The following is a 72,089-nucleotide window of genomic DNA, read 5'->3' as shown; positions in this document are numbered from 1 at the left end:
TCAGGGCACGCACTTATGCTTTATTGTGGAATTAAACCACCCGTTATCAGAAAAGCATTGGTCCTTTATAGATCACACTATTGTGGGAATCAATGTCTGGCGGAAGATATGGCTACTTTGCAAGCATAGGGGGTAGGAGCTCTACTCCTCACAGGTGACTGCCACGACTCTGAAGATCTAGGATGCTGTAGCTCTTCGGCACAACTTCACAACACTTCCCTCGCCGATGACACCAATAGTTGACAATCTGGACTTCCCCTTGGGGTGTAGATCAGAGGTCTTTAAGCGCTGGCGTGAAATAGGCTGCATACGGGTGGGCTCGCTATTCGACCCCAAAGGGATCATTCCCTTCGATCAGCTGCGACCGTACTACTCGCTACTAGCAACGGACTTGTTCCCATACACGCAGGTGAGACACTGGGTGTCCTCCCCTGGCATTGGACCCGGGACATCTTGCCCAATGATCCATTTTGAAAAATGGGTCATATCCAAGGAGGGGGACAAACATATTATCTCTGAGCTTTATGCCTTCACATCAGCAGACTTCAAACCCTCCAGGTTCAAGGGTCAGTTTAGGTGGCAGGAGGAACTGGAGTGTTCACTTTCCAGCAAAGAATGGCAGGACGTCCATTTCAGACCCCAACACACAGCACACAATATGGCGGGCGAGGAGTTGGCTTATAAAGTTGCCTTTTATTGGTACCTAATACCTGCTTGAGTCCATAGTTGGAACAGGAATCGCTCAGCACTTTGCTAGCAGGGATGTGGGCAAACGGGCTCACTTCTTCATCTTCTCTGGAAGTGTTCCAAGCTAGTCCGTTATTGGGAGCAGATCCGGAATAATAACGATCAAGCTTTTAACATGGCCATCCCCCTCTTTCCTGCATACACAATCTTGGGTCTCTCCAACCCCCTAACCTTCCCCGTGTGATTAGTTAGGGGCAGACAAATAGCTCTTGCTCTAAACACCGCATGAAGGGTCAGTCCAGCATGCTGGGGCGCAGAGGTGATGCCTGATCATTCCGCATGGTTAAGAAAACTGTGGGTGGTGCTGGCGATGGAGTGTATGTCAATGATGATAGATAATACGACAGATGAATATCCAGAATTATGATCCCTGTTCATTACGATCTTATCGAAGGAATTCAGAGAAGTGACCTGCCCATAATACCTGCAAATCCTGCGATTGGAGTACCAAAGGTAAGGGAGTCCACTTAGGCCGCTGTCTGAACAAACAATATCCTTATTTTTGATACAAGCCCGTATGTCCCGGCAAACACTGGGATGAAGCCACTGAGGTGCAGAGGAGATCGGGGTGGGTGTTCATCCCTTTGTTGTGACTTTCCACTTACTGACATATTTGGCCTCTCTGTGCCATTGGTTCACTTCCTAGTTGTTATCTCAGATATATAAAACGCATAACTGGGAGACACGCCGCCTGCCCCAGGGTTGTAGGCATAAGACTGTTTACTACTTCACTCATGTCAGACGCTGCCGGCCAACGGTTGTAGGCGTGAGCTGTGTCGAAGCTTAACAGATCTAACTAAAGATAATTTTTCCATAAAATGTGTTACATAGCTGTTTTAATGGTCCCTGGCTGATTAAGTAAACAAATGAAGCAAAGCATTGTTAAAAATGAATACAGATTATCTTGTATGAACTCCACGTTATCATGTGCTGGTCTTTAAAACATTTTACAACCTAATTTACTGGGAAATGTGGCAAGGTTTCTAGCCTATCCCACTCCACCTTGACCCATTCACAGCACAACTCACCAGGGACAAGTGCTGCCCAATGATTTACTGCCAGGATGGGAGCCAGGGGGTCTTTATTGGGGGCAGACAGGGCTGATTGGACAGGCTGTGCTCTGCAGTGATGATTGCAGCACGCATTACCTACCTTGCTTCGGCCAGTTGGGCGATCCATCGCTGCTGCAGGTTCTGAGGCCTTGGGCTGGCAGCACTTTTAAATGCCTCTTTTCATACAGCCAGCATGGACGTTCAAGGACATTGGTGCAGGAATGGAGAGAGGACAGATGATGGGGCTTTCAAATTGCTCAGCAAGCACACAACATGCAACGTTCTAATCATGCCCAATAAACTGCAGCCCTGCCAGTCAACACCTATGGGCCCGGGAATGCTTACGTTCATGTGGCTGCAGCCTGCACGTAACAGAGTAAGGTGGAAAGGGCCTTTCATGCATATATAAAGTAAACGTAGCTTGCTGCAGACAGCAGCAAAGTGTTATAGACCCTACCATTTCTGAGGCAGTTATTGAGTTGAGAAGCACACCCGGAGAACAGGGTAGGGGGTCTCAAGTTCTGGGCACCAGTATCCAAGCGCATTGTGGCTCAGAAAAGGGCATCTTCTGCACCACTGCAGCTAAGTGCAGAGGGGCGCTGGTTCCTCCTTATCGCTGCAGGAAATTCAGAGAAGCAACACGACAAGCAGCAGCTTGTCTCTTTCAAAGTCAGAGAATACTGGGATACTTGGCCTCAGCTTCTGATCTCAGCAGCCCAATCGACACAGTGACACTCACTCGAGACTCTCAGCAAGCGCTGCCCATTGCGTCCGGTCCGCCGGTCTGAGCAGCGACAGCGGTCGCACTCCGACTGCATTCATGGCTGCACCACTGACTCTCCCTCAATGGCTGCGCAGGTCCTAATGATCTTATGGGGGCCGCTCAGTGGGCCCGATTCACAGAACTAACTTAAGACAAAATCCTAAACTTATTACCATTTTGGTATTCACAGAAGGCACTTACTCATTTTGGTATTCACAGAAGGCACTTACTTACTCATTTTGAGTAACTTACTCATTTTGGTATTCATAGAAGGCACTTACTCATTGATGAGTAAGTACCTTCTGAAAATACCAAAATGAGTAACTTACTCATTTTGAGTAACTTACTCATTTTGGTATTCACAGAAGGCACTTACTCATCAATGAGTCACATGGTGCTGATCTGAGCTGCCGCCGGAGACAGGATCGAGCCGTGAATCCTGTGCTCCGAAGTTAGCTGCCCTGGCCGCTGCACCACACCTCTTAATACCAAAATGAGTAAGTAAGTGCCTTCTGTGAATACCAAAATGAGTAAGTGTCATCTGTGAATACCAAAATGGTAGTAAGTTTAGGATTTTGTCTTAAGTTAGTTCTGTGAATCGGGCCCTGTGAGCTCAGCTCAGTAGCACCTGCAAGCTCCTGGCTTTGCAAACTGAATCTGCGCACGGCTCAGACCTCGGCTGTTGATTGACCAAATTAAGTCACAAGACTTGATGTCAAGTCACTGACTTTAGCCGCAGAGTGACTGACGCACATTGTAGCCAACCCTGACTGGACAGAGCGAGTTGCCTGAACCAAACCCCCAAGCCACAAAGCCTGCCGCAGCAATGCGCTGTCAGCTAAAACCAAATTACCAGTCAGTAGTACTTAAGCAGCTCTCCGGCTGGGAATCGGAGTAGGCGCTATCAGGCGTGACAATGCATATCAGTACGGTGATGCGGACCACCACACTGGAATGCATTAGTTTAACGCCTGATGAGTGGAACTTCACAGGCCTGTTGAACAAAACAGTTTTGAGGTAGTTCTGGTAGAGTATAGTGAAGGTTGAGAGTGGAGGTACAGTTTTTCCTGAGGTAGTAGGTAGTCAAGTTCAGATTTATTTAGAGGGTCCGGTGGCTTGGCGGGGGGGCGAGGTTTAGGAACTTGTTGAGAAGTAAAAGTTTAAGATTCTGCTTGAAGTGTTGGAATGTTTGAATGTCACATAGATCCTGTGGCAGCGAGTTCCATAGTCTTGGAGCGTTTCCGGGAGAAGAAGCCGGTGCAAGATTTTTCTTTCTTCAGTTTGGGTGGAATCAAGAGTAGGCTCCTTGAGCTATGAAGAGGTCTCTTTAGGCCGGCTTTGGAAAGTTTGTTTGTGTGGTAGAGCGTTTGTTCCTGTAGAGAGTTTTGTGTGTTATGCAGACAGTTTTGAGTATACATCTTGACTCTATTGGTAGCCAGTTGAGTTTCTTGAGTGTAAGTGATGTAGTCAAAGCGACTCTCCCCCGAAAGTAGCCTGGCTGCTCAGTTGAGTGTACCTGTCATAGTTGCGAAGTGTGTTTTTGTGGTGCCTGTGACATGTTGAGTTACCGTAGTCCGGCCTGGAGAGGAATAAGGACTGCACCACTGTCTTTAGGTCCTTGATGGGGACGAAGGGTTTGCCTTTTTTAAGGTGTTTCAGCATGTAGAACACACTTTTGGTTGAGGCATTAATATGCTCTTTCATATTCAAGTTTGTGTCAAGTGTAATCCCAAACGATTTGATTGAGTTAGAGACTGATAGTTTGCAGTTTAATGCAGTGAGGTTGTCGAGCTAAATAGCTGCGGGAAAGGACTTGTCTTTCCATTGGATGAGGAGGAGTTTTGTTTTGTTGGGGTTGAGCTTGAGATGGTACTGGTTAGTTAGGATTGAACCATTGAGAGAGTAAAGTTTAAGCAATGGATATCTTTAATTGAGGAGATTGTAATGTAGAGTTGGGCGTCATTTGCATACAGATGATACCCAATTCTGGCTTATTTGAGGACCATAATGAGGGGTTCCATGTAGAGATTGAATAGTGCAGAAGACAGAACTGATCCTTGGGGGAGTTCATGTGAGAGTGGTGTTGTTTGGAGGTGTAACTGTTTAGCTTGATTAGCTGTGAACACTGGTTCAGGAAAGAAGCAAACCACCGAAGGACAGTTCCAGTGATGCCTGCACGCTGAGAGGGTGTTCAGGAGGATACCATGGTTGACAGTATTAAAGGCCACCGTGAGATCCAGGAGGACTAGGAGGCACGCCTGTCCATCATCCAGAGATCTGTGAAGGCCATCTGTGATGTTCAGTATTGCAGTCTCTGTACTTCAACCTCTCCTGAATCTGGATTGGAAAGTTGTATATTTTCAATGTGGTTGTTTAGTTGTGCAAACCCAAATTTTTCGATGGCTTTGCCAAGCAGAGGGAGGTTAGTTATCTGTCTGTAAATATTAAGGTCTTTCAGGTTGACATCTGGTTTTTTGATGATGGGGTGACTTGTCCAAGTTTAAGGTGAGGCGGACATTGAGAAACTCAATAGGGTGGAGTTGATGATTTTGGTCCATACGGGGGAGATGATGTAGCTAAGACTTTTGACAAGTGCAGTAGGGAGGTGGTTTGAGATGTGCAATGTTAGCTTCATGCAGGAGAGTCGTTTTCTGAATTCTTCTTCAGGGAAACAGTCTAATTCAGTCCAAATTGCATAATTTTTCAGTTGTAAAAGGTTGTGGTTGGCGTTCTGGATTGCTGATGGGCAGAGATTGGGGAGACAGCAGTTGTTTAGATGAAGGGCCTTAGGTGGATCCTCAGTGTTCTGGGGGTAATCATGGTGCAGGGCAGGGGGGTCGGTGGCAGAAGAGTGAGTTCAATGTTTGATATTTTTTAAGAGAAGAATGTTGCAGATTGTCCGCAGCACTTGGTAGAATCATTGCATGAGTGTTGACGGAGAGAAGAGACTTGCTGCTTCAGGACGTTGAAGAGGTCTATGGTATTGATGATTTTATTCCTGAAGAGCGGCCTTGTTTCACGTATCGCCTTCTGGGTGATAAAAAGCAGCTTGAATGTGGATCCAACCAATGTAGGGCCCGCAAGGCAGGGGAGATGTGGGCTTGTGGCTTTACACGCAGGCGGAGTCTAGCAGCAGAGTTCTGAATCCGTTGTAATCTTTTCATCGTTGTTAATAATGATCCGTGTTAGAGGCTATTGGAGTAATCCTGTTTAGACAGTACAAGAGAGATAGTAGCCTGGACCCTGTGTGGAAATCACAACTGGGGAAAGATGTGTTACAGAGTTTTTATAGTAATGAAGCTTGATATTGCTAGTTTGTCCACTTGGGTATTCATTGATAACTTGGAGTAAATGGTAATTTTGAAGTTTCTTACTTCCTTAGATACTTAAAGCTGTGTTCCCAAATCGTCAGGCCAGGAGGAGAGTAGGTCATCATATTTTTTATTGCCGCATGTGAGTATTTCTGTTTTGGAAGCATTCTATTTGAGATGGTGCCATTTCATGAAATTGATCAATGGCTCTGAAGCAGATGAAAATTTGTGAGCTTCAATGTCTTGGGCTTTCCAGTTCAAGGAGTATTTGTGTGATATCTGCATAGTTATAGCATGTGAGGTGAAACTCATTGATCAGTGCTGGTTATGACTTCATGTAGATGCTGAAAAGCATGGGTGAGATGATAGAGCCTTGAGGGACCCCTGCTTTTGCGAAGTAAGGCTTGGATGTGAAAGGGGGGGTGGATGACATTATTTCTGTTTTGTAGGAAGGATGTGATCCTGTCGGGAGCAATCCCCTCTATGCCGGTGATGGAGCAGGTAAAGCAAAATTTTGTATACCTTCTCTATTTTGCATGAAAATACGAATGACTTAATCAATTTATATATTAATTTGTATTAACTGTGTGCTGTGATATATTAACCAACAACGTGCATTTTTGGTAAACACAAATTACATGCAGGACTCATTGCTATTTGCATAGCAGAATAACTAATAACTAATTGTGGTAAGCCTATTAATAGTAGTATGTGTGGCGATAGAATATTGCATGATTTATGTTGCTGTAGTGACGTTTGCGTTCCTGTTGATGCCGAATAGTGAGTATTATTGCTTTAAATGTCGCTATACGCCAGGAAAATACTAATACATAAAGGGATTAGTGTGGGTTTAACATTAGAATCATCATTTCCGCATATTAATTATTCTTTTGTGTTTGTTTTGCTTAAGTTGGCATTCGGGCCTACCAAGCCATGACATTCAAAATGGAGTTCGGAAGTGGCCACCGTCTTGTGAGAGCGATGTCTTCTGCGCAGACTCGGATGGCTCCGAAGACCTCCAGGCATCCTCAATTCAGAGCACAGTGTTCCTGGCCAAGGATAGGAGCATGGAAGACTGCCAGATTTCAGTCAGTGAAATTACCCGGGGAAAACAATAGTCACCTATAATCAACAATGTTGCATGAGCATGACATAGACTGAGGATGTGACCAAGCAAGTTCTCTGAGAACCCAAGACAGTGAGAAACCTGGACCATATAACAATTTTTGCAAAATGGACCAATCACATTTCTTCTTAGTTCAATAAATGTTTCATGTTACCCAGAATTTTATTATAAAAAGGGTAGTAGAATAGGGAGGGGTAGCTTGATGAGGGGAGAGATACAGGTGTGGGGTGCTCATCGTTAGTCGTTTGAAAGGGCCACCTTAGAGAGATTGTGTCCGAAGGAGAGTGTACAGAACTTGCGTGATCAATTCGCTTGCACGATTGCTTGGTCCTTTGGATATCTTTGGGACTGTGCTGTGCTGTGCTGAGCGAGAGAACTTTTCGGACTTATTGAATCGGGTCCTGCTTTCGATTGGGACGATTGAGCAAAGAATTTGGGTTAGGCAGAGCCAATTGAATTAGAAAAGAACCCCCATAGCAAGAATAGGTAAATATAAAATGTCATGCAATTCGTGTTGATTGAAATTCAAACTTGATTGACCGAAATGCTAATTATATAATTGAGAGCAGGAAATTAGATAAACTAAATATTGATTAACAGAAAATGAGTTTGTGGTTCTTCAAGTAGGTTGCTAAAAGGATTCTGAAGCTTTAATGTGTTTTAACTGGTTCTAAATCACCATCAACCAGTCGAACTAATTAGTCCATTCGACAAAGTGGTGGAGTGCCTTGATGTTAAAGTTAGGATCCTATAGGTGTTGATGTAAAAATGTATATTCTGTAATACATGTTCTTTCCCTATATGTAATAAGGTACCTCCCCACATGTCTAATGGATACATCGTCCTCCTGCGTGCGGATTTAGTGTAAGAAAAGTGCGAGTGTTGGTGTTATGTGCCCCACCAATGAATGCGTGTGCGAATAAGTGCGGTTGATGAATCTGTGACGTAGGGAGGATCAGTAAAATTGCTTGCCCGCCCTTGCCCCTTTCCTCTTGATCAGCTTTTCTGGTAGCAGATTGATGGTTTTATTGCTTGATGGTTTTATTGTTTGGTGATTATTGCTTATTGATTTTGATTTCTGATTATTGGTTATTGATGGATGTTTGGATGATAATTGATTTATGTTCTAACATTCTATGCTGAGTTGCGTTGCATTCTATGTTGTTTTTGAAGACTTTTGGGCTGTAGGAAGTTGGATGCCCTGTAGGTACACGGGGAAAACGTGCGACGATTGGAGTCGCACGACACATTGTCTGGGTTCGAATTAGTAACATCGTCTGTGTTATCGTTAGGGACATTTCTGTGTGAAAGTGGTGTATGGGTAGCGAAGGCCACCTGTGAAATTTCGGTCTTAAGAACAGGAGTCAATTGTGAGCTCTGATTACGCTTATCAGTGAAAAGGTAATAGGTCTCCCCTAAGCTTGTAAGAAGGGTAAAGTAGAGGGAAGTGCTACTTTATCAACAAACAAAATAATTCTGTGGAAGGGCAGAGATAAGAGCTGCTCTCGAGAAATACAGAACTACATTTTTCCGTATGAATGTGTGTAAGTGAAATAGCATTCGGTTTTATCGTAAAACTCTGGCCTTAATTCTCAGGAGCAGTGTAGTCTCCACATGTGTCTTCTCTCCAGAGAAACGGTTAGCTAATGCTTGTTAGAAGGGTAAGGTAGAGGGAAGTGCTACTTTATCGGCGAATGGAATAATTCCGTGGTAGGGCAGAGGTAAGCGCTGTTGTCGAGAAATACGGAATTCTTGTAAAAAAGGTCAAAACTATCTCTTTGGTTAGCCAAGCGGACAATGGTGTTATGTTGTTACTAACAGATTTTGAGTGAAAGAGAACGCAAGAGAAATGTTTCCGATAAATGTTGTAAAGGAGGGGTCAGCAGGAATAGCGAGACAAGCTGACGTCAGAAAGACTGCGCTGGGATTGGAGAATTACAGAGTGACGTAGACGCTCTGGATTGGTGCTTTAGTATAAGTCGCGCTGAGATTGGAGAGTTGCAAAAGTGACAGACACCCCTGATTGGTGCGTTAGTATGAGTCGCGCTACGATTGGATAAGACCACAGAATAGTCGTAGAGGAAATCTAACGATACAAAATAAAGAAAATGATGTATTATGATCCACCAGAGAACGAAAAAAAAGTCCTGGTTTGGGAAGATTAAGAATTTATTTAAAAAGGATAAGCCGATTGTGACTAGAGAGGGACAGTTGCTTCCTCCACTGAAATCACCTGCATCCTTCATGGTTGCGAAATATGGGTATCATACATTTATTTGGCTAGATAATTGGGCAAAGTATACAAAAGATGATGGAGTTTTAGTGTTTCCAGAACATGGTTCATTTAATTTAGCGGTATTAAGGAACTTAAGAGAAAGGATGATGAGATTAGGACCTAGACCTTCTCAGTTTGACGCATTGATAGAATGGGAAGATGAGATGTATGAAAGAGAGCGACAGCGGAGTGGCGGAAGGTATAAATACATGTTTGGTAGACCGTGTGGACAGGAAAATCATGATGATAGAATGAGATGGTGGAGTGGGAATGTGGCTGATGGGATGTTCCCTATGAGAAAGGCTGAGGAGACTAGTAGTGGAAAGTGAACAGAAAAAAGAAACAATACAGGATCAGAAGGCTACAAGTATGGTATGAATGAGTCGGAGGATGATGTACTCGAGGACATGTTTTATAAAAATCCTCCCCCGTATCAACCAAATTCTACGCTGTTGACACCAAATGCGCCAGTAAAAGAGGCACCACAAAACATAAAATTTGAGCCAACACCACCTGAGGTAGGGAAAAATAATCCCTTTGGAGAATCAGAAAATACACAGCCCGGTAGAATGACAAATGAAAACTCAGCTGGATTAGCCAGAACTACCCTGGAGTTAACTGAAAAGATTAGGGAATTGACCAAAAACATGGAAGCTGTAACTGTTCCTGTAACAATAGAACCAGTGATGCTTGTTTTTGATAAGCAAAAGGATAGTGAGCATTGTCTAACGATCCCTTACAACAGTAATAAACAAGCTGAAGCAGGAAAAAGGAATTCAGGAGAAAATCCATGGGGACAATTGGTAGGAACTTCTGGATTAAGTACTCCGAAAAAATTTGACAGTAAATCAGAGTCCAAAGAATAAAACATTAATGACGACAGAATCAGTACCAGGATCGCCAAAGAGTCTAGAACAAGTGAGGAATGAAACAATTCCTGTAGGTCCCACTTCTGATGAACTAAGCGAATGGTTAAGAAGTTTACAGCAAAAAGATACCAAACCCAGACCTTTAGATGTGGCAAAATTAAAAATAACTTTGGAAGAATTAATAGTAGGAACTATTCCAACAGAAAAGTCAAAAGCATATCAGGATAAAGAACTAAATGTTTCTATGTAAAAGTATAACATGGAGAGCAAGAAATTGGCATGAAAAATTGGAAAAAGTGGCAAGTGAAATGGGTATCGATTTTGAGAAAATAAAGTCATTACAGAAACCATACAGAGTAGACAAAACGTTTGCAGCTTTCCCAGTAAGAGAAAAGGAGAAAGTGGTAACTGAGTGTCCCATGAGAGAGATCCCAGGAGGAGGCTACGTGCATGTTCCCTGGACCAGACAGGGCCTTTTATCATTTACAAATGACTTCCCCCGTCTTCGCGAGAAGCCGGTGGAATGGTATAGGCAGGTAGATAGGTTTGTCAAATTATCAAAAGTACTGTGGATTGATTTGAACAGTCTATTTGACATAATTGTGCCAGCAGATCTATGGGCAGAATGTAAAATTACAATAGGTTGGTGTTGGAGCCGGCCTCGTGGCGTGGTCCTGTTCCCCCTCGCTAAGCCGCACGAGGTCCCATGCACCTCGGGGCGCCTCCATGTTGGATTATACGTCACTCCACGTGACCACCTACATGACCCTGCTCTACCCGGCCTCGGTCCCAGCGAGGCCCGACATCGAGGCGCCAACCCCTGGCCTGGGGGATACCACGTGAGCCCTTCCCACTCCTGGCGGAGGGCAGTATCGATGGGACCCCGAACCGTCCTTCCACACCTAGGTGCGATCGCCCCACAGCTCCCTGGGGCCTGGCGCCTCTCCTGCTGGGCGTCTGGCCGCGCCCCACCCGGCCCTCCGCCCTCCTGGGCGCAAGGGTCCGGACATCAAAGGGCTCCAGACCTATATCTGGGGCGACCCGGCAACAAGACGACAGTTGTATCCCGGAGTCAAGAGCCCTGCTGATCGGATCGCGGCTGACCCTACGGAGAAAGACTCTTCCTGGACCGACACTCTGAGCCCTGCTGACGACGTCGCGGCTCCATCGTGCTTACAAGACCTTCACGAACCTTTGGGGCCCTGCTGACGCTGTCGCGGCCCGACCTTGTTGAAACGTACCATCAGAGCCCAGCTGACCTCATCGCGGCTCGACCGAAGCGGACCTACCACCGGAGCCCTGTTGACTGTGTCGCGGCTCGACCCGAGCGGAACTACCACCTGAGCCCTGCTGACGCCGTCGCGGCTCTCCCCGACCGAGCCGCTCTGAGACCAGCACCCAAGGTCTGGCGCAGAGCCCTCCCGTACCTGGCTGGTACTAAGACTGTCCCGCTACCCTATCCCTCCAAAAACATTGAGACTCTTCCAGGATCACTCGATCCCACTGTAAATATTGAACGTGCTCCTTTTTATATAAAGAACCAAGATAAGCAACCGATCCAGAGTCCTGTGTGGTGGTGTTACTGAGCCTGGTACGATCATAGGACAAGGACCTCTCCTAGGAGGCTTCTCAGCGGAGCTCGGCTATAACCTTGCGGTAGGAAGGTGCCCCGGAGCAGTCCCTCCGACTCCCCGGTGGTCCTCCCTCCAACAGTTGGCCTACTCAGGAATATCCTAGAGATCCTACAACAGGTGCCCCTGTTCAACTGATCAGCCCCTCTGGACAACAACTCCTCACCCAGCGCCTTGAGAACCTCACTGATGATTTGCCACACTTAATACCCATTGATTGATTCTGTACATTCATATAGATTTTTCTCAGTGGGGACTTTCTGATGCGGTTTTAACTCTCCCTTGCCAATAAAAGCCTTGCTAAATTCAGTGCGGCCTCCCGGTTGACTTTTGATGTCGAGTTAGCTCTCCATTTACGAATGCATGGCCACATTCAATACTTTTATAGAGTTTCTCTCCTGTGGGAACATTCTAATATATATTTTGTTATCGATCCCTTGTCACATTCTATTCATTAATAGCGTTTCTCCCTAGTGTAGATTTGTTTATACGGCATTAGCTTATTCTTCCTGTGTAAGACTTCATTAAACTCTGTACATACATTGGATTTCTTGCCATGTAGATTTTCAGATGTCGCTTCAGTTTTCCATTTATTATGAATGCTTTGTGGTATTCAGTACATACATATATTTTCTCCCCTGCGTGAACTTCCTGATCTTGTATTACATTTTGCTTTGTAATAAATCCCTTGTCACATTCTATACATTCATGTGGTTTCTCCACAGTGTAGACACGGATATTGCTTTACCTCTCCCTTTATAATAAATACCTTGTCACGTGCGGTGCAGTTGAATGGTCACCCTCCATTTGGAATAAAGGTGTTGTCACATTTTGTACAATTATATGGTTTCTTTCATGTGTGAACATTCTGATGTATTTTTAAACTTTGCTTTGTAATAACTGCTAAGACACATTCAGTACAGCCATATAGTTTCTCACCAGTGTGGAATTTCTGATGTAGTATTTATCTTTGCCTAGTAATAAATGTCTTGTTGCATTATGTACATTTATATGGTTTCTCTCCTACGTGGACTATCTGATGTTACATAAGATGCGACTTCCTAATAAATGACTTCTCACATTCAGTGCAGTTGAATGGTCTCTCTCCAGTGGGGATTTTCTAAATGTTGCTTCAGCTCTCCATTGGTTATAAATGCTTTGTCACATTCAGTGCATTCGTACGGATTCCCCCCCAGTGTGAACTCTGATGTTCCTTTAGCTGACTATATTTGATAAATGCTTTGCCACATTCTGTGCATTGATATGGTTTCTCCCCAGTGTGGATTTTCTGATGTCGCGTTAGCTCTCCATTTGTTATAAATGCTTTATCACATTTTGTACATTGATATGGTTTCTCCCCAGTGTGGACCTTTTGATGTTGCTTCAGCTCTCCATTTGTTATAAATGCTTTTTCACATTCAGTACATTGATATGGTTTCACCCCAGAGTGGATATTTTGATGTCGCTTCATCTGTACATTTGTTATAAATGCTTTGTCACATTCTGTGCATTGATATGGTTTCTCCCCAGTGTGGACTTTCTGATGTTCCATTAGCTGTGACTTTCTAATGAATTTTTTCTAAAATTCAAGAAAGTTGACTAATAACAATTTTACGCCAATAGTGAGATAATATAGGTAAACATGTAGTCAAGCGATACAAAAGTTGAAAGAAACAGAAGGTGAAGCAAAAAAGCTTGATCTAAGGATAATCAGCATCCCATCATTACACTCTTGAAGTGCCCAGTGTCATCATTAGGCCTGGGCAAAAATTTCGTTCCGTTTGCGGAAATTGCGATAATTTGACATTTTTGCGTTCCGCGGAGAGCGCGAAAATGTCAAAAATTCCGGTTTCCGCAGCTTGGCGATAATTTGTTTCTTGCTCGTGCTGTAAAATGATACATTCTCGCGCGCGATCGCCTTACCTGAATCCCTGCGTTCGCCGACAAGTTTTCTTGATCCGGTCGCGTTCTCCATGAGATGTTGTATTGTTTTTAGCCATTTGCGCTGTCTCGCGACAGTTCGCGCCCGCAGTGACGTCATGCGTCGCGCGATCACGTCTTTCTTCTCGCGATCATGCACCGCGAGAACAACTCAAAACAAGATGGCCGCGCCCGCAAGCAACCACATGGGTAAGTTGGCGACCCGCAACCATGCAGAAAATCTCGCGAACATGCCGGAAAAAAACTTCCGCATCTTCGCGATATTTCTGCTTGTTTGCGATAATTTTAAACATTCTCGTGATAATTTGCGAAGGTTAATTCCGCAAATTCCACCCACCTCTAGTCATCTGGGTTACCAAACAACTCTTCTCAGAGCCCTCATATTATCGAGGCTATATGAATGAGTTGTATCCTCTTATCAAGAAACATCCAGAAAAAGAGGAAAAAATAGAGAATTCAGAAGAATGAGGATACAGACGTTTTGAAGCTAAATGTCTCATGTGATTATTTGTCATTTTTCCCTTCCGAATTTAATTTATTGTTTTGTTGATTCTCTCGTTTTGTAGATGTCAACTATCATCAGCAATCACATTGAGGAATTGGATAACATATACAAGGGTATAGTAGTAACCCATTTTCTTTTCCAAAGTCCATACTAGGGACTTTGATCATGAGGTCCTGAAGAAAGCCAGGGAGAGTTTCTCCTGAAGGCTGAAACATGTCGACCAATTAGTGGGCAGCAAACGTTGGTTACCTGCCTTCCTTTTCTTTTTTGTTCACTGGTTTTAGATGGAAACACGATTGATGGGGCACAGCTCAGTAATACATATATCTAGTGCAAATCAATTGTGTATTCTGTTTTATGAGCACTGGTAAAATACAAAAAAATATTTGTTTATGACTTTGCACTCTCAACAATTCTCTATTTTTTCCTCTTTTTCTGGATGTTTCTTGATAAGAGGATACAACTCATTCATATAGCCTCGATAATATGAGGGCTCTGAGAAGAGTTGTTTGGTAACCCAGATGATGACACTGGGCACTTCAAGAGTGTAATGATGGGATGCTGATTATCCTTAGATCAAGCTTTTTTGCTTCACCTTCTGTTTCTTTCAACTTTTGTATCGCTTGACTACATGTTTACCTATATTATCTCACTATTGGCGTAAAATTGTTATTAGTCAACTTTCTTGAATTTTAGATCAAGGGTTGTATATTAGACCTCGGATCCCTTTCGTGTTTTTGAAATATATAGGAAGGGGGCTTAGGAATCCTTGTAGGTCTTTAAATATTTGCCCTCAGACCCTATCTGTTTTGATAACTTTCTAATGAATGCCTTGTCACATTCTGTACATTGGTATGGTTTCTCCCCAGTGTGGATTTTATGATGTCGCTTTAGCGCTCTATTTCTTATAAATGCTTTGTCACATTCTGTACATTTATATGGTTTCTCCCCAGTGTGGATTTTATGATGTAGCTTTAGGTCTCCATTTGTTTTAAATGATTGGTCACATTCTGTACATTGATATGATCTCTCTCCAGTGTGGGTTTTCTGGTGTCGCTTTAGCTCTCCAAGTGTTATAAATGCCTTATCACATTCTGTACATTTATATGGTTTCTCCCCAGTGTGGATTTTGTGATGTCGTTTTAACTTTCCATTTCTTATAAACGCTTTGTCACATTCTGTACATTTATATGGTTTCTCCCCAGTGTGGATTTTGTGATGTAGCTTCAGGTCTCCATTTGATTTAAATGCTTTATCACATTCTGTACATTTATATGGTTTCTCCCCAGTGTGAATTTTATGATGCAGCTTTAGATCTACATTTGTTATATATGTTTTTTCACATTCTGTACAATGATATGGTTTCTCCCCAGAGTGGATATTTTGATGTCGCTTCAGCTGTCCATTTGTTATAAATGCTTTGTCACAATCTGTACATTTATATGGTTTCTCCCCAGTGTGGACTTTCTGATGTTCCATTAGATGGGATTTTCTAATGAATGCCTTGTCACATTCTGTACATTGGTATGGTTTCTCTCCAGTGTGGATTTTATGATGTCTCTTTAGCGCTCCATTTCTTATAAATGCTTTGTCACATTCTGTACATTTATATGGTTTCTCCCCAGTGTGGATTTTATGATGTAGCTTTAGGTCTCCATTTGTTATAAATGATTGGTCACATTCTGTACATTGATATGATCTCTCTCCAGTGTGGGTTTTCTGGTGTTGCTTTAGCTCTCCAAGTATTATAAATGCCTTATCACATTCTGTACATTTATATGGTTTCTCCTCTACGTAGACACTCTGATGCTGCATTAGGTCTTTCATTGCAAAGAAAACTGTTCCACAGTCAGTCAATCAATATGGTTCTTCTCCAGTATGATTTTCTGATGTTGCACTTGCTCTCCCTAATAAATGTGTTGTCACTTTCTAGATATTCATACGGTTTCTCTTCTGTGTGTTCTTTCTGATCTAGGTTAGCTCTTCCTTTGTAATGAGAACCTTATCAGACTTGCTTCTGTAAGTCAGTGTGTTATTTCATCAATGTATATCAGGTGATCGCTAAGAGCCAAGTTCAAACCACATTGGGCAGTTTGGGTTTTCTGTTGGAGAAAAAGACTTTGGCGAGGCATTAGCCTTCAAGGGAAGAAATTGCGAGGTGTATTGTTTTTACATCACTTTCTACACAAGTGATTAATGCATTCATCTTTTTTGTTCATTACTGCTTTTATTGCACCTGTTGGATAAAAAATAAAAAAACATGGGATAAGCTTAAATGGTGGGTCCTTCACAAAAATCTATTGGCATTTAATGAGACATTTAATTGACCACATAGACAAGTGCGCTGAAGAAATTCTAGATTACACTTTCAATGTAAAGATGCAATAGGCAGAGCAAGGGCATACGATCCTTCTTGATGCCCTCCTAATCGCGGAGTGTGGACTCAAGGCGTAACCAAGACTACAGTTGAGTTTTTTGTGCAGCAGCACCACAGTTTTTTGACAGCGGTTCTGTGAAGATCTATAAGTGTCGGATTTGATGGGGCCAGATACTCAGCATTTAGGTCCAAATGTGCCTTTGATGTGAGGGAAACTTCAAAGAGTGGTTTTGAAGGGCACCAGTATCTCTTCCAATCCCAGCACTCACTCCAGACTACCAAAGGGAGTTATCATTCCTTTGTATGGGGTCAGTCTACTACCCTGTGAGGGGTAAGAGTGGGCCCCTTCCTCCCATCTGCCTTGAAAGACCCATCGGGATGCAGATAAATGCTAAATCACACCCAACCCTTGCAGTATCCGTAGCTCTCTAGAAGGAATACACAAAGGGGTCGGTCACCCAGCCCAGACGTGTATTGGAGACAGGCTGTAAGGCACAAAGAGCAGTACAAGCAGAGAAAAGTCCACTTTCTAAAAGCAGCTTTTCAAAAATAGTAATGTTAAATCCGACTTTACCAGTAAAGAGGATTTATCATTACCATTGCAAAGATATGAAACATGAAAAGGCTACTCCTTTCCAATTAGGAATTACAGCTTTAAAGTATTCTACGGATTTCCCGGTTCTAGCCAACGAGAGGAGTAGGCCTTACAGCAGTGAAAAAGTAATTTAACTGTTTGTCACTACCAGGACATGTAAAACATAGAAGTATATGTTCTGCCTTTTACTCACATAGCGTCCTGCCCTTTGGGTTACCAAGGGCCTTCCTTAAGGGTGACTTATATGTAATAAAAGGGAAGTTTTAGGCTTGGCAAGTAGCTTTAAATGGCAACTCGATGTGGCAGTAAACTTCACCCATAGACACTGCAGTGGGAGGCCTGAGACATAGTTTCAGGCTGCATAAGTGGGTGGCACGGTCAGTGCTGCAGCCCACTAGTAGCAAATAATTTGCAGGCCGTGGGCACATGTAGTGCACTTTACTAGGGACTTATAAGCAAACTAAATATGCCAACTGAGTAGGAGCCCTATGAGCCCATGTTATCATGTTCAGGGGAGAGAGCACAAACACTTTAGCACTGATTAGCAGTGGTAACGGTTGCAGAGTCCTAAAGCCAGCAAAAATAAGCACAGAAAATGGAGGGAGGCAGGTAAAATGTTGGGGAAAGACCACCCTAAGGCTGTCAGGTCTAGGAGCCCTTTCCAGTGAATGGACCACACAACAAAGAGCATCACAATAATGGCGGGAAATATAATCAATTGCTGCAAGGGAGTCCTTTATACTATCAGAGAGCCTGTGATAGGACCCAGACAATAATCTGAGCATCTTTCACATAGTGTAACACCAGAGATCAGAGGCTCAGACCAGAGCTGCACAAGAAAAAGGATGTTCACAACCACAATAAACACACATTGGCAAAGTCAAGAAGTCTCACCTTTTAGACATAGGCTTTCCCAATGCTGCACAACATCAAGAAAGAACAAGCATTTGCAACGCAATAGGTCTCGCATTTGTTAGAGTTGGAGCTATTAGTGTAAATATAATTTTTTTTACTTATGCGTTTAGTAGTGGATGGATGTGATGGCAATTGTTTGTTTTACAATTAATTTATAAGCAAGCTTATCGATTGTGTTTCTGGTGTATAGGGCTTACTGGGATACAGTATCAACCAATCCTGGATTTGTTTTAGCAAATGAATACTATGCAGTTTTTAAGGACACAACAAGAATGCTTTATTACAGAAATGGAAATGCTGGGTATGGACATATTGAACCCAAGAGAATAAGAGTCAACTGATTATTTTATTTGTGGGTATTTAATAACGTTAAGCAGTATGATGGTGCTAATTTTACCTGGTTTTTAACACCCCGTTGGATGGCTGCTATGAATGTGATGTGATTATCCCTAGGGGCCCACAACGAGCAGCTTAAAGAGAAAATTTCAGGTTGTAACTAGTAGGTTTGTGCAAAGACTAATGAAACATAGCCGGAGGTTGTACTCATAGGATGAGCATGGAGACAGACTGGGGAAGCACTGGATGCATAGGCATGGGGAGCAGAGACACGATGAGCAGGGCTACAGTGAGACAATGTGAGCTGAAGCAGACACAGGAATTACAGGTTATGAAGGCAGCTATACATAAACCAAAGGGCGTACATTTGGGGGTGGACACACATTGGAGCACGGGGTATCAACCAGGCATAAGGTAAGAAGAGGAGGATGAACACCTGTCAAGGCACAGAGACTGGGGGTGCATGCAATGGACACAGTGGAAGCGAAGAGGACTGGTGAGAGCTTGCATATTGCAGGGAGGCAGGGATACAGTGAGCACATACAACTGCGGAAAAACAAAGTGATGTATCTCTGTGTGAACCCATTAGGAGGTAGCAAAGAAGTGTCCTGAATTTTTACTCTCATCGTCCTAAATTTACACCAATGCCAGTTGGTCACCCTTGGTGATAGAGATGCATAGAGCGCCTTGGTGGGCCTAGGAGAGAGGGCAAAGGCTAGTGCCCGAAAGGAGGGAAAGGCTAGGCAAGCAGAGTGCTTCAGGTGAAGGAGACTAAGAAAATGCTCAGGGGAGAAGGGGCAGTGGGGATTGCTTCAAAGGAAGGACATTGTAAAAGAAAAACCCAGCCCTGGTGAATCACATTCTCAATGACATGGAGTTATCATGTAAACCTACCTGGTCAATAAAGCCTTTGAGGGTGGAGCCATGTCAGGTTTTCACAATATCCACCTGAATCTTATTTACATGCGCTAATGAAAATGGGAACCAGAATGGGTGTGTAGTCTGGCCCTCGTCAACCTTCGTTGGATGAGCCTAATTTATAAACAATTAAAAAGCATTATCACAATGCTTCCACAAGAAGAACAGGCCTCTTTTTGATGCTAATAATCATATCTAAAATTAAACTCACTTTTATAAAAAAAAAAAAAAATTTAAATGCTCTAACTAGGAAGGCATGTGTTATTGATATGTATTGAATGACTAGATTATTGTCTTATTAAAAATACAAGCATTTTGAGAAGGCAAGCTGCCTGCCAAGAGTGCTGGTTATTCCTTCCTCCTCAAGTGTCACACACGGCTCGCCACTAATAGAAAAGTACCCGAAGGGATTTAGCGTATGACAACTCTACAGAAGGTTCATTTTACAAAGTTGAGTTTTTAACAAACCAGTAAGGTATAAGAGCCCACTTCAGAGAACGGAGCACACTTCAGAGGTCAAATGGTTCGAACACCAGTGGGGCCCGCCTAAGACCCTCGTTTCAAAGGTCATGCAAATTTGGCTGTGATAGTACTGCTTATATATCAAAGCGGAGGGGGGGGGGGGGGGAGTAGAAGCGTTCTGGGGGCCAAACTCAGCTTCCAGATATATATCACTAAATCAAAAAGGAGTGGAGCCAAGAGGCCTCGAAGGATCTCGCACAAATATGTAGAATACCGTCAACAGCCATTATCCGCCATTGGTATGTCTGTTGCCATTGGCGCAATCTTGGCTGATAGCATCATCACTGGGTCTTTTGTAGGCCTCCACCAGGAGAAGATCCTCAAAAACCGGTTAGGATCTAGTTTGTGCAGAATAGAAAATTTCAAATTACCTTTTTATCATGTGGTGCAATTTATTCTAAAACATTATAGGGTAAGATTAAAAACGGTGGATGTGAAATATGGGACGTGCAATATGTCCTTCACATCACTTTGCCAACATATTTCAACCTGCATGCGCCCTTGCCGGTTCGATGGCTTTCGTCAGGACCTCATTGAGGAGAAAAACTACTCCCCCCCCCCCCCCCCCATTTAAATTTCTTATCAACATTCAGTAATGGGGAGACCGCACAGGAAGCTAGCGTCTGCGTCACAAGAGTGCAGCCAACGCCTCTCTCCAACAACCCTAGGGGGAACTCCCAAAAATCTTAAAAGCAGAGGAGAAATGCTTCCTTCATACAAAAAATGTGATACCGCAAGATGCAGTATTTATTGGATGAAATATTACAACACTAGAGTGATATTTGGATGTATGAACGGGATAACTTATACATAACACACGTTTACCACTATTCTGAATTCCTCAGACTTGCAGCGCGGGCACCGTGTCAATTCAAAGTCTAAAATAGGAATTCAACTGTTAGAGAATAACACTTATTTTACAAAAGATAATTACATTCTATGCACATTATACAATATATAGATATGTGAGTAAACTCAGCATCTGTTTTGCTTTAGCTAACCATAATTCACATTAGCCAACTCCACATAAGTCTGTGCCGTAAAATAAAGATTTCATGAGAATTTGTATGCTTGTGGGAGAACGTACGTTCATCATATGACTGAGAATTAAAGATGTCATGTTTGTTTTTTATTCTCGGAGGGACAGATTAAGGAATGAGTAAGGGTGTAATCACACAACACGAGGTAATGCAACATTTTTAAAAGCGTAAGAGCATGCGGAAAACGGTCTGTAAATTCAAACACAGATGTTGTGCTGAGGTTTTTTTCTGCAATAGAAAAAGCCACATCTGCGCGCGCATCCAAAAGGGGACCATTTTTAGAAAGTCCCCAATGTTTTTCAAATTAAGCACAAAAAACACACGGATTTCGTTTCAATGCCACCCCGCATTTATTTGCGGTTCAATCTTGCCATTTCTCCCGTACATTTTATGCAGAGGGAAAATAAAAAATTTTGGGAAACAGCGCTTGGTATTTTCACACTTGACTGCCCCAGCCAGTCAGGCTTTTAACAGCCGTTCACGGCCTCCATATAACTGCACGGCTCAGGGGAGGGGGATGCGAGAACATCCCAGACTTTGGTGGGCTTGGAATGGAGAGGGGACCATGTGCCTGGAGCCCTGGCCCCCAAACTGCAGACAGGCGAGCCCAGTGGTAAGTAAGTGCAGGCAGACAGAGCGCACACAGTATACTCATCTGCTGTTCATCAGTCCTGCAGGAGCAGCTGATATCTAGACGTCTCTTTGACCCGCCACCGGCTCACTGGGGAGTTGTAGCATGGTCCATCCCTGCCGTAGCTCTCTGGCCGAGACTCATTCAATATTTACTCACAAGGTTCCTTCCCTGCTATAGCTCTCTGGGCTAGACTCATTCAATGTTTACTCACAAGGTTCCTTCCCTGCTATAGCTCTCTGGGCTAGACTCATTCAATGTTTACTCACAAGGTTCCTTCCCTGCTATAGCTCTCTGGGCGAGGCTCATTCAATGTTTACTCACAAGGTTCCTTCCCTGCTGTAGCTCTCTGGACGAGACTCATTCAATGTTTACTCACAAGGTTCTTTCCCTGCTGTAGCTCTCTGGCTGAGACTCATTCAATATTTACTCACGCTCTGCCTTGAAGCTGCATGCATAGCGCTCACCAGGTTTGCACAACTCTGCCGTTATCCCACCTGAAGCGGCGGTGTTGCTCAAATTAAACAAGCATTTGCAATGCAATGGGAAACAGCCTTTACAACAAGGTAAATACATCGCATGCATTTGCCTCACATTTTTTTACCGCGATTATACATTTACATCGCATACCAATAGCACAAATTTAAGGTAAGGTGGGGGGTCTCCCCCCACAAATACATACATTGTTTTTAAATATAAAAACAATGAGTTGTATTGGAATGTGATGAAAATGCATAATCGCGGTCAACAAAATACAACCCAATGCAATAGGCAACGCATTTGCGAGCGTTTAAGCTATTAGCATTGTATAGGGCAGTGCTTTTTATTTATCTGTTTTGATAATTAACACAAATAAAAGGCATTGTCATTTCAAATGCCAATAGCTCAGACTCTTGTAAATGCGAGACCTATTTAATTTCAAAGAAGCGGCCGCCATTATCCCGGGCTGCTTGGAAAGTGAAAGAGCACACGAGGCGCTGAATGTTGCAGGAAAGCATATCGTGCCTGCAGTGTGAGAAACTCATTAAAGAAAGTAGTGATTACAGACTAAATAAGGCATACCATGTAACAACAGAAGTAAAATGGTAAGTCCTCATGGGAGGTTACAAACGAAGACAAGGCGGTACTAAGGAGGGACAAAAAAGCATGTTAACGAATCAGAAGTCAGCTTTTACGAAGAACATTGACACAAGCCAATGACAAATATGGGCGGCGCTTCACGTCTATTCTCGAATACAGTAGGTCTCGCAGAGCAGCACATGCCCTGCCCAAGCTCGACCTAAAAAGGCAGTTCTCCTTTAATTTGTTTAAACTGCACCTGCAATGGTGCTCTTTGACCTGCCTTTCACCTTGGCTGTTGGCTCTGGCAGCAGGCATCATATCACAACTGAACTGTAATAAGTTATAAATGTACAATTGTGGCCAACAGCAATTAGAAAACAACAGATCTACTCTACTGTAACAATGTATTAGATTCCAGCTGAGAAGTCACAGTGCCCCCAGCAACATACTGCAGAGAATATGAAAGGCGGGTCGCTGGACAGAAATGTCGCTGCCACCTAAATAAAGTGAGACTTGACATATCCCGCTCTCTTTCTTCAGATCGTTTTCCCCTGGAAATTCTTCTCCAATAGCTGATAAGGATGCACTTATTGAAACACCTTTACTCGCTGCACTGCTTGAGTTGCTATACGACAACATGAATATATCAAGGTGTTACCAGACATCATATACACGGTTTTGATACTTAAGCTACATAACATGTTGGCTACAAGTGAAAAACAACTGATTGTTAATACTAAAGATCTCACATTCTACATTAAAAAGGTGCCACGAAAGTTTAAAAGAGCACTGAAGGAAAGAAGATGGAGTGCATGACCAAGAACTACACATATGGGAGGGATAGTTTATTTATGTTAAACAGTATATTGCAAGTCACTGGGAGGTCCATAACTTTAACTTGCAACATCCTTATAAAGTAAAACGGGGGTAGTTTATACCTTATATTATTCACACATTTCTAAATATGTCAGCAAATGTGTTCTGGTATATTTGGTTGCAAATTCCTTTACCACAATAAGTAGTTTCCGCCTTCTGCATGGTACAGTCGTGTACAGCACCCAAATAGATGAATGCCTCATATTAACAAAACCATACCACAGAAGTGTTGTTTAAAAGGAACACAGATAGGAATTCCTTTTAATGACAGCTGATTGACTCAGAAAGGAAGCGTCAAATCTTGAGGTAAAGCAAATGGACATTTACCATGTCAGTTATTAATGTAAGCAGGGGCAATTGCAGATGTGCCAGGTGGTCTATACACACAAGTAAATAAATGAATAAATCTGCAGGTCTTCAAGAATAAGGCTTGTTTTCATAGTTGCTCCTATTTATTTGCACACTGTTTTCCTGCTAGTGAGAGGCCGATTGCACAAATGTGTTAAGAGGGTGCTGTAATTAGCACACGCACAAATGCAAACGCTATGGGGATCGGTCCTCATAGCACGCTAATCCTCACAGTGGTGCGTGTCTTGTTTTGTCAGTGTTTACCAACACTGGGAGGAGCTACCAGTGTATGTGAAAAAAATAAACCACACACTATGTTATGTTATGTTATGTAAGCTTGTCGAGCGCGCTAATACCCGAAGGTGTCCTGGCGCTGTAGCAAAGTGTCTGAAGGAGAAATGAACAAGACTCAATACCAGGGGCGATGTCAAGGCCTGGTAGAGAACAACCAGGTCTTCAAGCCTCTTCTAAAAGAGAGTAGGTCAGAAGTGGCTCTAAGAGAAGGAGGCAGTTCGTTCCAAGCATAGGATGCCTTCCGCACAAAGCTTTTACCGCCCCAGTTGGCCTTTTTTATCCTGGTGATGACTGCCAGTTTTGCCTCACTGGAGCGAAGAGCTCTCTGCGGGTGATACCACTGGAAACGTTTCCTAAGATCGTATGGTCCCACTCCGTGTAGCGATTTATGTGCTATACAGAGGGCCTTGAAGAGCACCCGATGTTTCATGGGAAGCCAGTGGAGGTCTCGAAGACCTTTACTAACGGATACAAACTTGGGTGTATTAGTCAACAATCTAGCTGCCGCATTCTGGGCCATCTGGAGTCTACTAAGATGTTTGTTATGGACAGTAAGGTAGAGACCATTACAATAGTCCAGGTGGGACAGAGCTAGAGCAGACACCACAGATCTAAAACTATCAGTAGATAGATAGGGTTTGATTTTTCTCAGCGTCCTGATGGTTAGGAAGCAGGTAGAGGTCACTCTGTTTACCTGATTCTCAAAAGAAAGCCTATTGTCAATAATAACCCCCAGGTCCTTTACTTTGGTAGTAGGAGGGGGAGGGGGGTCCAGATCACTAGGCCACCAGGCGGGAGACCAAAAACAGGGTTTATTTCCAAACAGGATAACCTCCGTTTTGCCAGCGTTCAGTTTCAAACAATTATTGGCCATCCAGCTAGTGATGGCAATCATACAATTCTGGCAGATGGACGCTTTAATTGCTTCCGTCCCTTTGTTTAGGGATATCACGATCTGGGTGTCGTCGGCGTAGGATGTTAGCCTAAGGCCAAAAGATCGTATCAGAGGGGCAAGGGGCTTCACATAAACATTAAAGAGCGTAGGGCTCAGCGATGACCCCTGCGGGACTCCACAAGGCAAAACGAAAGACTTAGAAGAAAAAGTCCCCATTTCCACATTTTGAGTTCTGTGGGTCAAAAAGGACCTCAGGAGGGTTAGGGCAGAGCCCTGAATCCCGATCTGGGATAGGCGTTCCAATAGTATCTCATGGTGCACAGTATCAAAGGCCGCCGATAAGTCTAATAGAATCAGGATGGCTGAGCCACCCTGATCGACGGTTTCCCTAATCTCTTCTGTTGCTTTCAGCAGGGCCGACTCGGTACTGTGCCCAGTTCGAAACCCATATTGTGAGTGGTCCAACAAGTTGTAAGTGTTAAGAAACAGGCTGAGTTGAGTATTCATCGCCTTCTCCAGAATCTTAGCAGGAAAAGGAAGACGGGAGATAGGCCTGTAATTAGTGGGGTCCTTGGGATCAAGATTGGGTTTTTTTAGGAGAGGAAGGATTGAAGCTGTTTTCCAGGCCAGAGGGTAGTGTCCTGAGCCCAATATCTGATTAAGTAAGGGAGTAAGGGTATTTGCAATGATGTCAGGGGATAGATTAATTATTGAAGCAGGGCAGGGATCTTTCGGAGAGCCGGATCTGCAACCCCGCACCAGATTAGCCACCATCTGAGTGGAAAGTGGCGTGAACTTATCAAGGATGGATGTGCAATTGGAGGACAACTGATACGGGCTTGCCTCCAAAAGAGGTCTAGTGGGTTTGTTAAAGGATGAAAAAATACCATCCACTTTAGATAGGAAGAATTGCGCTAAAGTGTTGCAGAGCTCGTCACTGCTGTGTATGATGGATTTAGGGGGGGAAATAAGAGTTGACAGTTTTAAAAAGTTCCTTTACAGAGGATTTGGCTTCATTGATTTTTTTAGAAAAGTAGGCCTTTTTTTCCGACAGCAGCTGATTTTTGTAATCTAGGAGGCGAGATCTATACCTCTCTTTGTTAATGGAGAGATAGCCGTTTCGCCAAAGCCGCTCCAGGCGTTTACACTCAGATTTCAGCTCTTGAAGGGTCTGTGAAAACCAAGGGGCAGAGGGTGTCCTGCGCTTAGGGAAGCACCATTTTACAGGGGCAAGCTTGAGGCAAGCTGAGTTAATCCAGTCATCATAGGCACTAGCCGCTTCCTCTATATTAGGGAGGAAGTCTGGGACTGAACTAGTCAGTGCTTTACTAAAATTGGTGGGGTTTAAGTTTTTCCATGCCCGGGTAGCTATCCCATCCCTGTGATTTAAATGTGCTTGTGGAGGAGCTGATTGGGAAATCTGAAAGAGGATAGCCGAGTGGTCAGTCCAAGGTAGAGGCATGATGTCAACAATTGACAAACATGGTGAGTTAGTAAAGACCCCATCCAGGGTGTGACCAGCTTTGTGAGTGGGACCAGGTACCTGTTGCCGAAGGTCAACTGCACTCATAACGTCAATCAATTGAGCCGTATCTGGGTCAAGAGGGTCGTTAAGGTGAAAATTAAAATCACCTATAGCGGTGAACGTTTTAGCACAAAGACCTTCTTCCAATAATAGGCCAACGGAGTTAAGAAAACCCCCTTTAGTACCTGGGGGACGGTAGATGAGCATCACTTTAAGTGTGTCATGAGGGCCGAAGCGTACGTTTATAGATAAAGCTTCGCACGCGCTATTGGACGCGTCCTCAAAAATGGTATTGAGATTTTTGTGGTAAATCACAGCCAAGCCGCCACCTCTCCTTAACGGGCGATCAAGGCTGTAGCTAAGAAAATCGGGAGGGGAGGCCCTCACCAACTCTGGTCCAGATGTTTTGTCTGTCCAGGATTCGGTGATAAAGGCCATCTTAACATCCTGTTCCTCAATCAGGAGGGAGCATTCGTGGCTGTGCTTAACTAGGGAACGGGCATTCACCAGAAGACATTTAAAAGGAGGTGCCTTCCTAGGTGGGTTAAGTATCGTGCAGCCTGGTGATAAATATTTAATGGGGGCGTCCAAAATTAATGGAAGTGGGCCAAGGCAGCCTTCGCAGCATGCCGGCAGGGATTTGGCTTGCGTAAAAGGAGAAAATCTAGGGCAGGGGGAGATGCTGGTAGCAGGATTCATCTTCAAAAGCATGTCCCTCGTGTAGGATCTGATGATCACTATTGGAGAGGCAGAGTTCCTCGCCCCGAGCCCGGCACGAGCGCGGACGGGCGCAGACGGGCTTGCCTTTGGCGCGCCTTTGGCGCGCCTTTGGCGCGCCCGCTGCGCGCGTCCGCTGCGCGGTCGCGTCAGGGCGTGCTTAAATGACATCAGCAAGTAGATTGCTGCCTCAGCACTGGCTGCCGTTCACCGGGACCGCCTACAATAAGTGACGGCAGAACCCAACTTCCACTACGAGCCAGGGGTAAGATCTTTAAAACTGAGTATTTTTTAAAATAAAACGGATTAAAATGAGGCCAGAGGACAATGTGCAAAATAGCAAAAACGAAAATAGGCAGTAAACAAATATCGTCAAATCTCGTTAGCCACTCGCACTCACGCTCTGCTTCCCACCAGCACCTGGAGGGTATTGAACACAACCCTCCAGGCAAACACTACTGCGCGGTCGCGTCAGGGCGTGCTTAAATGACATCAGCAAGTAGATTGCTGCCTCAGCACTGGCTGCCGTTCACCGGGACCGCCTACAATAAGTGACGGCAGAACCCAACCTCCACTACGAGCCAGGGGTAAGATCTTTAAAACTGAGTATTTTTTAAAATAAAACGGATTAAAATGAGGCCAGAGGACAATGTGCAAAATAGCAAAAACGAAAATAGGCAGTAAACAAATATCGTCAAATCTCATTAGCCACTCGCACTCACGCTCTGCTTCCCACCAGCACCTGGAGGGTATTGAACACAACCCTCCAGGCTAAAAATACTTAGATTTTGAAATGTACTGGTTTATTCAAAGAGGAATCCAAAAATTACCTGGGTGCAGGTTTGTGTTTCTGCGCATGTTTTGAATGTGTCATGTGGAAGGTCAGTGATGGCCCTCGAGGGAGGGCAACGCTGGCGAAGGATGTCAACAAGCAGCATCTCAGTCTGGCAGGTTGTGTGACGTGCCTTGGAATTCCTGCCACGGAAGCCGGAGTCTCACGACAACGAACAGATGGCCCTCTGACCCACATATGAATGTGAGGGGAGTCTACCAGCAGCGCAACATGAGACAGACAGGGAGCCCATTACTGGAAGCTCCGTTTAAACATAGATCTGAGTGACGTTGCAGGAATGCGCAACAGCAGACGCTCAATCTCCAACAAGATATCCTCACCCCAGTTCTTTTAATACTTGATTTTTAATCAAATATTGCCCAAGGCATCAGATGCGTGGCAGGTTTCACACAACGTACAACAAGCCAAACATAACAGCATTTAGATGGGAAGCAACACAGAGTAGCCTGTCCACATGTTGACAGAGTGCACACTATATGTCTCCCTGCTACAATTAGGTTAATAAAAAATGAGACAAGTGTTGCCTCTGGCCAAGAAATAGCCCAGAGAATAAAAGCCGAAAAATAACTGCAGAGATGAACCCTGGCGATTCCAGGGATACATAGTTAATTATACTCCATTATAGCTATAAACCAAAAAGATAGCACCACGTAGAGGAGTCCATCTTTACACGCCAGGCCGAGGCAGAAGTGACAGCATGCCGCCTCCTCTGAATTCACGCAACTGTCAGGCAAGAGAAACTACACCCACCCTCCCTTCAAGCAAACGCACACAAGAAAAAAAAATGAATCTATAGCAGACAACATTTATTTTATGTGAAAGTGGGACAGTAAATCTTTTGATTAAATTTAACTAAAACACAATCACTGTATTTGTATTCTAATTTATATAGTGCTCAGTCTTGGTGATATGCGCTCCATAACAGATTCGCAATAGTAAATGTAACAAAAAATAGAATACGGATAAGTGTAGCCAATAACCCTGATGGGTTATTACCAATAGTCTTCTCCACTTTCCCTCGCCTCATCAACCCCCTACATGTTGAAACAAGCACCCCAGTCCCTTTGAAGATCTTTAAACTATGGCTCCAGTTTGATCTTTGACACATTTTAACAACCATCTTGCTGCGGACATCACCCTCTGATAAAAACAGAGCCTGGCAAGGAATCAGAGCATTTCCTCTAAGCAGCGAGCACCAGTAACATTACCCAATGACATTCATATTTTTTGAAGCCATGAGGAGATCGGCAGCTCTGTTAAAGACAAGGAATGTCCTGAGCTGCCAAGTAATCTCCCGTGTGTACCAAAAATATGAACCTGAAATGTGTAACGTAGCTGGTGCTTTTGCAAAGCACTACGGAATGAAACAACAAGCCCAAGAGCGAGCTGCTGCTAATGCGTGGCTTGAGGCGAACAAAGAGCGACTCCAGAAGGGATCACCAGAGCGAGAGGACGTGGCTCAGCAGTCAGAGCTGCAGGCTTCGGAGCTGGGGATTCGTGTTTGAGCCTCGGCAGTCGGTTCAACATCCTGTGAATGATCCTGGAAATGTTCTTTGCCCTAAAGTGCACTAAAAAAACAACTTACAAGCATTGATCGATATCGGAGGGGGTGGTGGGGGCCCACACAAGCACTATCGTGGGAGGCGGTGGAGAGCACAGGAATATTAAGTGCAGAGGCGTATGAGAAGTGAGCAGAGGCAGGCAGGAATTTTTTTTGGTTTGTTTTTTTAACCAATCCCACCTTAGAAGGAAGCCCAAACCAAGCTATCCTACCAAAATAAAACCAACTGACGGCGGTCTTCTAAATGTGCCACAATTTAAATAAAGCTAAATAAAATTCAAGCAACAGAGCGGGAAGCACGGCAGGGGAGGCAGCAGTAATGTAATTGTGGCATTGAGATGGGAAAGGACTAACACTGTTATATTCAAATATAAGCAGGTAGGGAGCTGAAGTTCAACCCAGACAAACAATAACAGAGCAGGAATCCAAGCAAAAAAAATAGTCCCTCAAGAAAAGATAAAGAACCATAGTGGAATGAGACCGTACTATGTCCCTGCTCTGGGAGAGGAACAGAAGAGAGAAAGGAGGGACAAAGAGGCAGGACTGACCACTAGCAAGCAGGGATTTTTGAAGGACGCTGACAGACAAATGAAAAGCAATGTAAGAAATGGGTTGGACTTTATGTCCACAGACCGATTGCAGCAGGTCTCGAAGAGACAGCTGCGCTTTCTAACTCGACCTAAAAAAGCATTGAGAGAGAGAGAAGAGCGTGTCCTGCCTGCAACATCAGGCAGAAGAAAACCAATTAAGAAAATAGTGCTCCCAGGCTCCAATTAAAGCATACATGTAACAACCGAAGTAAAAGGGCCAGTTGCCGTGGGAGGTTACAAATGAAGACAAGGCAGGACAAAGGAGGGACTAACAAGCCTATTAACCAATCAGAAGCCATATTTACGAAGGACAATGACAAGCCAATGACAAATATGGGCTGGGCTTCAATTACATACTCCAATACAGCATGCCTCCTAGAGCAGTGCATGCGCTGCCCAGGCTCGACCTAAAAACATTAAACATTTCACTGGAACTCAAGAAATACGGCTTTCATCGCCATGACCATTCCTCATAATTCTGGTGAGATTTCCTGTTCAATCAACATTCCGTTAATCTAAACCTTAAAACTCTAGTCTCAATCAGCACAACTTGCAGGAAACAGATTGAAGAATTTCTCCCTTCTAAATAAGGGGTGGGTAATTAATGAAGGAAACTTGGTCTAAAATTATTCATTCTGGCAATAACATTTAGTATTGATTCTTCATTACAGATAAACAGGACAGTCTATGATTTCACTTAAAATTTTCAATAAACAAGCTGTCACTGGGGGTGGGGAGGGGAGCCTACTTAAAGTAAACAAACTCAAAATAAACTTGACTTAACTAAAAAGGTCACAAAGTGATGCCTCACCAGCAGACTCGACTACGGCAACGCACTCTTCACCGGAATAAACAAAAACCTCACCCGCAAGCTACCAAACATCCAGAACGCCATCGCAAGACTGGTCCTCAACCTGCCAAGACACTGCCACATCTCCCAGCACCTGCGCACACTCCATTGGCTCCCCATAGAGGATAGAGTCACCTTCAAGATGCTCACCCACGCACACAAGGTCCTCCACGACACTGGACCAGCATACCTGAACAGCCGACTCAAATTCCACGCACCCCAAAGCACCCTACGATCAGCCTAGCTCTCCTATGCCGTGGTCCCCCACACCAGAAAGACCAGATCGGGAGGCCGCTCCTGCTCCTTCCTCGTGGCCAGAGCCTGGAACGCCCTTCCGCTGCACCTCAGACAGAAAACATCGCTCCCAATCTTCGCAAGAAACCTCAAAACCTGGCTTTTCGACAGACCCCCTCCTTGATGGACCGGAACCTGCACCCAGCCAGCCACCCACCCCCAGCACCCACCCACCCCAGCACCTTGAGAAGCTTAGGGGTGAGTAGTTGTGCTTAACAAACACCTGATTTATTGATGCCTCCAATATTAAAACACGGGCCTCATCACCATGCCATGGACAGTTGTCAGAACATGGCAATCAGACCATCTCACACCTAAGCATAGAGACAGGTGGTGGACAATGGAGTGTACACAACCAGCCAGGTGATGGACAACTGCCCAACGACAAACAGCAGAGAATGCATGCAAGCCCCGACAAGAACACCCCTGGTCCTCACAGCCAACCTACTGCTACGATTAATGTACACTACTCCAGCAATAAATAGCTTGGGTGGAGGGAACTCCATTAAAAAAGTCTGACATCAAAATATGTGGATCACTTAATCTCCCCATGCCTACCAAAAAATGAAGGTGTCCTGTAACAAAACTGATGCTCATGTAAAGTTCTCTGGTCTAGTTCGCGCTATATAAAACTCTAAAAAAAATAATAAAAAAAAAGAAAAAGAAAAAAAGGTACTCCAAGCGGGAGTAGGGTACATCGAATATGTACTCCGAGTGGGAGTAGGGTACACCCAATATGTGCTCCGAGTGGGAGTAGGGTACACCCAATATGTGCTCCGAGTGGGAGTAGGGTACATCCAATATGTGCTCCGAGTGGGAGTAGGGTACACCCAATATGTACTCCGAGTGGGAGTAGGATACATCAATATGTGCTCCGAGTGGCAGTAGGGTACATCCAATATGTGCTCCGAGTGGGAATAGGGTACATCCAATATGTGCTCCGAGTGGGAGTAGGGTACATCCCATATGTGCTCAGATTGGGAGTAGGGTACATCCCATATGTGCTCCGAGTGGGAGTAGGGTACACCCAATATGTGCTCTGAGTGGGAGTAGGGTACATCCAATATGTGCTCCGAGTGGGAGTAGGGTACATCCAATATGTGCTCCGAGTGGGAGTAGGGTACATCCAATATGTGCTCAGAGTGGGAGAAAGGTACTCTGACCGGGAGTAGGGTCGCCCATCACCCTCAGGCCTCACATAGCCTACAGTGTTAAGCACTCTGACAGTCACGCGAGTTGCTTGATTATCAAATGAACGCTGCTCTGATGCTTAATGAACCCCAACATTACAGCCATGTTGTTAAACGTTTCATTTACGATTAGCGTCGAACAATCCAATGTACCTCGCTCTTTATTTTTACTGTACATTCACTGCACAGTATTTCTTTAGGTGCTGTGCATTTCTAAGCTACGGTCTATGTAAACACACCAATGTGTTATAATCCAGGGACACTGCCCTCAACTTCATCACGTGGTTTACCAGGGGCCACAATTTTTGGGGGCCACTTTTCCATTTCAACCCGAGTACCCAACAGGAGTGACAGTCTGAGCGTTGATATTTTTCAACTTAAATTGTTTATAGACATATGAGAGAGATTGGGAATGTTACGGTTTAATAATACTCTTGAACTGTACTCATAGGGCTAGGCGCGCTACTAGCACTGGATTAGAGACAAGGTCCTAACTAGCCAGGTTAAAAACAAAGCAAGTCTTGCCGTAGTACAGACTGTCTGTTTAACTACAATTATAACAGTCTTTATGTAACCACTGCCCACGTCTATTACTTAAAACATCACACTTCAGCTTGGAACATACAGCTGAAAACTGCATGAAGTACAACCACAGAACTTCCGGGTGAAGATAATTAGAGCATCTGTGTCTGACACCCCACAACTCACCTGCAGCAGATCACACGGAGCGCTCACCTCACAGCACTCCGGGCTGAAAATAACTCACCTGCCGGAGTCTGGCATTCAGGACTTATGTGGTCGCCACGCCATTACCAGGGACGTCAGAAGCGCGTCATCCAAACACCCTCTAGTCACCCCCACCCTACGGATAATTGATGTTAATGGCCAACTGCTATGCCCCTTGGTTTGGCGCCCCTCCCACAAGGGAGGGGGGGGGGGGGATGTGGCTGGACCGGGCACCTTACTGGACCTCACCCCCCACACCACCCCCCAGCAGAACCAGCCTGGACTGGGCGGGGGTAGGGGGAAGTGAAGGCGGGGAAGGGACAGGCAGAAGGACACTGGGTTCTGCCTGGTCATAAAGTTAAGCACAGGATTGTGGCTCGGGGGGGAGGAGGGGGCATTTAACCACAGACGCGGGACGGGCCCCCTCCTCTTCTACAGAGGGGAGGGAGGAGGGAGTTGGAGGAAAGGCCATGCGGGGTGCGGGAGGTATGAAAAGTGAATCCATGCCCCCCCGCATGGGCAGCGATGCATCAGTGCCTGGGCTGTGCCAGCTCGAGGACTGGTGCTCGCCCACCAGAGAAGGCCTGTGGGTAGGCTGACCAGATCTTGAGAACCAAAAACCAGGACATTTTGCAAAGATAGGACAAACAATTTTACATCAACAATGCTGCGCAGAATGACAACTCTTATCAACAACATTGGAACACAGAAGAAGCACTAAGAAAAAAATAAAATGTAATTTCTAAAACCAGCAGCATACCTGTTAATTAAATTGCTTCCTTTTAACAGCTGCTAACTAGCACAACTTTAGAACACACAATGTCACTTCTCACTAGTTTCAGTCGACCCCCTTTAAAACGCGGGACATGAGCAAAAATTGCAAAAATCTGCCAGGACAGCTGGCGAAAACCCGGGACTGTCCGGGCAAATCCAGGATGCCTGGTCATCCCACCTGTGAGGCTGCCTCTCCATCCGCGGGCCCCGTGGGAAGGGTCCCCTCCCAGCCCCTGCATCACCTTCTTCTGTCGCCTTAGTGTGTGTGTGTGTGTGTGTGTGTGTGTGGATACAGTCTCAATGTAGTGCTAGAAGGTGGGGTTTTGTAGCGCTCAGAGGTTGCAGGCTGCGGCACTGAGCGCTTGGTGGAGTGGGGTTGAGCTGCACGGCCCATGACGGACTCTGACTTCCCCAGAGGTGGGACACGTCGACGCCTTGGTACTGTGGAGTGTTTGCGTCAACTTTTTTGAAAATTATTTTGTAGAGTTTTTTTTAATGCTTTTTTAATAATCTAGCTTGAACTCGACCCGAAGATATCAGGTGTCATAGCGCTTTACATGAGCACCAGTTTCGTTACAGATGGACACATTCATTTGTTTTAGGCACAGGGAGATTAAGTGATTTGCCCAGAATCACAGGATGTTGAGCGTTGTTGCCGAGACTCAAACGTGGTTCCCCAGCTTCGAGGTCGACCGCTCTAGCTGTAAGGTCTCATCCTGACTTGAGCTGAAGGCATTAGAGCACTTCATAGAATTGGCATAGAATCCATGACGTGAGCTGTATTAGGTGTAGATAAAGACACAGTGACAATACGTAAAGGGCGTGCACAGTAGACAGGAGGTTACGTTGATGACACTTCTTGGAGGTAAGTAAGGTATATATATGTAAATCACTAGACAGAATTAGACCAGCAGCGATAAAGGTTACATGAGGAGTAGACAAGCGTCCATAATAACAATAAATAGAGGAACTTAACCTTCCTTGTAGACGACGAACAGTAGTGACGATGACCAATGTAAGGTCTGAGGTAACCAAGGTATGGCGTAGTGAAGGTGGGGAGAGCGGGGCTTTGTCCTACTCGAAGGTGGTAATGCTCAGATTTGTTTAGAGGGTGGGGGATGGAGGCAAACAGTTTAGACTGATGCTTTAAGGGGGGAGTTTAGGTATTTGTCGAAGAGTAGCAGTTTCAGTTTCTTCTTCACGTGAGGGAATGACTGATTGTCCCGTAAATCTTGAGGTTGTGAGTTCCAAATTCTGGGGGCATTTCCTGAGAAACAACGTGTGCAGGATTTCGCTATTAAATTTTGATGGAATCAGGAGTAGACAGTTAGAGCTTCGGAGGGGTCTCTTTTGGACAGCTTTTGTTAATTTATGTGTGAGGTAGATTGGGTTTTCAGTGTAGAGAGCTTTCTGGGTTATGCAGACAGTTTTGAATTTAGCTCTTGCCTTAGTTCGTAGCCAGTTACGATTCCTGAGAGCAGGAGTGATGTGGTCGAAGCGACTCTCCCCGGACAGAAGTCTGGCCTATTCGTGGAGTGTGACTTTCAGGGGTGCGAGGTCTGTTTTGGGGGTGCCCATGATCGTTGCGCTGCCGTAGTCTAACTTGTGAGGACAAAGGATTGCACCACAGTCTTTAGGTCTACTGAGGGGATGAAAGGTTTGACTTTTTAATAGGGATTTTAGCATCCAAGAGGTACTTTGTGGCGAGGCGTTTATATGCCCCTTCATGCTCAGATGACGGTCAAATGTAATCCCCAGGGATTTCATAGAATTGGAGTTCGATAGTTTTCAGTTTAATGCGGTGAAATTGTCAGGCCAGAGATCTACGGGAAAGGAGTTTTATTTGGGTTGGATGAAAAGGAATTCGGTTTTGTTGTGGATGAGTTTAAGGTGGTTGGTTGTCAGCCAGGACTGAACTGTGGTAAGGGTGCTATTTACATGCTGCATGTCTTTAAATGACCAGATTTTTAGGTAGAGTTGGGTGTCATCTGCATAGAGATAAGCAATGTTGGCTTGTTGCAGGATCATTGTTCTGTATAGAGGTTGCATAGGGCTGGATTGACCCTTGGGGCACTCCTTGTGGGACTGGTGTTTCTTTCGAAGTTCAGTTGTTAAGTTTGATTATCTGTAAGCGCTGCCTCAAGAAAAGATGTGAACCATTTAAGGATCTTTTCATTGATGCCTGCACACTGTGCGAGGATGTTTATGAGGGTGTCATGGCGGACAGTGTCAAAGGCAGCCGATAGGTCCAGGAGGACTAGAAGGCAGGCCTGGCCATCATTTAGGTATCTGTGTAGGTTGTCTATGATGTTCAGTATCGCAGTCTCGGCACTGCAGCCTTTCCTGACTCCCGATTGCAAGCTGTCGTGCAGATTGTATTTTTCTATGTGGCTGTTGAGTTGTGCAAGTCCACATTTTTCAATGACTTTGGCGAGGAGAGGGAGGTTAGCTATAGGTCTGTAGTTATTAAGGTCGGTCTGGTCCGCGTCTGTTTTTTTTTGATGAGGGGGGGACATGGCGGAGTTTGAGGGGGAGGACTTAATGATTTTAGTCCGAATAGGAGAGATGATGTAGCTGAGATTTTTAAACCAGCGCCGCAGTGAAGCGGTCGGAGATGGGCGCGGTCGGCTTTATACTAGCGAGTAACTTGGGGGTTTGTTCTTCCGGGATAAGGTTGAATTCGGTCCAGGTTGCGTCATTTTCCAATTGCAATGGGTTGGCGTTGGTGGACTGGGCTGCTGAGAGGGGGACAGCTGCACTTTGAATGTAGGGCTTTGGTTAGGCCCTTTGTGTGAAGGGGGCATCCTTGGTGCAGGGTAAAGGGTTGGGAGGCTCAAGGGAGTGTTCAATGTTAGAGATTTTATTAGAGAAATATTTTAGGAATTCTTTGCAGCGCGTAGAAGTCATTAGTTGAGTGTTGGGACAGAGAGGAGATTTGTTCTTTGATGTTGAAGAGGTCTTTGGGTCTATTTCTAGACCGGTCAAGTTGGTCTCAGAAAAACAAGTCTTCTTCTCTGAAGGTTAGGGATAGGTGGTGAACTCCACTCCACTGACAGAGCGCGCAAAGTTTTTTTTACTCTGCGCTCTACTTGAAATGTGGAGTTCAGGGAAAAACTCTGCCTCCTGCGTAGCGGAACGGAGTTTACTGGCGCCAGCCCAAAACATCACACTACGGCCGTTTCCCAGGCATTAAATTTGTTAGAAGTTACAAACATGGTTTGTCACAGTGAGTCATTTGCATATGTCCATGTTTAATTTTGTAATCTACATTCATTTTGTGCAGGGCTGGCCTTGTTTTGGTCTTTTGTCACAGATTGTGCTTGTGGTTTGTGTTTGTTTTGATGGGGCATTGCGCTTTTTTCACCCTGGCCTGCTGAGGGAGGCATCGAGACGAGCTGCCGTTGCAGGGAGACCGGACGGAGCTGGTGGTCGGAGGACCGGCTGCACGAGGCCAGTCCCTCCCTCACTCATTGTTGCACTGCGAGGGACAGCTGACCTCCGAGGAACAGGCTATGGTAGGGAAAGAACAGCAAGGGCCGTTCAGGGGCTGCCACAGCGGGAGCAGATCACACACCTGGAGCAGCAAGAGGGACAAAGTAAAGGCGGGAAAACAGAGGCATGAAAGCCTTCTTTAATCCATGTAGCAGGGCCTCTGTGAGACCTACGGCGGAGCAGAATTCCAAGGAGTTTTTATTCAACTCCGCAGAATTTCACATAGTGTATCTCCGCCGCCCCTACTGAAGATGTATTTTTGTTATTTTAGGCATTCTGCCCGTAGGATCAAGTGATTATTTAGCGAGGGCTGCGGTCTCCAATTTCTTTTGACTAATTGGAGTTGTCGTCTCTCCTTGTTAAGGTCTGTGTTGAACCAAGATCTGGAGGGGATGCTTCTTGGTTTCTTGACTTTTAGAGGGGGGGCAAATGCCTCGACAAGTTTCTATATTGTTGTAGTCGGTAAGGTCTTCGGCAGAACAGAAGATGGGTGAAGGTGTGATTTGGGAACGGACCAATTTTTCTAATTCAGTATGTGGAGTTCGACGCATGTTCCTCACCCAGTGCTTGGGACGTCTAGATTGGGGGGCCTTTGGTTGGTTGGTATTGAGATTGAATAGAATTAGATGATCAGTCCAGTAGGATGGTTGGATAGAGTGGAGGGCTAGAGTGTTGTGTTTAGAGATGACGGCGTCAAGTTTCGAGCCCTTATTGTGCGTTTGTTTGTTGTAGTGTTGGATAAGATTGTTCGCTTCCAGGAGGGTGAATAGGGCTTGAATTGTAGGGTCTTTAGGTGCAGGTTTAGGCCTCCTTGTATAATGTCAGATTAATCTGACTACCCACAGTCCTTTGCAACATCACCCTCATTTAGTTGGCGGCAAATGGAGCAGCCGCCTTTCAACACACAAACATGCAAAGAGCTTTCAACCCAGAAAGGTCAAGTGGTGTTTTAGCAGTTTTCACTCTTTAAAATTGTTTTTCTTGTCTGCCCGCGCTGGTTTATGCTCTTCACTTAGATAAATAACCCTACATATGTTTCCAGCCCACAGGCAAAGCAGACAATTTAAAACACTCTCTTCATGTATAACAAATACCATGTTCTAGTTTTCTCTCTCTCTATTTTTCTCTCCCTCTCTTTCTTTCTCCTCTCTAGCACCCAGCCACTCACAGATAACGTGTCTTGTCCTAAGACACCAGCACAGGATAGAATTTCTGAACCACTTCTGGAAATTTTTGTTTAACAAAGTATGCCGCTTGGTAATGCTTCCGATAAACTCCTCTAGGTAAGTGCACTGCATCCTGTGCTTGGTGATTGTATGCTGTGAGCTTTACATGTTGACTTGCTGCAAAAAATCAAAAGGCATCCATTTAGTTTGGGAGCAAATTCATCTGTGCAGTTGGCACTCAATAATATTATTATTGTGTTAACTTGTTTTTTTTTTATTTTATCCATGGCTCAAGATTATTCAGATGCGCATTTCCTGCACTAAATCTGATAGTCATTGGGGCATGTTTAGAAAAAGCTATTTTCAAGGAATAGTAGTTCCTTATATATTCTTTTGATGTAGATCTCCAATTTGGAAATATAGAAATAAAAATATATAAGTTTTTGGGGAGGGAGGATCAGTGGTAGAATTTACTAAAGCTTGAGCTCCAAGCAGTTCAGCCCGGTGTGAGGTTTGTAAGGCCTTAAAAAAACACAGTGGGATCCACACGTCACACCAACCTGAACTCCCCAGGGTATCTACGTTTCTTGAATGTCTGCGTTTGATGTTTTTCCCTGGGTGGCATCTGAACTAGGGCCCAAATTCCACAGCTACACACCACAAAAAAAGCGTGGATTTTAAAAGGCAAAAAGTGATTTCTTCAGATTGCTTTTTGGGGCATTTTTAGTTGCGGGTGCTAGCTCCATCCAAGCAAGTGGGGTACTGTTTTTATCGGGAGATGTGTGGGAACAATAAGTGGTAGGAAGTTTGTGGGTCCCCGCAGCTCCCGGTAATGTCTCTCACAGACATCTGAGGAGAATGGGTGTTTGCAGCCAATGTTTGAGGTTTGCAAGGCCTTTGTGGTACAAAAGCATCATGGAATCAATGCAAATCACACCTCCCTGAACTCCCCAGGGTGTCTACATTCCGAAATGTCTGGGTTTGGTAAGTTAGTGGGTGGGTGCCAGGTGAGCAAGGGCCTAAATTCTGCAGGTACACACTTTGCAAAAAAAAAAAAAAAGCTCCGTTTTGATTTGTGAAATGGAATATCGTTACTTGTCGTTTTGGGATATTGTATCTCTAGTGTACTAGGCCCAGTCACACAAGTGTTTGATTCAGGAGTGGTGTGTGAACATAGACTAGTGAAAGTTTTGTTATCACCAATTGGAGAACACATTTTGCTCCTGAACCACATGATAATTTTGCTACCCCAAAATCAATGGTCTGTTAATAACCACTATTCGTAAACTCAACAACTTGAGCACATTTCCGAAAAAACTAGCTTTCCTTCAAACCCATTTTTCTTTGATTAAATGTTGCCATATGAATTGCTGCATTGTTGGTACACAATGAAAAATCATTATAAGCTGCAGCTGTGTTGTTGGCTCTGCGTATCTTGTATTTTTGGGAAACCTAGAACCCCTATATATCCCTGCAAAAAGTAGGGTCTGACAGATTTGATATTATATTGCTTTTGTAAATCGGCCGTTGTGCTGAAAAAATAACAGATGAAAACATGGTCATCAATTGTTTATATTTTTTTTTAAAACTTTTTTTCAATATGTTTTTAATTCAACAACTAGTTTCTTTGGGAAAGTTTTGAGGAATCTACACAATGACCCCTTTCTGAATTATGAATTTTGTCTACCTGGGGGCGAGGCCACAACCGCTACCAAGATGGCCACAACTTGAGGCTCCAGCTCGGGCATTTACCTACTTGCCGTTTGCTGCTGCAGAAGCAGTTACATATCAGCATGCCCAACTAGCTAGGAAGCCAGGGACCAGAGGACCGTGGAAATTGTGCCGGGTCAAAGGACTGCATTTGAAGGAGAGGGGAAAGGCAGGCCACGCACGGCCGACACAGCGTCGGAAGCTCCGCGGCAGCAGGTCTGAGGCAGACGTCACCCAACCTCGTAAGTCGCTGGAACCCTCCCTCCTTAGTCTCTACATTGAGCTGCGCGAACAGGCAGCCCCTCTCTCGGGGCACAAGAACTGCCCTCTCGAGGCCCACGAGGTGGGAGACAGCTGCAGCCTACCGGGGAGATGGAGCCGGATGCGACCGGGCCCTATGTGGGAGTGGCGGGCTGCCCAATACCGGCCAGAATTTGAAGCCAAGACCCACTCTCTGCAGACGCACCAGGCCCCAGAGAGACAGCTGTGTGGACAGAGCAACACCTACAAAATTGGGGTGAGTGTGGCAAGGATGAGATTGTGGCGGACCGCCACTACCCGCAGAGGTCCGCCCAGTGCTATAAGGCCCTCATGGCCTCGGCTACCGTGCTGCAGCACTGGATGAGAGTGAACTTTCTACTGCCCCCTGCTGACTGAAACATACGACCAAGTGCAATACACGCTGCATCTACCTACTGCCCACTCTCCATTAACACCGCCCCAACTGGGGGTACAAGACAGTCGAACCCCTGGGCAGGATAGCTGCTCATCAGAGGTGCACTCCTTTGAACGTCCGGGCTAGGGTCACAGCCTGGTCCCCCAATCCTTTTCTTTGCATAGGGAGGGCAGGAGAGGAGAGTAAAAACCTGACACTACTCATGTGCCATTGCCTGTACTGTGAGGGCGTTGCTTCATTGGGACCCCAGAATTGGCTGCTCAGACCCTACTCAGACAAGGCTCACTTTCGACCACGCGGGCTCTGTCGGAACCCTGTGTTGCCAGTCGGATTCTGAAGAGGCTTATAGCCGTGACACTGCAGAGGCCCCCGTGTGACATATCCGCAGTAATGACTGAACTAAGGGCTGGCTTTGGGGCCATTGAAGCATGGTTTGACACACTGGCGGGCCGCATGCACAAGATGGGTGAGCGGATGGACAGATAGGGGGCCCATATCGATGGCACAGTGGAAAGAATCTCCAGCCTGGAAGATAACACCACAATGCTACAGAAACGCCTAGATAAAATGGAGCGGATCCTGAAACAGGTAGCAATCAGAAAATGAATATTTGGAGGGTCGCTCCAGATGAAACAATATCCACATCTCTGGTATATCGGAAACTACCAACATGGGACGACCAGAGGACTTTGTGGAGCGACTCCTAACTACCCTCTTCAAGCGCTCTAGCTTCTCGGCAACCTTTGCAGTAGAGCGGATGCATTGCTCCTTGGGGCAGCGCCCCCTGAAGGGGCACCTCCTAGATATCTTATAGCCCACCTCCTTAATTAGACACACAGAGATATCGCACTCCGGATGGCCCGGGAAAAGGGGCCCTTGCAGTAGCAGGGCTCAAACATCTCTATGTCACCTGATTTCACCCCAACTGTACAAGAAGCTAGGAGGAAATACAACAATGTGAAAAATTCACTTCCTAAGCAAGGGGTTCGTTATTCCATGCTCTAACCGGCTCGCTTAAGGGTTGAACACGAGGGGCGTGTTAAGATCCTTGATGCCCCAGCTGCTGCAGAGTCTTTCTGTCAATCTATCCGTGCTGGATACCCTGCGACCTGTGGCTGTGACGAACCCGGGAGATGTGAGAGCCCTCCATCGACCGCTTGAGCTGAAGCTACGTGAAACGGCCTGACTCTATATTGAGAAACTGGGAATGTTGAAGATATAGACACGTGTGACGGACACTGTGGCTCACGATATTGCACCCAGCCAAAGTTAACGTACCCTACAACGGCGACTACACTATACTAGTGTATATACACCTTTTCTTTTTGGGACTGCCGATGTCCGTGTTGTCACCACGCCTTCATGGTGTTTACCAACTCTTATTACTCGGGGGTTATGTTTTCTTTTTTAACCGGTTAAATGGGATTCATTGGATGTTCTTAAATCTGCTGTGGGTGGGGGGGGGGGGGAGAACTGTTGGAGGGTAACTTCATTGGGGTTGAAAGGTTAACTGACGATGCACATCACGTTTTTATACACAATGCCCTCATCGCCACATATTGCTCGGGCTTAAGGCCTGAGATACATCCCTATAAATCTGCTTTATAGTATGGCTAAAACAATTGACTTATCAGTCATCTCATGGAACACACGTGGCATCAATAACCAGCGAAAAGGGAAGCAAGTACTGTCCTATCTTAATAGACACTGCATTAAAAGTGCCTTTCTCCAGGAGACACATTTTCTCCAGCTCGGAGCACACCTTCGCCAAGGATTGGGGCACACACCGCTATTTTTCATGTTATAGCTCATACTCCTGAGGTACCTGTATTCTAATCCACAGAACAATACCATTCCTCTGTCATTCCCAGTACTCAGAACCAGGAGGCTGATATTGGTTATTGCAGGAAACACTCTGGGACTAAAGCATTTGGTTCGTAAACATTTATGCTCCAAACGCTGATGACCTCAATTTCTTCCAGAAACCTCTATACCCGACTGGATGGTTTCGAAGTGAAGCATCTAATAATAGACGGGACCCTAATATGCCACACCACCTGCAAACTGACTCCATTAGCACACAACCAACAGATAAACCTTGGGCTAGGGAGGTATTTAGGCATAGCTTTGATACTTATGCACTATATGACATATGGTGGACCCATCACCCCACTACTCCCAGCTTCACATTTTACTGGGCGCCCCGCTCTGTTTGGTTACGGTTAGATTAGTGGTTCCTGTCGGCCACTCCCCACATGTGGGTGTCAGATCACCGTGCTTCCACAGACACCTTCAGACCACAACCCTGTCCTTTTGAAACTCCGGATACCACACTGCTGTTGCCTTGAATATAGCTGGCGATTCCATAGTGATGCGCTCTGGGACCAGGTATTCCATAGCGAACTGCAAAGCTCCATCCTTGAATACAGCTGGCGATTCCATAGCGATGCGCTCTTGGACCAGGTGTTCCATATTGAACTGCAAAGCTCCATTTTTGAATACTTTGAGATTAACGCTGGAACTGCATCCACACAGGCCACCATGTGGGAGGCCTTCAGGGCATATGTCCGGGGGGAGGGAGACTTGTGTATTTCCAAGCATGTGGGTATCCTAAGGGATATCCGCACACAACTCAGCTGAGTTCAGGGGAAAATACCGGACCTGGAGCTTGAGGCAATAGCCGACGGGGATCACCAGTTGTATAAATGGGTGGAGCCCCTGGCCAAATACTAGGACTTAGTAAAGAGAGAAATAGCATACATGGGCAAACTCGCTCAAGTGCGTCGATATGAGGAGAGAGACCAGGTTGCACCGTGGCACGTATACTGCACCCCAATTGGTCACTTAACTATGTGGTGGAGCTCCGAACTAAGGACAGGGAGACTGTCACGGGTGGGGAGCGCATTATGGCTAGATTCTGGTGATATTACCAGGAATTTTACGCTTCTCGTACCTCCTATGACCCAGATGCAAAATCTTCATATCTCGCAGACATCGCAGTGGTATGGCATCCAGACAGCTAGAGGCAATTCATGTGTGAACCTCTAACTTTGGAAGAAGTAATACACGCAATTGATGCTTTAGATGGGTCAAATGTATCTGAAACAAGGGTTACCCTTCTCACAAGGATCCAAGGTATCAGTATTGTGATACAGACCAGATCCTGTGGCCTATGTGTCTGGATACTTCATAGGTAGGACGCCCAATGGCAAATATTTGTGCGGGCGGTGAATGTCAATAGTAGAATCAGGGTCACGCACCAGATGCTGTTATCAAAACAGACAATTTTACTGAGTGATAATATTTTTCACAAAACATTTACACATATAAGTGTGCGTTTTCCCCAAGTGAAATAGAACCTTATAAAGGGAAAGGGGTGTGACTGAGTGGTAAGAAGGTTTCTATGTACAACAAACGAGCACAATACAATATGTTCAGATCATCAATCAGTCCTCTAGAACAATGCTAAGGGTCTGTGAAGGTGGGTCGTTTGTAGAGTGTTGACGTTTCGACCCCACGAGCAATGAGGGGGGTCTCATCAGGACCTTATGATATGGAACACCTGGAGTAAAGTGATAAGGGAAAATGACTTTAACTGCCAAAACAGTATCGGGGGGGGGGGGGGGTGTGAATAGCTCAGTTAGCGCTTATTTGAAAAATACCCGAGTCGTGCCATCGGACTGCCAATGTGCTCAGTGGAAAACACCAGCAGATTGAAGTGGCTCAAGACTGGAGTGAGAAAGAGAAGAAAAATGAATACGCACAGTGGGGCACTGGCGGGCACTGTTAGTAAGAGAGAGAAAAGCAACAGTTGAGAATAGAAATTATATTGGATGATGCATGCAGATATATATTATCGGAGGTACTCACCCATGGTGAGGGGGAGTAGCAGTCATGTTCGGTATTTGTGTAAGATCCCTCCAATCGTGGTACGGGGTGGGTTACCTCCCAACCAGGGAAAGTCCCACCTTGGTCGTAGATACGAAGGGTCAGAACTGCACGGGGAGTAGTCACCTGATTCAGACCTATGTGAAAGGCGATATAGGGAGTGACCATCTCCACCACAATTATGGTTGATAAGCTGTGTGATGGAGGTGAGGAGAAACAACCACAACCATCTCTCATGGGTAGGGGGGTCGTTAGCAGCTTAATAATAAACACATACACCGTCTCTGCAAAAAGTCATACTAATGATGTATAGAGGTATATGGTGAAAAGGGCTCTAAAAGTGTACAGTATCCGTGAGCAGCGCAGGCGTTGAAGAGTACAGATCATGGGATCCATATAGGCCCATTAATTGTATCTATTATGATTAGCCTGCCCGTTGCCCACTTGTGGACGCTATGTGGCTGGTAAAACCATTGGTGGCGAGACAATTATTCAAAGGGGGGATGGAGGTCCGAGATCGCAAACCTCTATGTCTGCCTTTAAGCTAAAAAAAAACAAAAAACAAAAAAACACAATCACAACCTGGGGCATTGCTCCCAACGAGTTGTTACAACCATGTTAAAAACGCTCCCTCCATGTAACCAGGCGACTGGTGTGTAGATGTCAGCCTCGCTGGATGCCTGAGTGCAAAGAATATAGAACATGGCGAATCCCCCTGATATACAAGATACCCCCCCCCCCACCCAAGCAGGAATGAGAGGCATGTAGATGCCATTTAGAAATCTGACCTAAAGGGGCTTGCCTGATTAAGCAGATATGCCATGTCAGGGGTGGCCGCAGATGTCAGCAGGTCATGAGGGAGGAGGGCGGTGATGCATCTTTCTCCCCCGCAGAGGATGCTGCAAGGAGTCAATTGCCGGTGCGCGCGCTTTTCACTAATTAGGAAGCCGCGCCAAAAGGCCCCTGTGGAGTGACGCGTCACCGGCTGTTGCAGTGTGGAGATGGGATAAATGCTATACAGAACCCAGAAAGAAGGAAGCATAGAAAAATGAGTAGAGTTTATAGTAAAAAGTCTTGACCCATAAGTCAATATTTGTATAAAAGAGAGTTTCGTCTAGATAGACAGAGCTGTGGTAGAATAGTAGGGGGAGGCGTGGGGCCAATATGTCTTATAAAATCAAAAGAAACACTATGTGTAGTTGTAGATTACAAAACATATAAATGTTTAAAACATCATCATATAGTTTTCATATGATGATGACAGCCAGTGTCCTTGCTTAATCAGAATTTTGCATATTTCAAATACTTGGGTATGTTTGTTTATAAGCAGGTTGTATACAGTTAGTATTTGCTATGCTTCTCAGATGGTGAATCTTCCGCTACAATATTGTGTTCACAGCCTGTGACCAGGGAAGGCTTATCATGTTGCTGTTGTCATAATTTACATATTGCGTATCAGAGTACAGCTATTTTTAGGCAGGTTGTGAACACCAAGTATGAGCCATACTTATCAGATCGTAAATCTTCTGCCACATCGTTGGATCCATATCAGGGAAGAGGTGAAGAAAAAGGGCAAAAAAAAGGGAGTGAGAGAGAAGGGGAGGTACATGATGATTTGGAATTGTCCATCTGGTAAATGTATCTAATTGCTCAGAGTGGTCACAAATCCACAAAATTCAACGGAATTGAGTCCATGGGTAATAGAATCCACCCGTTCTATCCAGCGGCATTCTAGTCTTCGGAGAATCTCTGTAATATTATCACCTCTTTCCGGTTTGGTGGCCATGTCGATCACCTGCCATTTGATCTCATCAGCAGTGTGGCCCATTGTCGGAATGTGTGTTACCAAGGGTGAGTTCAGTACTCTGCATCTTTTTCTACTGTGATGTTGACTGACCCGCACCTTAATTGGTAGCAAAGTCTGACCAATATACATCAAGTGACGAGGACAATTGTCCAAACCTAACCTCTTGACTTTCAATAAAGAAAATGGTACATCATTCTATGGAAAGATCGGACTTCATTTCTTCCGTCACACGAGGGAAAACCTCACACATCCCCAAAAATGAAAAAAACGTTTGGGAGTAGAAGCTATCTCGTCTCGCATGTAAGCCTGGAAGGTTCGAATATTAAAATCATCCAGTAAAGACAAGCTCTCTACTATATATAATATGTATAAACAGCGACGCATGAAACAGCAATTGAATCTGGACAGACCGTGGCCCCTGGGGCCCGCCGCTGCCACCATAAACACACTCAGGCGTTTTACAAGGAGCGTGGCAAAATAAGATCCGCCGTCCTGGGAACCTTTTATTGAACCAATAGAAGCAGCACAGAGCTAAGGCTACAGCCTCCGTATTCAGAGTGATGTCAGATGACATCAGCTCTGGAGATCACATAGGAGGCCTGCTTCTGGCCTATGAATATTTTACAGCCTGCTTAAAGCCTCCTGTAGGATGCCAGAGAATGGCACGGGGTTAAGCCACCAAAAGGCTGCAAAATTTGAGCTGGCGATTGTGAGAAGAAGACAGCGGGGTAACCAGGGGGTTTGGAGGGGAAAGGGGAAATGGAGGCAGTTGTCAGGCCATGGGTAGAACATTGTGATGAAAAGTGAAGGGCCAGTTAGGAAAAATAATTTTGGTTTGGAGGTCTGGTGGGTGGTTTTCTATAACATGGGGAAAAGGGGTAAGGAGGGCTAATGTATGTGGGGGGCATAGAGGTACTAGGCAAACTGGGGCAGGCACTACTGCAGGTATAGAGTCAGTGTGGGAAGTCAAGCTTGAGGAAAGCAGAAGTCTTTAACAAAGTGGGGTGAGGAGGAGTAGTAGAACGTTTTTCGCAAAATCAAATCCTACCACTGTACATTGGTTAGGTGCACGTTGCCCTGTGGTGAGACGTAGGCAAAAGAAACAAGCATTTACAATGCTATAGGTGTCGCAATTGTGAGTTTGCAACCTATTGCATTGTAAACAAGAGTAAACAAATAGAAAAAAATGGCAGGCCACTCTTTTGTTTCTATTTAATTACTTTTGCTACAATCGCGGCACCCGCGCTTTAGCTTTAACTATGTTAAAGTAAAGCGCGGGTGCCGCAATTGTAGCAAAAGTAAACAAATAGAAAAACATCTATTTGTTCACTTTTTCAACAATCGTGGCACCCACGCTTTAGCTTAACATGGCCAAAGTGAAAAGAAAGTAAATAAAAAAATAAATAATAAAAAGCAAATGAATAATAAAAAGCATTACACAATATAAAAACATTTTTTTTTTTTTTAAAGCGCTGTGTTAGGGCGCGGTACATAGTGGCCCGTGAAGCACGGAATGAACACAGAGTGCTTACCCACATGTGAAAGATCCAGTCTGGGTGGGTGGGGCCGAAAGGAGACAGGGCGGTAATAAGGAGGGACTAAAAAGCCTCACATTCGAAAGCCAGCGTTTAGCATGAACTAGGACGCAAGTCAATGAAAAGAAGGGACGGAGCCTACACTCCACTTCTGAAATCAGCTCGATTACAAGAAGCCTTGCAGAGCGAGCAGCACATGTGCGCTGCAACGCAGGTCTGCGAGACCTAAAAATGATTGTCCTGGCCCTTTCTTGTACCTCTTCACTAACATCCCTGTACCCCGGTTACAACTCCTCTTCCATACACTCTGCAGAATCCTAATACAACTGAACTGGGCAGGAGCTCGGCCCAGTATTCGGTGGGAATGAGGCGGCCTTGGAGCCCTGGATTTACACCTTTACTACTTAGCAGCCCACACATCGCTGGTACCACTCAGATGCCCGGATACCTTACCTGCGCCCAGAGCGGGCGCTGCTGAAGGAAATATTACACTCTCAGATCTTACCCAAGGCATACCACTTGACACTGCAGACATACAGACGGTATCACCCACGTGCTGGACATGGCGGCGCCTGCGACGTATGCTGGGGGGCGGCCCTCACTATTCCAATGCTATTACGATACATGACAATCCTTGGCTCCCGCTCACCCGGGAGAAACTAGTACAATGTACACTACACCGGCATAACTAATACACCAGAGGGGACCTGTTCCCATATAGGCATGTTGCACCCTTGGTGGAGGGCCCATGGGAGAGGGACATGTCGTACATGGACTTTTATTTTTAGACGCCTTCGTAACACTCTGAGATCGCTGGTACCCACCTATCCACTACCCACCAAAGACTTCTCTCCGTGAACACTGACCATGGTAGACACTGAGGGAGACCATATGACCTCAAGAATATATTGAGCATGTACTATATTGAGGCCTGACACTACAGGGCGGGTGCGAGGGATATGGGCAGCGGAACTAGGGGGGACGATAATTGATAAAATGTGGACATACTGTTGCACACAAACGCGGAGCACATCAATGTCAGAGACACAATCTCTTACACTTTAAATTTCTGCACAGTTACTACCTATTGCCTGCTGCTATTACAACATTCAACCACACTAGACCTGATAACTGCATGAAGTGCAAGGGGGAGGGAGCTGACCTTACTTCGACTTGTCCGGTTGTACGTGCCTATTGGGTAGCAGTGTTCAAACATAACTCTGCCATGACTGACATTGAACTCGTGCCCAATCCCCTGGTGGCACTGCTGTGCTACACCCTCAATATATCATGTTGTAATCGCCGACTGGTCTCCCTGGCATAACTGCTGGGTAAGCGGGAGATAGCACTGCACTGGGGAAGCGCTTGCACCCCGGTTGTCTTGGAATGGCTTGGGAGCATGAGCCGATGTGAGAGAGTGGGCGACGATTATGCACACTGCCAGTCTCTCGCCGCGTGCCCTGGGGATATTTGGTCACCTTTCCATGTCTACCTACGGTCAATAGAGTCAGAAACTACTGAGTAAGGCCCCACTCGATGACCGTACTAGACTGACTAATGTCCTATATGAGATGTACCTGCATGCTTCCAGATTACCACTACTATGACCTGGAAACACACATATACCTGAAATGATTAACGGAGTATTGAATATTTAACCATTTAAGTTGTTGGTGATAAAATTATGTCTCTTTTACCTCTCCCTCCTGAATGATGTGCAAACATCTTGGTTGTTAATTTGTAAAAATCAATAAAGAAATACAAAAAAATCTAAATTCTTCTTTTCAGAAATATATAGCTTTCCAAGATCACCCATGTTTTTTAAATCTGTTTCCATCCCGAAATGAAAGTTGTTTAAAACCACTAAGATTAGGGAAATTGATTAGCTCTTTGAAAAATGCAAAAGCTGTGGTAAAAATGTTTTTGATACAACACTGCTTGTTCCTGGAAGTTGAAATATGAAATATTTAATTGATGCCATTTTTAGACAAAACTGTTTTCTTATCCAACACATTCCCCCAATTCCCCTGCTCCCCAAGAAACCAAAAAGCATCTTTATTTTGACTATTTTCACAGTGGACTTGAGAGGAATGTTTAAACCCTGAGATTCTTTATGATCCAGAGGATGTTGGAAAAAAAGGAAGCACATTTGGCATGGATACGTTATGTGGAAAAAAAGAGTTATGAAGGGGTAAGCCCAAATTACCCCAAATATAAAAAAAAAAAAAGGAGCAAATCACTGGGGCAGGAAAGCCTCAGCAGCTAAGGGGTTGAAATGCCTCTGTGCCATAACAGTGAAGGGAGTGTGCAACAGGAAAGGTGTTGGGAACCCCCCCCCCCCAAAAAAAACGTGGGTGGAGCAATACTAACGTATATACAGATATAGCTCTCTCGATCCTAAACAGACCTGGGTTTGTAAAGATAGTTTGCCAGAGATGGGGGGCAGAATGCAGCTCACTACCAAAGACCTGCAGACCTTTCAGATAAACCAACCATATGCAGATTTGAAAGGGGTCTTCAAAGGTTAGTGCCGGGTATAGGGTGATTTCTGATGCTTGTAGTAGTTCTGTTTCTTGTTTTACATCCAGGAATGACCCATGCACGCTTCCCCTCCTTGTATACATCCTCCAAGCACATCTAGCTTCATTCATAAGGTATTTCAGAGGGAAAGATTTTTCAATGCAAAAATGCAGTGGGAGCTGCCACCGAAAAGTACGGGTAGGGCAGGGGTAGAAAAATCAACAACAATACTTATCTGGCTGCCGGCCACCACCTCAGTCGAGCTCCGTCCTCGTCCGTTCCTCCCGGAAGCAGGAAGTACACACAGGCTCCCCTAAGCCAATCACAATGCGTCTGTCACCAAAGACGGCCGTCCACATCATCATGCGCACTTGAATGCCCCAATCACTCCTCCACTGCTGGCTATGACTACAGTCTCACCTCGCCCAGTAAACCTCCCTCAGTGAGGAAAAATAAAATCATAATCGGTGACAGTGGACAGCGCACTGTCTTCGCCCGCTCCACCGCCGAATGTGCAGAGCCTACGCTCCGACGCCGCTGAAAGCGCTACCCTCCGAGGCGGCCCTAGGACAGAGCCCCTGCTCTCTGGGATACTCTCCGAGGCGACCCGCTCCTCCCTGGTGATTCACTGCTGTCACTCGCTGTATAGCGCTTCAACAAAACTACAGAAGGGCAGAACAGTGCTAGAATAAAGAGTAGGCACCAGTGAAACAGAACTCCAATACAAATAATACAATGACCTCGAAAGGACACATGGACACCTTCTGAGTAATAAAGGGACTGCTCCTCCTCAATGTTGGTGTGCACCATCACCAGAAACCTACTTTCTACAAAAGAGGGTGCCGCTCGCAGGCTTGCCACTGTTGCTGGACTATTGTGGGCTCTGCACGAGGACGCTACGCTGCTTGGGGGTGCTACTTACCTCAACCATCCTAAACCGGGACTGCGAGGACCAGGCTGCTTGGCGGTGATCGCAGCTGTCTCCTCTTCCCGACTCCTCCTTCAGCAGGTACTTGATGCCTAGCGGCCCCCGCTTCGCGGGCGCCGCTCGCAGGCTTGCCACTGTTGCTGGACTATTGTGGGCTCTGCATGAGGACGCTACGCTGCTTGGGGGGTGCTACTTACCTCAACCATCCTAAACCGGGACTGCGAGGACCAGGCTGCTTGGCGGTGATCGCAGCTGTCTCCTCTTCCCGACTCCTCCTTCAGCAGGTACTTGACGCCTCGCGGCCCCCGCTTCGCGGGAGCCGCTCGCAGGCTTGCCACTGTTGCTGGACTATTGTGGGCTCTGCACGAGGACGCTACGCTGCTTGGGGGGTGCTACTTACCTCAACCATCCTAAACGAGGACCAGGCTGCTTGGCGGTGATCGCAGCTTTCTCCTCTTCCCGACTCCTCCCTTTCCGCCCCTCCGCCTTTTTAGTACAGCCCTGTCTCCGCGCGCAAGCGGAACGCGCGCGGGACCTAGCCCGGGGCGAAGAGCGGGCCGTTTGAGGCCGTTCGAGCACGGGCGAGCCAGGCCCAGGCCCCACTACTTTCATTTATTCCGGTAAGCCAAGGGCTTCTAGAGGTTCCCCGCTTGATCCATATCATGTCTGCTAGAGAAACTAGAAGTAAGTCAGCGCTAGCTGCTGGAGCTGCCGCCGGCACCTTGGATAGGTATTTCGCCAAGGCGGGCTCTTTGCTGATTGACGAAATTACTATCTTAGAAAGGCGCATCTCCCAGGAGATCGATTGGGTAAGGAGATCTTCCTTGGGACCTCTTGCACAGGCTATTTCTCCAGCTCATGCCCATGACCTCACGGCACCTAATGCAGCCCCTGAATCCGGTACTTCGGAACCAGATCTGCTGATTTCTTCTGTTACTGATTACGACATTTCAGCCCCAACTGAGTCAAGTATTTCTTCTCTTCCCCCACCTAGATTGCACCCCGCTCAACATAATTTAAATCTTCCTATTCCTGATCAGAATGATACCCCTTGTAGCAATTCTCCAATTAAACAACCTAGCCAGGGGGAGCGGGTAGGTGCAATCCCGAAGAGGAAAATAAAAGCGCAAACTATTAGAGGGCATAAGCCCAAAATTGCCAAGCCCAATTTGAGGAGTGTACCTAATCAATTAAGACCAATTGAAACAGGGTCAGATCCATTAGATATACCTGCTCACACACTTCAAAATCACAATCCAACACCATGTGTGGCTGGCTTCTCTGTCTCGGATCTAAGTTCACTCCTGAAGAAATCACTCATTCCACTACTAGACCGTTTGGTTCAAATAGAAACATCTCTAGGGAACCTTCAGAGGGGAATCCAATCACTCCTAGAAGTATCTAGACTAGATAGCCAACAGGCAAGCATAACCCAAACACTTCCAGTAAAAGAAGGCTGTCCTCCACCTAAGCTTTCACAGCCACGCAATCTTAGTGCACCTATCCCTCATATAATCGAACCCTCGACCGTACCCTGCACTACTGACTCCAGCTCTCACGGGTTGGCTTTGGAAACTAGAGCAGGGACGCAAGATATTGATATGGGACATAGGCCAATCCATCTGCCGCCGGAGGCTGCCCCCTACACTGTCATTTTAACTGGCATTCCTGAACTAGGACCTTCTGCTAAAGAACCAGTTGACGCATTAAAAAATAAGGTCATCCACTGGCTCTCTCTTAATAGACCCCTCCCCCAGGGTATTTATAGCGAGGTTCTTATGGTGAGGAGGGCCCCATGGCTGGGAAATACCAGCAAATCTATCAAAGGAGACTGTGTACTGATTAATTTCAGGGACCCCCGCACGGTTTCTCATATTTGCAGGTGGCCTCAAATCACTCAGGGATCCTCTATCCAACCCTACCCACTGTCATTTTTCTACCCGGATACGACGCCCGACCAGGAGGAAGAACGCTGGGTACTGGTTGGCAGGAGAGGGAAACGGGGTGGCCAAGGGTTTAGTAGGGACCACCTTTCCATGGTTCCTCCTCGTTATGACTATTTCCCCACTTATAATAGATTTAGTTCCTTAGATATGGTGGATTGACCGCCTGCTTGGGGGGGGTGGCGTAGTCCTGCATCAAACCATGTCTTGCATTTCCCTTGCCCATCCCGATACTTCAACTGTGCAGGAGCATTCGACCCACTTCGATTGTAATAACCCAAATATAGAAGGTCCCGTGGGGGTTATCTGCTCTCCGCCCAACTCGACCATGGCTATGATCCCTCATATCCCTAATTCCTTTTTTAACTTACACAAGGGCCCGAGCTCCGAACCCGCTCTTATCCCAGTTACACACCCCGCGACGGATGCTTTGTCTCCCCTCAAGATTTTATCTTGGAACGTCGCAGGCCTAGCCACTAAATGGATCAATCCGGCCTGGAACTCGTTTATTGGGGATAAGGATATTTGCTTGTTTCAGGAGACCTGGGCAAGGGAGGAGATTTCCCACGCTGGCTTCGCTGTATTTTCTGTACACGCGACCTCGGGGGGGGGGGAAGGCCGCCCGTCCGGAGGCCTAGCCATATGGGTGGCTATTGATTTGGGGTGCAAGGCCTCCATATTCCCGACAGATTCCGCAGATATTCTAGCCGTACTGTTGGAATGGCCCAACTCTCATTATCTTTTATTAATCAACATCTATGCTAGGCCAGTAAACATTGCACAGGAATCGTCTTCAATTGCGGGGCTAGTGACGGTCCTGGAAGCAATCCCGGAGGGCATCCCCTTTATAATTGGCGGCGATTTAAACTGCCAGTATGAGCCCCTCCCAGGTATAATGGAGGGGTTGACCTCGGAAGAAGATCTCCTGTGGTCCATCCCTCCCCCACAGGCCCCGGCTGCTAGAGCATGCTCCCCCCTAGCCTTACAAATCACTTCCCTGTCCCTCCAATTTGGTCTCAGGGCCTGCAACGGAAGGTTCAAGTCAGATATCCCTTCCAGATGTACTTTTAATCGAAGGGGCAGTGAATCGCGTTTAGATTATGTCATGGTTCACCTGTCTTTATGGACTCACATAAGGGATTTTAGTGTTTTAGCTAGGGAGGACAGTGACCACAATGCCCTTCAATTAGTTTATGATCACCCTGGGTTGGAGGTTAGAGATATTCCAAGGACTAACTCGGAGAATTCCTTGGATCTCGCTAATAGGCGCAGAATAAGATGGGAGCACCTAGCCGCAGACCACGAGAAGATACCTCTACTATACGCCCAGGTTGTTCCCATATTCGAAAAGCTTGAGGCACTTAAAATGGAAGAAACTTCCCAGAACACTTTTATGCAATTGGGGCAGATTCATGAGGATTTGATCAAACATCTTTCCAAATGTCCAACTAAAAATATAAATAGGCTTGATAGGAAAATTTCCCTCCCCTCCTGGTTTAATAATGCTTGTCGGAAGGCAAAAACCGAACTTCTGCTCCTCAAAGAGGGAAAGGGTAAAGCTGAAATCAGGGCAAGTAGAGTAGTCTATAAATCCCTGATTACTAATGCTAAAAGTGAATGGGAGCATGACAAATGGGCAAGATTGACTTCCTTCCTGGCCAGTGGAGACTCACGCAAATTTTGGTGTTGCGTCAACTCTGGCCTGGAGGAGCTGACCCCGGCCACACTAGCTAATATATCACCAAAGGTCTGGCAGGAACACTTCCAGTCTCTTTATAAACTACCGCAGGATGCCCCGACTAGTATCACCTCTACTTTACAGCAAGGAGGGACGGGGGAACTCTTCAAGGTGGTTGAGGTGCGCGCGGTCGTAGCCGGCCTGGCATCTGGAAAGGCACCAGGGTTGGATGGTATGCCTGGTGATTTATTTAAACAGGAGCCGGATGTCTGGGCGCCCTATTTAACGATCCTTTTTAATGCTATCCTTGAAGGCATGGCTATTCCGGGTACTTGGCTGGGCACAGAGATTGTCCCAATCTTTAAGAAGGGCTCTCCGCTGCTCCCAGCCAACTACAGACCTATTAGCCTTATTGATGTCCCACAAAAGATCTTTGGTAGACTCATGTTAAATCGCCTCCAGGATTGGATCGAAACAAATGAGATCCTGAGCCCATATCAGGCAGGTTTCCAAAGGGGCATTTCGACTACTGATCAAATCTTCCGCTTGCACCTCATCTACTGGAAGACGGTTCTCTTCGAGGGCGGCAGACTATACACGGTTTTCGTGGATTTACGTGCCGCCTTCGACTTGGTCCCAAGGGACAAACTGTGGGCAGTCCTCTTGGACCTGGGGGCCCCGGCTGATATCCTAACGATTCTAAGGAGACTGCATCAGGGGAATTTCGCCAGGGTAAGGTGTGGCAGGGATGGTTCCCTCTCTGATGCTTTCCCCGTTGACAGAGGGGTCAGACAGGGGTGCGTTCTTGCACCTACCCTCTTCTGCCTCTTTGTCAACGGGGTTATAAGCTTTCTTCAAGAGCTGAGTAACAGACGCCCCCAAGATTGGCGGCAGCAGGGTCCCCGCAATTATGTTTGCGGATGATACCCTGCTGCTTTCTAAATCCCCCATGGGTTTGCAGAGGGTCTTGGATGGGTTCGCGTGTTTTTGTGCGGACCGGGGATTGGAGATCAATGCCGCAAAAACAAAATACATGATCTTCAATCCCCCCTCCAGGACCCGAGCACCCCCCTCTATAGGGACATCAAGTTTAGAACGGGTGTACACATTTGAATACTTGGGGTTGGTATTAAATCAGTCTATGTCCTGGGACCCAAAACACAACGTAGGAGAGACGAGGGAAAGAAAGGGGGCGAGGCTATCTCTGACTCCCTCAGAAAACTTTTAATCACACATGACAGAGAAGCAAATCCTAAAGAATAAGGCAAAGTACTAGCCCTAGTAGGTGGGAAAATCTATAGAGATTTTAATACTGCCCTCACACACCCGAGAGTGTCATGCTTCATCATAGGGCCGCATCATACACCCAGGTGCAGACCAACACCTTGGGTGGAGCGCAAATTTTTTAAGAGAAAGAAATGATATATGATGAAGTCGAGTGGTGAGGGTACAGTGTAAAAGACAAATAGACAGAATCAACACAGCAATGAGGTTCTGACAGTACTGAAACGAATAGTCTCCTAAAGGAAGGGACCAAAGAAAAGTGCAGAGGAAAGCAAAGTATAAAACTGTCTCGAGGTTAACCCTCAATTTTATTCCTGTTAACCTCGGGCAGGGTTAAAATAAATGATATGGGGTATCAAGGGCAGGTAACGACCCCGTAATGCTTCTCTGTCATGTGTGATTAAAAATATGTCCTGGGACCCTCACTTAACTAAGATGAATATGAAACTCTCCCAGCTTATGGGGGGCATTGCAAGGATGGCGAAAGGATTAACGTATAGGCCATTCGCGCCCCGCTTGTAGATTTACAAAACCCAAGCCAGAGCATCAGCGACATACGGAGCTGAATTATGGGGCCATACTTTGGGATTGAAGCTCCAGACCACGGAAAATAATTTCCTCAGACAACTGACTGTCTTGCCAACTAGCACCCCACTTTTGCCGCTAAGATTGGATCTTGGTTTAAGACCGATTTCAGAGGTCCTGGGTCTCAAACCCCTGACCTTCTGGTGTAAAATCTGGTCTTCTCCGGATCTTCTGAAATATAGAGCTGAGCTGGTGGAGATTCTGCGTTTGTGTAATAAAAGTATTCCAATCCCATGGCTCAGCTATATTAAACGTATCTGTGAAGCACTTGGCAGATCAGAATTGTGGTCTGATCCAGCATCGGCCTGTCCTAAGGTCTCCCGAAGGTTCTTATCCAAAGTTTATTATGACTATCATCTGAATCTGGCAATTACGAGCGCACGAGTGGGCTCACAAACAGCACATTTTTTAGGATTCAAAGACTTTTTTCGCCTTGAGCTCACTTATGATGATATGGGCCCGCCTTTAACGAGGAAACTCTTTATGCAATGGCGCTATAACACACTGCCCCTAAGGGCTTACACGGCTCGGTGGGCACACTCAAACCACACTGCTCAATGCCCCATATGTTCATTTTCTGAGGAAACGGATCTACACATTATATTTTTCTGCCCGGCCTACCGTAGAGCAAGGAAGTACTGGCTCCGCCCCCTTCTGACTAACATGGGTTTCAGATATTTTGACCCCGCTTTTAGAATACTGAAATCAGACCTCTCCCCTCCAATAGTATTCGCGGTGGCAAAATTTTTAACATCAATGTGGTTTATTCGTATGCGCTACCTCAAGTCTTTCCCACTGAGTCCAATACCCTGATGAGCTCAATTTATTGTTTATGAATTGTTTTTAATTGTCTTATTTTGTTTAAGTAATGATGTATATTTGTACTCTTTTATGGCCCTGGTGGCCGAAATAAACATTTGATGATGATGATGAAAATCATAATGCACAGAGGTGGCAAAATGCAGGGGTGGGTAATTCATATCGCCCGAGACATTAAGAATTATTGCAAGGGCAAGAAGTTTAAATTCCTGTTTTGTCCGAAGGACAAGTAGGCAGTAAATTATGCTAAACTGAGACCTCTTCAAATTGGCAGTGTGTGTCGTCCACAGTGTAATGTAACCCATGCACACGACACAATTTACAGCGGGATGCAGAGAGCCTGTTTTCGATTATGGAGCCCGCCTGGGCCATCGAGCGCAGCCAAATGTCTCTGCTCACCACAGGTACCGACTGTAGTAAATGGTGAGGTGTGATGCAGGCGGTGATTGTTTACCGCTTATAGTACATTGGACACAGCTTTTGGGTCTAATACTCAGGAAATCACAGTGACGAGAGTGCACATGGAGTTTAAAAATACGAGCTCTGTCTCTTGTGTGTGCGGGGTAAACCACGTAACTACACAAAAGATCTGAGACCCTTTTCAATTAAGTGCAGTGTGTTCACAATGTGTAAGCACAGCTTGTAGTTTGAGCAGCTCGGAATTTTCTAAACCAGCACATTCAAGAGCGAATGGTCTGTAGTATTCCCTTAGATCACGGGGCGGACATGGACCTTTTCAGCTCGAGAACACTCCCAGCAATGGCAGGTAGGGGACTGGCTTCTCTCCTTCTTGCCTTTACCAGATTTTAACTTTATTCACCCTTCTGATCCTGCCCTCCACCCTTGGGCCTCTCGTGCTGAACCCAGGTCGCTCTCCTCACCTCCCCCACGCTTGCAGTAAAGTACTCGGATTTCTTGTCATGCAGTTCTTGGGCCCCTCCCTTCACACACTGCTTGCCGTCTGTGCTTGATGGCTCCATCTCTACTGTCTCAACCAAGTCTACATCAAAGCCCTTACTTTCCCTATGGGGCTGTCGTGCATCCCACAGGCCCACCCCTATTGCTTTCATTTTCACATGCCTCTCATTTCTAAACCAGTGCCTGCACTACGCTCTTTTCTCCCCCCTATGGCTCTGCATTTATTCCTTCACAAGCGCCCAGGAATCGGAGGCCAGAAAAAGAAAACAGAAGGGGCAAGGCAGAGTTTGCTAGAAGGCAGGATTGCAGTGTTATATTTACCACAAACTAAAAACCTAAGCCTTACTGTCTGCGATACGATATCACCAAAATCTTGCACTTTCAACCATGAGAGGCTTTATATACTGTTCTGTATAGTGCCAAGCATGAATTAAAAGCAGCACTGGGGTGCTAGACTGAGGGTGTTTCTTTAAGTCAGGACAAAAGCCATCCATTAACATCTGCTACGTGATGCGACCTCACGCCGTCACAGAGACTATAGCCAGGGCCACTGGAATTATCTGATTGAACGTCTGCAGCGATTTTCACTTAATTATATATTTGCTGCATCTGCCACATAAACCATCATCTGCTTCATAATACCTAGATTTTAACAAAAACAACATTTGTTTCTAGCTCAAATGGTTAAAAGAGTTACTAAAAATGCGACGATGCGTTTTGCTGCGCAGTGGAAGCCTCTTTGCAAAGCTGGACTGGTCTCCTTTCTGTTGCTTATTGCTGTATTTGGATGTTCAACCGATACTAATGAGTTGCAACCAATGCCCACAGGGTGTCACCAAGCTTAAAAATGATGGAATAATGAACTAATCCTATTACAAAATATGCTGCATTATGTTTGCTTTTTCTTGCTGCATAATTTACTCAACCTTGCCACATAATTTTGTCCTCTCTTGCCACATAATTCCAGTGGCCCTGGCTATAGCTCTGGTGTGACTGACAACAGGCGTGCCTGCAGCCATTTCAATATCCCACATTTTACCTAATTTACAACAATAACAGGGAAGTCTCTGAAAGCTTTTCTTGTCCCTACTACCCCTGTAAACACTATTAAAGTTAGGGTTACTAACAGTGCTCCTGTGCCGTTTAGAAACTTACTGTTTTAGGTAGCTCTTATTAAAATGAGTTAACCTTTAAGTGAGCACTACTAATCTTGCAAGATTAGGAAATGGAGGACCAGAAAAATAAAACACTTGCCAAGATCACACAATGTGGCTAAGTGGTGGTGAGTCTGGGTTAGAGGCTCAGTACCCTCATTTGGAAGCTGATAAGCCACATTCCTACAAGAGCCTGGTGCACTGCACACTAAGATAAGGCAGGTTTGTGGAATGGTTACCTCAAATGTACCGGGAGGGGTAAATAAATAAAGGTGTCAGGTATGGCTGGAGAGTGTTTATGCGGTGCATTGAAATGGGCTTTTTAAAAGTGCACAGAGTAAAGCGAACATACTAATGTAAATGTGTCCCAATAAATCCTGCTTAGAGTAGATAGGTTGGCGAGGCCCTCTGTTGCTTCACAACAGCATGACTTGTGGCTGTCAGGCTGTAAATGCCCCTCTGGGCCTTGAAGTCTATCTTTTGTGTTGTGCTGGTCTTCTCTACCCTGTGCCCTGGATTCTATATTACAGCTGCATCTTGCAAGGGAGCGGTGCTTGAAATGGCGCCACAGAGATATGGTCTGTGCCCCGAGGAATTGAGGAAGGATTGCTTGTTTTTTTGCCGTTGGAAAGTAATCCCATGTAAAGCAAGTGAATACACTAAATGTAGAAAGTCCTATAGAAGCTAAGAAACTCAGAAAGAGCTAATGTTACAAACCTCTCCGGAGATGCAGCAGAGCAAGTGAAATTGTTCTTATGCTGTGCGCTTTCTATCGGAAATCACAAAATGCCAACTACAGGGTGTTCCTGTCAAGCTGCCGCAGACTATTTCTGTAGGATGTTTAGATAGAAGTCTCTGGTGCAGGAAGGATTCAGGATTATTGAGTTTTCCGCATGCTCCGAAGGGCACTTCATTCCCTAATAATGCTTCTAGGAGTGCCTGTGTAATGTTGGCAAGACTTCTACGGGATAGGTCTAAGTGTGACCCCCCCCCCCACCCGCCCCAATCTTGCTTGCTTGAGAGCTGTGTGCGGCTTAGAAGCAGGCAGTGCGTGCACTCTGTGCAGTGAGAGAGTCTGTCATAGCACAGGGAGGGGCACCGATTCTGGAGCAGATCATGTGTGCAGCGAGGGGATCCTGAACAGATCGTGTGCAGCGAGGGGCTCCTGAACAGATCGTGTGCAGCGAGGGGCTCCTGAACAGATCGTGTGCAGGGAGGGGCTCCTGAACAGATCGTGTGCAGTGAGGGGCTCCTGAACAGATCGTGTGCAGTGAGGGGCTCCTGAACAGATCGTGTGCAGTGAAGGGCTCGTGTGCAGTGAGGGGCTCTCGAGTGCAGTGAGGGGCTCCTGGGTAGATCGTGTGTAGTGAGGGGCTCTCGAGTGCAGTGAGGGGCTCTCGAGTGCAGTGAGGGGCTCTCGAGTGCAGTGAGGGGCTCCTGGCAGGGCCGGACTGGGAACCACAACCGGCCCTGGCAAAGTGCTCGGCCACTCGGGAGGTGGGTGCCGCCGAGCTCTTTGCCAGGGCCGGTTTTCGGACAATTTTGTTACAGGGCCGTTTTTGCAGCTAAGCTGAACAGATCGTGTGCAGTGAGGGGCTCCTGGGTAGATTGCACTCGAGAGCCCCTCACTGCACACAATCTACCCAGGAGCCCCTCACTGCACACGATCTGTTCAGGAGCCCCTCACTGCACACGAGAGCACCTCACTGCACTCGAGAGCCCCTCACTGCACACAGTGAGGGGCTCTCGTGTGCAGTGAGGGGCTCCCGTGTGCAGTGAGGGGCTCCCGTGGGCAGTGAGGGGCTCCCGGGTAGATCGTGTGTAGTGAGGGGCTCTCGAGTGCAGTGAGGGGCTCCTGGCAGGGCCGGACTGGGAACCACAACCGGCCCTGGCAAAGTGCTCGCCCGCTCGGGAGGTGGGTAACGCCGAGCTCTTTGCCAGGGCCGGTTTTCGGACGATTTTGTTACAGGGCCGTTTTTGCAGCTAAGCTGAACAGATCGTGTGCAGTGAGGGGCTCTCGTGTGCAGTGAGGGGCTCTCGTGTGCAGTGAGGGGCTCCCGTGTGCAGTGAGGGGCTCCTGAACAGATTGTGTGCAGTGAAGGGCTCTCGAGTGCAGTGAGGGGCTCTCGTGTGCAGTGAGGGGCTCCTGAACAGATTGTGTGCAGTGAGGGGCTCCCGAACAGATTGTGTGCAGTGAGGGGCTCCCGAACAGATTGTGTGCAGTGAGGGGCTCCCGTGTGCAGTGAGGGGCTCCCGTGTGCAGTGAAGGGCTCTCGAGTGCAGTGAGGGGCTCTCGAGTGCAGTGAGGGGCTCCTGAACAGATTGTGTGCAGTGAGGGGCTCCCGAACAGATTGTGTGCAGTGAGGGGCTCCCGAACAGATTGTGTGCAGTGAGGGGCTCCCGTGTGCAGTGAGGGGCTCCCGTGTGCAGTGAGGGGCTCCCGTGTGCAGGGAGGGGCTCCCGTGTGCAGGTAGGGGCTCGCGAGTTTAGGGAGGGGCTCGCGAGTTTAGGGAGGGGCTCCTGGCAGGGCCGGACTGGGAACCACAACCGGCCCTGGCAAAGTGCTCGCCCGCTCGGGAGGTGGGTAACGCCGAGCTCTTTGCCAGGGACGGTTTTCAGACGATTTTGTTACAGGGCCGTTTTTGCAGCTAAGCTGAACAGATCGTGTGCAGTGAGGGGCTCTCGTGTGCAGTGAGGGGCTCCTGAACAGATCGTGTGCAGTGAGGGGCTCTCGTGTGCAGTGAGGGGCTCCCGTGTGCAGTGAGGGGCTCCTGGGTAGATCGTGTGCAGTGAGGGGCTCTCGAGTGCAGTGAGGGGCTCCTGGGTAGATCGTGTGCAGTGAGGGGCTCTCGAGTGCAGTGAGGGGCTCTCGAGTGCAGTGAGGGGCTCCTGGCAGGGCCGGACCGGGAACCACAACCGGCCCTGGCAAAGTGCTCGCCCGCTCGGGAGGTGGGTAACGCCGAGCTCTTTGCCAGGGCCGGTTTTCGGACGATTTTGTTACAGGGCCGTTTTTGCAGCTAAGCTGCAAAAACGGCCCTGTAACAAAAACGGCCCCCAGGGGCCCAAAACCGAACCCCACCCGTGTGGCGCACCGGGGGATTGCCCGGTGCCCGCTACAGCCAGTCCGGTCCTGGCTAGATCGTGTGTAGTGAGGGGCTCCTGAACAGATGGAGTGCAGTGAGGGGCTCTTGTGTGCAGTGAGGGGCTCTCGTGTGCAGTGAGGGGCTCCTTGGTAGATCGTGTGCAGTGAGGGGCTCTCGTGTGCAGTGAGGGGCTCCTGAACAGATCGTGTGCAGTGAGGGGCTCTCGAGTGCAGCGAGGGGCTCTCGTGTGCAGTGAGGGGCTCCTGAACAGATCGTGTGCAGTGAGGGGCTCTCGAGTGCAGTAAGGGGCTCTCGTGTGCAGTGAGGGGCTCCTGAACAGATCGTGTGCAGTGAGGGGCTCTCGTGTGCAGTGAGGGGCTCTCGTGTGCAGTGAGGGGCTCCGGGTCCGACCTTTAACAGCAGGCCTGCCGAGTCCTGGGGTTCAGATAAGGGACAAGGCTCCCCTGCACCGGTGTCGTGTCCTTTGAAACCAGGGCTGCGGGCGCCTTCTTCCGGCAACAAACCCCCCCCCCCCCTGCCGGAAAGAGGAGCTGCGGCCAAACACACTAAAGGGAGAGGCACTCCCGGGCCAGAAATGAGAAGGAGTGCGGCGAGTGTTACCTCCCCCTGCACTCGGGCACTGTCAGCCGCCCTGCCCTGCCCCTGAGCGGCTCCACTGTCCGCGCCCTGCCCATTGCCCGGAATGCCGCTCCGCTCCCCGCGCCCTGGGACAATTCGTTATCGCCCCCTTTGAAACCCATTAGTTTTCTCCGTAGGTAAGGCAACGCCCCCGACGCCCCTTAATACCAGCCGCCACGTGCACCAGTTACATAACACAAGGGTACATTCATTTTTGTTAGGGGAAGGGTAAGCGATTCGCCCAGAATCACAGGAGATGGAACAGACGCCGAAACTCCAACCTGGTCTCCCAGCTCCAGAGTTGGCAGGTCAGGCCCTTACGCCACAATTACATCGCAGACATAAGGGTGTAACAAAACCCCTCTCACTCTGTGCCTTCCCCGGCTCCAGTCCTCCCACACCGACAACTCACCTGCAGCAGATCACACGGCGCGCTCTCTTCACGCAGCGCTTCGGGATGAAAGTAACTTCCTGGCTGGCATCCAGGGTTTGTGTGGTCGCCCCACCCTGCCATTACTAGTGACGTCAGAGTGTGGCATGGGGAGGGGTCAGACGGGGGCAGCCTCAGCACACCTTCCAATCACCCCCACCCGACACGGTGGTAAGAGGTTTCAGGACGGAGGGATAAGGGGCGGAGCCTACAAAAAAGTTTGTCGTTATTAAAAATCAATTCAGGAATGGGCGTTTAGATGTCATTAAAGATACATTGTGTACATTAAGGCAGATCTTCTAACACGCCCCCAGCCTCCCGCACTCTCTGATTGACAGGCGTGAGTGAGCCCGGGTCATTTCTAAAAGAGAAACAGAGATATGTTCGGCGGCTGCTGGTGGGGGGGGGGGGGACAGGGACAAGAAAAGCTGAAAACAAACCCCAGAGAGAGCTCCCGAGGGCGGGTATTTTACCCTCTCACAGCTGCAGCTCTTCCACGGACAGTACAATGCTCCTGGCTGGGAGAAGAGGATACAAACAAGCACTGGCGCTGTGCAGAGGCGCAACTAGAGCCAAATTTCAGGGACGGGGGGGGCTAAGAAAAAATTTCGGGGGGGGGGGCTGAATCTTTTAAGCCATAGGCAGAGTGGAGCTGCAGGGGCTCTTAGAAGGGGTGAAACAACTGCGAGGCCTCATTAACATGCAAATGGTCTTTTAAAGACCTGTGACGTGCTCGGGTGCGGCTGTGTGTGCGCCGGGAATCTGTCTCATCCCGGGCGGCCACACACGAGGGGGGGGGGGGGGGGGCTGAAGCCCTGTGAGTCCAATGTGTGTTGCGCGCCTGGCGCTGTGATTACAGTCTGTAAAGCATAGCTGCCAAGGGTTCACGTTGCTGTGTGTGACATTTTCATAATTTCAGTGCAATTATGAGTGACATTTCAATGACTACGAGTGACACTTTCTTGCGAGCAAAACCGAGCAATGAAGACGATTGAAACATATAAATATTAGAAATTAGACCCGTCTGAGCAGCAAGAAACTCTAAAAAGATGGTAAAACTGCTGCTGCACTCCAGAAATGGAAGGACGCAAACCAACCTGACACATGGACCCCAGACAGGCCACTTGTTACTGGTCGGAAGTCTTAGCTTCTGCTCCAGCGGGAAAGGGTACATTTACATATCCTCCCTGCGTCACAGACCCATCATCACACTAACTCATTCACGCACGCATCCATTGGTGGGGCCCATAACACCAACACTCAAACGTCTCACTGGAATCTGGACACATTAACTCATTCACGCACGCATCCATTGGTGAGGCCCATAACACCAACACTCATACGTCTCACTCGAATCTGGACACATTAACTCATTCACGCACGCATCCATATGGGCAGGCCCATAACACCAACACTCATACGTCTCACTCGAATCTGGACACAGGAAGAAGAGAAGCGCTGGACATGTGGGGGGTACCTTATTACCTATAGAAATAAATATTTACAGTATTTACATATTATACATCTGCACTTATAGAATCCTAACTTTAACATCAAGGCACTCCACCACTTGGTCGATGGACCAATTAGTTGGACTGGTTGATGGTGATTTAGAACCAGCGAAAACACATTTAAAGTCTCAGAATCTTTAACTAATACCCTTTAAAGAATCACAAACTCGTTCTCTATTAATAAATGTTTCGTTTATCTAATCAATTCACCTTCATTGGCATGATCGTCGTTATAATCAATCAAAATCTTAATAACATTGGCATAAATCAGTATGACAATTATATTTACCTAATCTCTGATTTTGGCGACCATTCTCCCACAATCTATTAGCCCTGCAAAAATCAATTCTCTTCCGATTTAACCCTCCAATCGAATGCAGTCTACAACCCCAATCAGTCCGGGAAAAAGTTCTTTCGCTCAGCACGACACAGTCCCAAAGATCTCCGGGGACCCAGCACTCGTGCAAGCAAATCGGTCAACGGGATTCGGATCACACTCCTGGAACGCAACCACCCACCCCTTCTAGTAACCCCCTTTTATAATGAATTTTGAGTAACATGCTACATTTGCTACATTGGAAATGGCTCTGATCGGCCAAGCCATCAAAATTTGCAATTTCAGACAGTATTCACAAAGTTCCTTGTTTCTCATGCTCTACTGAAGATGTCATCCCATGGTTGGGACAGTTCTCATGCAAAAGGGTCCGAAGTATCAATATTTCGGCTGTTAGGGACAGGTGTCCTTTGTCTTCTCTGTCAGTCACACTAGTCGGGCTTTGGCAGTCCTCCACGTTCCTATCCTTGACGGGGAACACTGTGACTAGGTCAAAGGACGCCTGGAGATCTTCAGTGCCATCCGAGTCTGCGCAGTAGACATCGCGCTCACACGACGGTGGCCACTTCCGAACTCCATTTTGGATATTGCGGCCTAGTAGGCCCGAATGCCAAATTAAGCAAAACAAACATAAAGAATAATTAATATATGGAAATTAAGATTCTAATGTTTAAACCCACACTAATCCCTTTATATATTAGTATTTTCCTAGCTTATAGCAACATTTAAAGCAATAATACTTACCATTTCGTCCCAGCAGGAACGCAAAACATCACAAAAGCAATTTAAACCATGCAATTTTCTATATCAACACAATCTACCGTTAATATGCGTACCACAGTTATTCATTAGGATTATTTGCCATGCAATTTGCATTTAGTACAGCGTGAAATTCGCGTTTATTAAGGTGGAGGTTGATTAATTAGACCACGGCAAACAATTAATAGTTAGAAAGTTACGTAATTAGTATTTTATCATGCAAAATAGAGAAGGTATACAACATTTTGTTTTACCTGCTCCACCAATCCCCCCTTTGGTGATTTTTAATATTACCACAAATCCCCCTAAATTTCAATTTAAATTTTTATGGAAATGATGTCTCAGTTCCCTTACAACATGTTACGTTACATCACTGTTTCCCCCATCTCAACCTCCTTTGCCTTCTTATACATACTTTCTTTCCATTCCTCCAGTTCTATATCTCCCATTTCTCTTTCCTTTCTTTCTTTCTCTCTTTTTCTGGATACTTCTCTTTTTATTTTATTTTGTAAGTATGTTACCATGGTAGATCCAGAATGAGCTGACTCGGTTTCTGACCAAGTTTCCGATCTCTATCAGCTGCTATAATGGCAGTCCAATCTCCTCCCAAATCAACAGCATGATCCTGTTTCCAGGTAAGTCGCCACATATCTGGTGGCAGGATCGTACCAAAAAAAACATATCGATATCTGCTAAAGTCGTGATACAGGAATCAATGGCTGCCTATACATGATCATAAAATCCCCTAGGATTTTTCCTTATGTCTGGTAAGAAGGCTTTTAAAGTAAGTACACCCATCCCTTTCCAGGGCGTATATATCTAATTGTATAAAAAATGTGCTCTAGCATTGGGACCATTGGGGTCATCATTATCTGCATTCCCCTCTTTCAGGAATGAACTGTGGCGCAGCTTCCCTCATAGGTCTTTATTCAAGGAGAGGAAGAGAGTTCATTAAATTATCCAATTATCATTGCAATAGCATTATTAATTCTATCGATAGGGAAGGCCCCGATCTGACACTGTGTGTTAATTGCTCTAACATCATCCGGGCCATTTCGCCCTGTAGTCATCTCCCATTGAACCATAAGCTGATGAGAGAGCTGATGTATAAGACAAAGAAGCTCGCCTTCAGAAAAATCCTGAATCTGGTTTATCACGTCTTCTACTTCTATTTCTAAACCACTTAACCAATTTAATACCATCAATCTCATTGCATCCTGACGAAACTGAGGTACAGTAGAGCGAAGAACTCGAGGGGTTGGAACAGATGCAGAAAGTGAAGAATCATTAGACATTTGAAGTGCAGTGGCCTGAGGTGGAGGCGCAGAGGCTTGGGATGGGGGTGCAGTGGCCTGAGGTGGAGGCGCAGAGGCTTGGGATGGGGGTGCAGTGGCCTGAGGTGGAGGCGCAGAGGCTTGGGATGGGGGTGCAGTGGCTTGGGTTGGGGGTGCAGTGGCCTGAGTTGGAGAGGGTAAAGAGTGTACCGGTACTGGTTGGAAAAATAAGGGGCTGAACAACCGCAGGCAAAGGAGGTGGAACCGGGGGTACAAGGGGGACAACATTCAATGGTGCAGGGGGAAGAGGTGTTAAAGGTACATATGGGGGTGGGGGTCGTTCTATCAACAACCCATCAATATCTGAATCCACATCTTCTTGGTGGACCTGAACTGCTCCAGTTGGTCTAAGTATATATTCCTTAGATATTAATAATCTATGCTCACTATCTAAACATTCCTTTTTCTCCTGAACTTCCTTATCCTTCAATTCTTGATACTTCTGATACTCTGTTTTCCTTTCCTGTTTCCTTTGTACCTTCTCTGCCTTGAGCTGCCGCTCCCTCACTTCTTTTACAACATACGCAAACTGTCAAACATAGCCGGCCTAACTTTCTTTAAAAACAATAGTTTCTCTAAATACTCGAGTTTGTGAGGGTCCATGGTTCCCTCTAATGGCCATTCTAACTGGGATCCCCTTTTGTATATTTGTTCCACGATGCATTTATACATGATGGAACAAATACCATATTTGATGCACATCTCAAAATTTGGCATACCTTCTGGTGGCGCCAGATAACTTGCTTCCAAAATGCTCTGTTTATCGCAGCAGCAGCAACAAAACTTCCAAAGAGTGCTAATCACAGGCATGTTATATAAGATTTAAAAAAACTTATAAACAGAGAGAACTAAAAAATATTCTCACATTACCTGTAAGAAAAAATGTTAGCAAAAACAAATCGCAAGTTCCAAAACAGAGTCTAAGTTTCAAAATACCAAACAGATCCTAGGTTTCAAAATTCCAAACAGATTCCGAATGGAGTACCAATTCCGAACGGATTACCAAACAAATACCAAGTCAAGACGAATATCAAGTCAAGCAAATACCAAACAAATCCTAACCAAATGAACAAAGGAACCGGTTCAATACAGATTTACCTCATGCGTAGTCTTCGCCTCCCACCTGTCGATGCTCCCTGATCCAAACAAAATCACCAACCGAAGGCCCCAGTCAAGGCTCGCAGCCGCCAGGAAGATCAGAGTTGGAGAGCAGAAAAATCACCTTGGACCACGAGCAACACTAATCTCATCAGGTGAGGCGCTTCCTCAGCGAAGTTCGTCTTACCGACCTGATCTCCTGTCCTGGTCCGACTGCAAGCGCTTGATGGGGACCCACGTTTGAGCGCCAATTTGTGGAGCAGATTAATTAATAACCTGCTGGTGCAGGGATCACCACTTCACCACGGGTTCTTATCAAGTAAGGAGGAATCAACAGTGGAGCGAAGTACAAACCATAGGTAATTTATTAAGCATTCAGAATGGGTCTCCGTCCAACGAGCACCATGGAGTTACTCAAGGAAGGAGCACGCCTGAACAATGGCTACATGGGTTTTTATAGGGAAGATCACAAACAAGGAACGCCCAGAGGTAAATAGAACTTTGGAAAGAACACACAAATGAGCTAAGGCAAGAATCTGACAGCCTCGGTGCCTTGTGCAATTTCTACGTTTTAAGGCTGAACAACAAAATGTGCTATTCTGAGTAGACTTTACTTAAGGATTAACTATTGCCTGAAAACCTTCGAGCAAGCTGACTCTGCATGTTTACGCAGCCTACAATGTCTCAACTTTAGCTTCGTGACCTAATGTTTATGCAGGTGGCGTCAGGGACAGAATCAGGATGAAAACAGGTCAAAGGTGAGTATGGATGAGGCATAGCACTCTAGGAGTGCACCCACCCAGCCCCAATACACTAAATCCTGTCTGGAAGGTGGTTACACCTCCATGTGACAGGATGCCTATTGTTGAGCCTCCTCCACTGCGAGTTTCGGTCAGCAGCAGGAGGGCAGCCCAGTGTCTGTGCTGGTGGCATCCATTTTGTGATGCCAGGGCTCTTCAGGATTCTACTGTGTTTCCACAGTAGGTACATGTCTATCCCTCTAGAAGGGTGGGATTATACTCCCACACCAGTTACTGGTGTGGGGGTATGATTCCAAAGCGTTTGACACCAAACATGACATGTTTTGATGCAGCCATCCCAAAGTTAGCATTTACCGCTAGGTTATAATGCACTTAAGAGTATATGGTTTAACCGCATCCGCAAACAGCTACAGAGAATGGACTCTGAGAGCTGCAGAGGGGCCCTGCATAGGCAGAGGCACCCCTCACATAGAAACCAAGCACCCTGCCCTCAGGATTGATAGGGCCTGCCTTAGGGGTGACTGATAGGTTTATATGTGTGTGTAAGGTGAGATATAGGGAACCTATACCTCAGTGAGGAGTGCTAACATTACCTCACCCAGGCTGCAGAAGCAGGCCTATGGAGTCAGATTTAGTCTGCTTCCCAGGGGTGGCATAATACATGCTTCAGCCCCTGGTAGGCCTGTGATGTACCTATGCCCTCGGTACCTAACGTACCATATACTAGGGGCTCATAAAGTACTACAGTATCCAATCACTAGTGCATCTAATATGCACTCCAAGTTGTTTAGAGAGAACAGAGAGGCCTGGGCCCTGATTAGCAGGGACCCAGCCAGACTATAGCCAGAAACCAGTGTAAACATCAGAAAAAAAGTGGGGGCAACATAAGTGCAGATCCTACTCTCCTACAGGTTTGAACTCCCACTTTTAAGGCGGGGCCGGGCACTGTAGTGTGATTGATTATATTTTTGTCTCTGGTTGCCTGTTTGCCACACTCTTAGACTTCAAGGTTCTAAAACATCATTTGAGCGACCACAACCTGTTTACTGCATCATTTTATTGGGATAATACAGCGCTGAGCTCTACACCCGCTTATAAGGTGCCCACCACACTGCCTGATCAGGGTCGAAGGATAAAGTGGGCCAGCAGTGTTCCATCAGCCTTTGCCCAAAATTTGATTGTTTCATGTCATGCTGATTTCCAAACCTGTCTGTCAGATGTAGAGCCACCACAGAGAATTTTGGCGTCATTTACTCATATCCGCAGGTTTATTAAGTCTGCACTCCTTAAAATCGTTGCTTCGCCGGTCACCTGTGTGGTTAGATGATTTGACAGGCAATGCTCCAGAGCCCACAAGGACTTCTGGAATTTCTTGCATGCTAACCCCGTTGTCAAGAAAAAGTTAAGAAGGCCAGGGCGACCTTTAAGAAAGCCTGTAAGGATCGTAAAGCCCAAATCAAAGAAGAGACGTGGGACAAGTTGGTGATGGCTAGTCAGCAGCACAAAAACGCTACCTTCTGGAGTGTCATAAACTCGTCCCTTTTCCATGAAGACCATCTTACCAAGCAGGCATGTACTATCCTATCTCAGGCCTGGGTGGATCATTTTAGGGCCATTTATGGCCTCGAGGCAGAGACGGAGCCTGTAGATGGCCCCCGGACAGAGTGTAACTTAGCAGCTCTGATCTCCGACAGGCTAAAAGTTATTTCCCAGTTGCCTTTAAACAAGACACCAGGGCCTGATGTGGTACCGGGTGACCTATACATGGATTGCATAGACTTGTGGGCCCCGATACTGACACTGCACTTAAATTCTGCTGTATCTAGTCATGATAGTCGTGATATTGAACCTTATCTGGCTTGGGACATACCCCGCATCGAACGCCGATTTTTGACCTATTTTAGATTACAGTTATTTCACCGACTGGT

At 46.2% G+C, this 72,089-nt stretch overlaps 1 protein-coding gene across 1 annotated transcript; it reads right to left on the bottom strand.

The window, feature by feature from the left end:
* Positions 1 to 14,883: 14,883 nt before the first annotated feature.
* On the bottom strand, positions 14,884 to 64,537 carry LOC146822376 (uncharacterized). Its single transcript, XM_085613463.1, has 2 exons — positions 64,347 to 64,537; positions 14,884 to 16,456 (listed from the first exon to the last, which is right to left on the bottom strand). The coding sequence occupies exon 2, from the start codon at positions 16,045 to 16,047 to the stop codon at positions 14,980 to 14,982; it is 1,068 nt and encodes a 355-aa protein (XP_085469589.1). The 5' UTR covers positions 16,048 to 16,456; positions 64,347 to 64,537; the 3' UTR covers positions 14,884 to 14,979.
* Between the last annotated feature and the right edge of the window lie 7,552 nt (positions 64,538 to 72,089).

Source organism: Triturus cristatus, chromosome 6, assembly GCF_964204655.1.
Source record: "Triturus cristatus chromosome 6, aTriCri1.1, whole genome shotgun sequence".
Classification (NCBI taxonomy): domain Eukaryota; kingdom Metazoa; phylum Chordata; class Amphibia; order Caudata; family Salamandridae; genus Triturus; species Triturus cristatus.
The sequence above is the reverse complement of the archived record's forward strand: the minus strand, read 5'-3'. Positions and strand labels throughout refer to the sequence as shown.

Coding starts and splice junctions, on each gene's coding strand:
- LOC146822376 (XM_085613463.1), bottom strand. CDS start 16,047: ATGAAAGACCTAATGCAGCATCAGAGTGTCTACGTAGAGGAGAAACCA.